At 49.2% G+C, this 64107-nt stretch overlaps 1 protein-coding gene across 1 annotated transcript; it reads left to right on the top strand.

Moving 5' to 3' along the window:
* Window positions 1–15955: 15955 nt before the first annotated feature.
* On the top strand, window positions 15956–28298 carry LOC121853091 (uncharacterized PE-PGRS family protein PE_PGRS20-like). Its single transcript, XM_042347026.1, has 2 exons — window positions 15956–16671; window positions 28094–28298. The coding sequence occupies exons 1-2, from the start codon at window positions 15956–15958 to the stop codon at window positions 28296–28298; spliced, it is 921 nt and encodes a 306-aa protein (XP_042202960.1).
* The last annotated feature ends 35809 nt before the right edge of the window (window positions 28299–64107 follow it).

Here is a 64107-nt window from a genome sequence, read left to right as displayed (position 1 = left end):
ACTACCACGCCTCCCGCGCCTCTCACTACCACGCCTTCCTCGCCTCTCACTACCACGCCAACCACCTCCCGCGCCCCTCACTACCACGCCAACCACCTTCCGCGCCCCTCACTACCGCGCCTCCCGCGCCTCTCACTACCACGCCTTCCTCGCCTCCTCACCACCACGCCAACCACCTCCCGCGCCCCTCACAACCACGCCAACCACCTCCCGCGCCTCTCACTACCACGCCTCGCGCCTCTCACCACCACGCCTTCTCGCCTCACTACCACGCCAACCACCTCCCGCGCCCTCACTACCGCGCCAACCACCTCCCGCACCTCACTACCGCGCCAACCGCCTCCCGCCCCTCACTACCACGCCAACCACCTCCCGCGCCCCTCACTACCACGACAACCACCTCCCGCACCCCTCACTACCGCGCCAACCACCTCCCGCGCCCCTCACTACCACGCCAACTACCCAGGGCAATCACCCATGTTAACTACCCCGACAACCACCCCAATCCTACGGGAGCAACGACGGAAAACAATCCCCCAAAACGACTACCACCACAACCACAATCCTCCACCAACTACGCTGGGGCCCTGATGTTCTTCCAACCACTCAACCACGACAACCAACACTCTCGTTAAACCACTCAACCACGACAACCAACACTCGTTAAACCTTTCAACCACGACAACCAACACTCTCGTTAAACCTTTCAACCACGACAACCAACACTCTCGTTAAACCACTCAACCACGACAACCTACACTCTCGTTATTGGTGGTAGTAGTAATAATGGTGGTAGTGATAGCGGTGGTAGTAACGGTGGTAGTGTTGGTGGTAATGATGGTAGTGATAGTCATAGTGGTGGTACTGGAAGTGGAAGTGGTGATCGTGGTGGTAGTGCTGATGGTGGTAATAGTTGTAGTAGAGGCCACGTTTTAAAAAAAAAAGTTGTTGTGGTGGTTGTGGTAGTGGTGGTAGTAATGGTGGTTGTGTAATGGTAATAGTGGTAGTGATGGCAGCAGTAGTGGTGGCAGTAGTGGTGGTGGTAGCAGTAGTGGTGGTAGTGGCAGTGGTGGTAGTGGTGTTAACATATTTACCTGTGCGTTGTTCCCAGGTGTCATGATTTTTTTAATCTAATTTTTTAACAGGTGTGAGAGCTTACCGGGGGAGGGGGGGGGGCTTATTCCTTTCCTCCCTCTCTCCCTCCCTTCCCCCCTCCCTCGCTCCTTCCCTCCCTCCCTCCTTACTTACCTACCTTTCTCCATCCATCTCTTCCTCACTTCCTCCCTCATTCTTCTTTCCTTCCTTACCTCCATTTTTTCTTTTTTATTCCTCTTTCCCTCCCCCTCCCTTCTTCCCTTCCCCTCCCTCCTTCTCTATTATTATTATTATTATTATTATTATTATTATTATTATTATCCACCTAACGAATCTCCACTCCAGCTTATTTGACATAAAGATAAAAAACTCTAACCTAACCTCATCCCTCAAGTAGCTTTAGGGTTGGTTAATATTTAGGTGAGGGAAGGTGGGTGGTAGTGGAGGTCCACATCTAGGGTACCACCCAAGTCCTTCCTCATTGTGAAGCCAGAACACCATGACTGGGCTATAGAGGTGTTCGGCGGAAGTGAGCTCAAATTAACTAAGGACGGCCAAAGACATCTAGGTGAGGTAATCGGGACGAATGACTTCAAGACCGAGTACGTAACGGGAAAGGTGAATGAGAGGGTGAAGGAAATCTAATTTCTGTCGGATATTGGTAACACAGAGCCACATGCGGCTTTTGCGGCATTCACCCACGGAGCCAAGCATCGCTGGAACTACCTGATGCATACTATCCCTGATATCGGACACCTCCTCCACCCTCTGGAAGAAGTCACCACGGTCGCTTTTATCCCAACACTAGCGAAAAACCCTTATTTAACCCCAGCAGAAAGGTCACTCCTTGCACTACCACCGAGACTGGAAGGAATGGAATTGACTAACCCAGTGGAGCTTGACGCTACAGAACATCAGGACTCTGTCAAGCTCACGGCAGCTCTCACTGAGGACATAATAGCTCAGAATGCAGCAAGTCAGGTGGATACCAACGAATTAAACAAGATTCGATGGTCCATTATGACAGAACGACAGCACACCCAAAGTTATAAACTGCCATGCACAGGCCAACCGGCCCATTGCAGACTCCTTATGTTCTTATGCGGCAATTGCTAGAGAACTTAAAAAAAGTAGCTATAGCTCAGGAGGTGGGCGCCTCGAACTGGCTAACAAGGTTACCGATAAAGGCAAAAGGTTTCAGCCTTAATAAACAAGAATTCACAGATGCCATTGCTCTAAGGTACGGTAGGCCAGTAGAAAGTTTGCCCTCCTAATGCATGTGTGGCTCATCCTACGACAGTGACCATGCTATGGTGTGTAAGAAAGGGGGCTTCGCATGCATGAGGCATGACGAAATAAGGGATATCACAGCAAATTTACTGAAGGAAATCTGCCAAGACGTCACGGTGGAACCGAACTGCCCCTTCTTTCATTGGACAATGAGAACCTCCGTCACAGGACTTCAAACACATCCAACGAAGCCCGTGTGGACGTCAGTGCTCGAGGATTCTGCACGCGGGGACAGCGAGCCTTCTTTGACATAAGGATTGTCGATCCCATGGCCGTATGTCACCGTAACTTAGTTCTCGATGCTGCACACAGGAGGAACGAGAACGACAAGATCAGGGCAGATGGGGAGAGAATTCTGAACGTTGATCAGGGCAGCTTCACTCCTCTAGTGTTCACAACTTCTGGTGGGATGGTACCAAGTGCAAGATGTTTCTACACCAGACTCATGGAGGTGTTATCTGAACGGAAGCAGCAGCCCAGAAGTTACGTTGCAGCCTGGTTGAGATGTCGACTCTCCTTCTCTCTGCTTAGGTCTGCATTGCTCTGCCTCAAGGGAACGAGATCGGCCCAAAAGCCTACAACGGTCGCAGATATTGACTACGAGGCAACAGTCGCTGAATGCCGCATTGATCTGTGGCTTAACTAACTCAACACAGCCAGGGTAGCTACTTATGTATTAGGATAGTTAATTTTAAAGTAATAAAATGGCGACGAAGGTGTGGCTATTCTGGAAGGCTGGAGGCCATTTTATAAAATATTATTATTATTATTAGTAGTAGTAGTAGTAGTAGCAGTAGTAATAGTAGTAATGCCGTGGGGGTTGACATAAGACGTTCGGGGAACCATCGGGTGTTCAACTCACAAAGATACGAAGACATGAGTGAGTGTTCCGGGCCACCAGACTAACTACACGGTCAGCAGATCTCCGTTAACACCTGTGTCACACCTGTACGACACCTGCATGACACCTGATGACAACTGCGGACATTTGATGACTCTTGCATGATACCTACATGACACTTCTGACACATTTATAAAACTTCCGATAACTAACACCTGCATGACATCTCTGACACCTGTATGACACCTCTGACACCTGTATGACACCTCTGACACCTGTATGACACTATAAGCCGTCGTCCCCATCTACCAAGACTCTGTATATAACCTAAAGCGAATAGTTAAGGTCAGTGATGAAGACGACCTCTAGGTACAACTGGTCGACCTCTAGGTACAGCTGGACGACCTCTAGGTATAAGCTGGTCGACCTCTAGGTACAGCTGGACGACCTCTAGGTACAGCTGGACGACCTCTAGGTACAGCTGGACGACCTCTAGGTACAGCTGGACGACCTCTAGGTACAGCTGGACGACCTCTAGGTATAAGCTGGTCGACCTCTAGGTACAACTGGTCGACCTCTAGGTACAGCTGGACGACCTCTAGGTACAGCTGGACGACCTCTAGGTAGAGCAGCCCGGGTTTTTGGCTTCCCCCTCTCCTTCATTTTTACCGGCGGCCCCTTCGCAAATCCTCTTTCTCTCCCCTGCTTTTTCGTCTCTCTCTCTCTCTTTCTCATTCTCTCTTTCTCTCTCTCTCTCCGGTCTTCATCCTCCTCTTGCTCCTCCTCCTCCTCTTCCTCGTTTACTCACCCCTTGCTCTTCATTTTCCCTCCCCTCGTGTTTTCTGTCGGTCTGTCTCTCTCTCTCTCTCTACCGACCTCCTCCTCCTCCCCTCTTCCTTTCCCCTTGCCGTTTCCCCCAGTTCTTTGTTTCCTGTGCGTCTGCCTTTACTGCTCACCGCCCGCCTCTCTCACTCTCTCTCTCTCTCTCTCTTCTCCTTTCTCAACCTCGCTGTCTCTACAACATATCGCTATAAGACTCGGCGTTCTCTCTCTCTCTCTCTCTCTCTCTCTCTCTCTCTCTCTCTCTCTCTCTCTCTCTCCTTGTCTTTGATGTCCCTTGTGCCCATGTTCTCGTTTCTACACACAGTGCCGCCTTGTGTGGTGGGGGCAGAAAGGTATTAGATCCTGGTAGAGTGGTGATTGAGATGTGAATTGATGGGGTCAAAGAATCGTGGTAGTTGTGGTGGTGGTGGTAGTTGAATGATGTGGTCAGGGAATTGTGGTAGTTATTAGTCAGTGGTGGTAGTTGAATAGTGTTGGAGTAGCGTGTAAGTTATTGTGGTGGTGGTGGTGGTGAATAGTGTTGATCCCAGAGGCCAATGGTAAGATGTGGTGGTGTGGTGGTAGTTGAGAATCAGATTGTTGGTCAAGGTATTGGTAGAGTAGTAGTTAGAGGTGGTGTTGGTCCAAAATCGTGGTAGTTATTGGTGGTGGTGGTAGTTGAGATAATTAATTGAATTCAAAATTGGTAAGTTATTGGTGGTGGTAGTTGAGATGGTGTTGGTCAAGAATTGTGGTAGTTGTGGTGGTGGTAGTTGAGATGGTGTTGGTCAAGAATTGTGGTAGTGGTAGTTGAGATGGTGTTGGTCAAGAATCGTGGTAGCTGTGGTGGTGGTGTTAGTCGATAGTTGTAAGCTAACAGTTGATGGCAAATCTGAGTTATGGTAATGATGGTGGTGATGGTGCTAGTGATGGTGGTGGTTGAGATGGTGTTCGTCAAGAATCGTGGTAGCTGTGGTGGTGGTGTTAGTCGATAGTTGTAAGCTAACAGTTGATGGCAAATCTGAGTTATGGTAATGATGGTGGTGATGGTGCTAGTGATGGTGGTGGTAATAATGATGTTGGTAGTGATGTTGGTGGTGATGATGGTGATGAGTGTGTGATGGTTAGTGATGGTGTTGATGGTGACAAGTAACACCTTCTCCCTCTCCACCCAACAGCCCCCTCTGGTAGGTCTTCCTGCTGCCTCTATCGTCCCCACACACCATGTCCCTACACTGGATACAACAACGCCATCTCGGGCAGTCATAAGCGCCTGGCATTCCTTTATAACCCGTAGTGATTCGCTTATACTTCGCCTGACGAACTACCACAAAGACATCACCCCCACGAATAAATCATTATCGCCAAGCATTTCTCTCACGCCACAGGTTTAGCCAGACGAACATTCGCTCGCCTTTTGTCAGCGTGTTGTAACTTACGGCCACAACCACGAAGTTTCTTATGGTGATTCCTCCTAATGACGTAACGATGTGTAGTGGCGGACAAAACTCCTTGGACACTTGGCAGTACTTGAGGATCATTAAGTGAAGGCGAGTGTTTTTTTAACGCATTTCTCAGATTTGTCTTTGTATTAAAGCGTGATTTACTCTTCTTCCATTATTGACGTAAAGCAGCATTGTTAGATATAAACCAATCATATATAGCGTATGACCCACAAGTACTGTAGATAATGCCAAGTGTTCAGGGGTTTATAGTTGTACATACCTGGTGGACTTAGGATAAAACACAACAATAACCTCCAAAAATGGCGTCCAAATTACACTCAGACTCGACCTTAACACCGGAGACAAGAAACCCCTTCTGACAGACATACAGACAGACAGACATACAGACAGACAGACATACCATACGTCACAAAGAAAGCTTCACAAGGGTTCACACATTAAAGAGTTCCACACACATGATTCAAAATGGCGTCGAAAATACACCGAGACTCTACCGTAACACTATAGACTCTGCAGACCTATTGTGTTTTATTTCTGAGTTCATATTTACACAAATGGTCTTCGGGAGACTGTGTGTGTGTGTGTGTGTGTGTGTGTGTGTGTGTGTGTGTGTGTGTTAGGTTGAGTGGCACGGGAGAGCGGGTTGGTTAACAAAAGCTTCCAGTACAACAGTAAACACAGGAAGGAACAGACAAGTTATCGATGAATCACTGATAACTTGATGTTGTAGAGGATAACAGGTGGTTGTGGTACTGTCCTCTCTGGTGGTGTTGTAGAGGATAACAGGTGGTTGTGGTACTGTCCTCTCTGGTGGTGTTGTAGAGGATAACAGGTGGTTGTGGTACTGTCCTCTCTGGTGGTGTTGTAGATGATAACAGGTGGTTGTGGTACTGTCCTCTCTGGTGGTGTTGTAGAGGATAACAGGTGGTTGTGGTACTGTCCTCTCTGGTGGTGTTGTAGATGATAACAGGTGGTTGTGGTACTGTCCTCTCTGGTGGTGTTGTAGATGATAACAGGTGGTTGTGGTACTGTCCTCTCTGGTGGTGTTGTAGAGGATAACAGGTGGTTGTGGTACTGTCCTCTCTGGTGGTGTTGTAGAGGATAACAGGTGGTTGTGGTACTGTCCTCTCTGGTGGTGTTAGAGGATAACAGTGGTTGTGGCACTGTCCTCTCTGGTGGTGTTGTAGAGATAACAGGTGGTTGTGTACTGTCCTCTCTGGTGGTGTTGTAGGAGGATAACAGGTGGTTGTGGCACCAGTCCTCCCTGGTGTGCTGTAGAGGATAACAGGTTGTGGTACTGTCCTCTGGTGGTGTTGTAGAGGATAGTCAGGTGTTAAGCCAGTACTGTCCTCTCTGGTGGTAGGTAGAGGATAACAGGTGGTTGTGGTACTGTCCTCTCTCTTGGTGGTGTTGTAGAGGATAACAGGTGGTTGTGGTACTGTCCTCTCTGGTGGTGTTGTAGAGGATAACAGGTGGTTGTGGTACTGTCCTCTCTGGTGGTGTTGTAGATGATAACAGGTGGTTGTGGTACTGTCCTCTCTGGTGGTGTTGTAGAGGATAACAGGTGGTTGTGGTACTGTCCTCTCTGGTGGTGTTGTAGATGATAACAGGTGGTTGTGGTACTGTCCTCTCTGGTGGTGTTGTAGAGGATAACAGGTGGTTGTGGTACTGTCCTCTCTGGTGGTGTTGTGATGATAACAGGTGGTTGTGGTACTGTCCTCTCTCTGGTGGTGTTGTAGAGATAACAGGTGGTTGTGGTACTGTCCTCTCTGGTGGTGTTGTAGATGATAACAGGTGGTTGTGGTACTGTCCTCTCTGGTGGTGTTGTAGAGGATAACAGGTGGTTGTGGTACTGTCCTCTCTGGTGGTGTTGTAGATGATAACAGGTGGTTGTGGTACTGTCCTCTCTGGTGGTGTTGTAGAGGATAACAGGTGGTTGTGGTACTGTCCTCTCTGGTGGTGTTGTAGAGGATAACAGGTGGTTGTGGTACTGTCCTCTCTGGTGGTGTTGTAGAGGATAACAGGTGGTTGTGGTACTGTCCTCTCCGGCAGTGTCATGGGAAAGGTAAACATGTAAACACTGGCTTCTGACCACATCACTCTCACCATCACAAGAATTCCCCTTTAAATAGAAATTATCACCACTGCTTACACTGTGTGTGTGTGTGTGTGTGCGACAGAAGTAGCGGGGTGGACATTCCTTGAGGGGCGTTTACCTGCCTCAGGTGTGGTGGTGTTCGGGCACCTCTGTGTGTGTGTGCCACCACCACTCACTTCACCTTGCCCCGCCCTAGGCACCTGTACCTGCGGGGCACACAGAGCAGGTGATCCCGCGGGCATGTTGTGAAAGCGGAGCCGCGGGGCACAGGGCAGGTGGACTCATGGGGCAAGCGAGAAGAGAACCGTGGAGGAGAATGACCCATGGGGTAGACAGAGCCATGGGGCAGGGGGAGCATGCGGAAATGGGACCACGGGGCTGGGGAAGGGCCACGGGACTGGGGGATGACTACGGGACCGGGGGAGGGCCAAGGGGCGGAGTCGTGTGATGTTTGGCCTCACAATTATCCTTATCCGTGTCGGCCATATTGCTCCCTCCCTCCCTCCCTCCCTCCCACCTCTCCCTCGACCCTTATCTTGTGTGGTGCTTCTCCCTCCCTCCCTTCCCCCTCTCTTATCAAATCTCCCCCCCCTTCACTTCTCTCCCACCCCCTTCTCTTTCCCTCCCCTCTCACGCTCACCCCCTCCCTCCCTCCCCTTTCAAATCTCCCCCCTCCACTTCTCTCCCACCCCCTTCTCTTCCTCCCCTCCACCCCCGACATGTTCAGGTTTTTACAAGGACCAACATTTCAAGATTCTTACATTAAGCAGCAGAAGGATGCTGGACGTGTACCGTGGGGGCATCAGCTGGTGGCAGGCGGAACAGCAGCTGGATCACATGAACAGTGGCTGTAGCAGTAGACTCGATCAGGAGGAGTAGGAAAATATATAGCAGCAGGTACAGCAGTATTAACAGCAGAGGGAACAGCAGCAACAGAATAATTATCCGGTTCATCTGTTGAAGGAGTGACAGTGGGTAGGGTAGATGGAGGCCTGGAGGAGGAGCGGGCGGTGAGCGGAGGAGGAGGTAATAAAGTGTAAACGGAGCCTGAGTCCCGAGCGGCCACCACGCTGTCGGTATTGGCTTACACGACGACGACGACGGTGACGACCCTCCCCTCCCCTCCTCCGTCTAGCCTGGATGGCCGGACTTGCCCTGGGTGGACGAGGAGGGCCAGGGGCCGTGGGGGGCGTACTGGCCGTGACCAGATCACTACGTACCGCCCGCTCTCTAATGACCAGCCAAGTGCTCCCTCCCTCCCTCCGTCGTCGCCATCACCACAGTTGTTGTGAGTTTCTCCATTCTTCCCTTCAAATACAACGCCTTCATTCCTTCCCTCACTATCCTTCCCTCCAGATGTGACGTCCCCCGTCCCTCCTTTTCTCCCTGCAGACGTCACGCTCTTTCACCCTCCACCCACACTACCAACGTCGCTGCTACACCCTGAACACCCCCCCCCCTTTCTCCCTCTGGACTACACTCCAGCCTTCCCTTCTCCCTGACCCTCCTTTCTTCCTGATCCTCCCTCACCTTCCTACCTTTCACAACAACTGTCGTAAGAGTCCCGGTTCTCTCTCCACACCGACTGGTTCTTTCTTTCCCGTCAGCTGCCACAAAGGCTCCGGTTCACCACCAGCTGCCACAAGGGCTCTGGTTCTCACAGCTGTTAATGTGTATCCCAACATTAACTCACTAAGGAGAAGCTCAGGCTTATATGTTTACATGTTTACTATATTTCACTGTTAACACACCAAACACACATAAAATATTTATATAATACTGCACAATGTTTAAGCCTGATATAAACGACCTAAGTATTTTGTATTGTTTGTTTACAGATTTTGTCTCCGTTTTTGTCTTGTGGAAAACAGTTTTGTAAACATTATTTTCCCACAAAAATTACCGTCACGAAAGTAGTCTTATTGACTTTATTTACCCGCGAAAACTTTCAACGCAAAATTAATCTTGTTGACATTATTTTCCCAAGAAAAATTTTAACGCCATTTTTTTCCACCCGCAGTGTTGTCCGGATTTATATAATAGATCTAAACTGATGTCATACAGCATTACTGTAATGTTTCAACGGTTATAATTTGTATATGTTAGCCGGACTCTAGCCTTGTGATGCACCATAATTATTACGACAGTAGTTCATAAAGTTAACATTCACGTATTCGGTTCACACATGAATTCACATATCCGAGATGACTTTTTGTTGGGCTGGCTTAATACCGCTAATCTTTGTCTGTTTAATTGTTGCTCAAATGTTAATAAAAATATGTAAATTTGTATTGAATTGAAGTTATGATAGAAGATGTGCTGTGGTTATTGAAGGTACAGGTGAGTGACTGGTGGGAGGTACAGGTGAGTGACTGGTGGGAGGTACAGGTGAGTGACTGGTGGGAGGTACAGGTGAGTGACTGGTGGGAGGTACAGGTGAGTGACTGGTGGGAGGTACAGGTGAGTGACTGGTAGGAGGTACAGGTGAGTGACTGGTAGGAGGTACAGGTGAGTGACTGGTAGGAGGTACAGGTCACTGACTGGTAGGAGGTACAGGTCACTGACTGGACTAAGACAGTCAACTTGTACACCATGAATGTTGAGTCAGGTGATGTATGGTGTTGGTAAAGGCGTTACTAAGGAGTGGAGTGAGGCGTAGGGCAGGCGCTATCGATTGCTCGTGCTGGCGATGTGTTATGCTACGGATCATAGCGAGGAAGATGGGAACGCCAGGCACTATCGATTACTCGTGCTGGCCAACCGTTACCTCAATGCTTAAGCCTTTGTCATAAACATCTGAGACCTATGAGAAGTTTATATTGAAAAGTGAAGCTGGTAAGTTTAACATGAAGTAAAGATTTATCATAGGTCTACGAAACCTGTCTTACGTCATAATTAGGCCTAGGAAGTAAACCTTCTTTATCAACACATAGGCCTTAGAAGCCCCTGGATGACAATATATAGGCCTTCGAATGTCCGATAGGCCTAGGGAAGCTTTCGTGATACTGTACAAACTCATATACCGTGTTAGGGGGGAGACAGTGTTTTAATTCGTGATTAGTTGCGAGATTAATGGAGGCCTATAGTAATGGAGGCCTGGTAATGGTCGCCTAGTAATGGTGGCCTATAGTAATGGAGGCCTATAGTAATGGAGGCCTGGTAATGGTCGCCTAGTAATGGTGGCCTATAGTAATGGAGGCCTATAGTAATGGAGGCCTATAGTAATGGAGGCCTAGTAATGGAGGCCTATAGTAATGGAGGCCTATAGTAATGGAGGCCTATAGTAATGGAGGCCTATAGTCAATAAAATAGTCCTATGAGAGCTAGTGTTGCAGGTAGGCCTATAAGAAACTCTGATATACAAGCGTAATAGACATAAAACATTACATAGGCCTATGTAGCTTTTATCATGACAATACAGGTACAGCAGGTGGTTCACGGGACAAGTACAGCAGATGGTTCACGGGGCAGGTACTGCAGATGGTTCACAGGGCAGGTACAGCAGATGGTTCACGGGCCAGGTACTGCAGATGGTTCACAGGGGCAGGTACAGCAGATGGTTCACAGGGGCAGGTACAGCAAGATGGTTCACGGGGCAGGTACAGCAGATGGTTCACAGGGCAGGTACAGCAGATGGTTCACAGGGGCAGGTACAGCAGATGGTTCACAGGGGCAGGTACAGCAGATGGTTCACAGGGGCAGGTGCAACAGATGGTTCACAGGGCAGGTACAGCAGATGGTTCACGGGGCAGGTACAGCAGATGGTTCACGGGGCTGCTGTAACGCGTGTAAACATGTTTTGGTGTTGTGTTTTTTTGTTCAAAAGTTCAATAAATTATTTTCGTTATGAGAACTTTCAAATTATTATTATTATTATTATTATTATTATTATTATTTTTTTTTTTTTATTATTAATTCTTAGTTCTTTAGTAAAGATTAATGAGACAGAAATAATTCACACAATATTAGTTGTTTATTTAACGGTTGATTGGCTCTACACAAATCCCACAACACCACGACTGTCAGGACTTAACTAACTCGGAGAGGAAAACTGACAGAAGTTATTCAGACAGTCCGAGCTGACAGGAGTCGTCACGGAAAATAACCAAAATGAACAGAAGCGGACCAAAACGAGCGAGACCGGAAAGGAACGAGAACGGACGGAAACCAGAATCAGAACATAAACAAAACGAACCAAAATTACCACAGAAACGGACAGAAATCTCATCAGCAACGAATTAAAACTGACAAAAATGACTGAAACGGACCAAAAGAACGGACACTAATTCACCAACTCGTCCTTGGGATCCGGTCCAGTGTGTCACTAGTCCAGCTGATTGTTGTTTTAACCGATGTAAACAAACAAACGCCAAAACAAAACTCGTACCTTGAACCACCAAGTTGTCGTACATGTTTAGCAAGAAGCGATAGTCGACCACATTGATTTAAGGGGACGTATTAGTAGATAAGGGGTTATATTAGGGGTATAAGGGGACATATTAGGGGTTAAGGGGTTATATTAGGGGTTAAGGGGTTATATTAGGAGGTTAAGGGAGTCAGGTTAGTGGCTGAAAGATCGCATGATACTGGGTTTTGGAACGTGTGTGTGTGTTGGGATAGGTAGATAGATAGATAGATTTTTATTCAGTAAAATCGTCACCCAAGTAAACATTTAATGCCTCCGGTACTGAACGTGGCTTTGACAGTCCACCAACGTCACGCGTCACACCGTAACAACATCTTGTGGCTGAGTTCCTGTTTCTGCTGGTTCCTCGCCTCTGCTTAGTCTCCCTTCTGCTTCTGCTTGGTGAGCGTGAAAATGAGGTGATGTGGGGTGAGAGCCATACACTAACTCAGGCCTTCCACCCTACAGTACCATGCCAGCACAACCCACACTGTCCAGCACCACCCAGCACCACCCTGTGTGCCAAGCCTTGTCGTCTCTCACGTCGCCGTTCCTCCCCCCACCCTCTCCCCCCACCCTCCAGGCCGACAGTATTTTTCTGTCGTCGACGGTGTCCTGCCGGCGACTGTGATGAGTGGTGAGTGGTGGTTGTAGTGGTTGTGGTAGTTATAGTGGTGGTGGTTATAGTGGTGGTGGTGGTGGTAATAGTAGTGGTGGTGGCTATAGTGAAGTAGTAGTGGTGGTGGTAGTGCACTAGGGACACCTTAGCGAAGCACTGTGGTAGTGGTGGTAGAGACACTGGGGACACCTTAGCGAGCACTGTGGGTGGTGGTAGTGATGGTGGTGGTCCTCCTAATGTACCTGACGGAGACGGCGGTCACCATCAGGCAGGAGGCAGATGTTCTCTTGTTGGCGGTGATGTTCTCTTGTTGGCGGTGATGTTCTCCTGTTGGCGGTGATGTTCTCTTGTTGGCGGTGATGTTCTCGAGTCCTGGCCGCCGCCCCGACTCTTGAATATTGGCGAGGTCGTGGGTGGTGATGGAGGGAGGAGGGCGTTATTACAGTTTTTGGTGGGTGGGTGGGTGGGTGGCGTCAGGGGCGCACAATGGCCCCGCACGCTGCGCCTGATTACCTCGGTAAAGGCGCACTAACTTGTGGGCCACAACACACTCCTTGTTTGTTGACGTGTGGCCCACCTGCTGGCCCACCTGCTGCCTGCTGGTAGTTGTGGTAGTGTGGTGATGGTAGTTGTAATGTAGCTTGGGTGGTGTTAGTAGTGGTGGTAGTAGTGGTCATCAATGGGTGGTCGTAGTGGTCATCAGTGGGTGATCGTAGTGGTCATCAGTGGGTGGTCGTAGTGGTCATCAGTGGGTGGTAGTAGTGGTCATCAATGGGTGGTCGTAGTGGTCATCAGTGGGTGGTCGTAGTGGTCATCAGTGGGTGGTAGTAGTGGTCATCAATGGGTGGTCGTAGTGGTCATCAGTGGGTGGTCGTAGTGGTCATCAGTGGGTGATCGTAGTGGTCATCAATGGGTGGTCGTAGTGGTCGGCAGTGGGGAGCGACTGGGCGGCGGGCGGCTGGGTGGTGGGGGCGAGCGACCAAGATAAAATCCAGGTGATGTGTCGCAGCAGCGGAAAAACCGTGAGTGTGGAGCGCCACCAAGCACACTTAAAGCTGCCGCCGCGCCCCGCCCTTGTGTGGCCCTCTGTGGCCCTGTGGCCCTGATGCTGGACCCCTCTGTAGTAACCTGTGGCCCTCTGTCCATAACTTTGGCCATTATATAACCTGTATTGGCGTTTTCCTCATGAGCAGCCTTGTGTTAGCTTTAAGTGGCCACTGTGGCCCTTCTGCTGAACCCTAGTGTGGCCCTCTTTGTTTCCATATGGCCCTCTCATGCACTTTCTCCTTTGTGGCCATCGTGTGACTTTATCTCTGTTCTCCGTGAGTGCCCTCAGGGTGGCCCCGTTTGGTCCTTTGCAGTCTTCGTGGCCCTCTTGTGGCCCACTCACATTGATACCCCCTCCCCCCCATGTGGCTCAGTGGAGCTCTGCTTACGTCACTGTGCATATTATTGGTGTCGCTTCTTCCGCATTTGGCCTGTGGTTTAGTTGTGGTCCTCTGTGTTTTTATTAATGGCCTGGTTTGATCTTGATGGTGGCCTACTGTGGCTCCATGCTCTGCGACTATGTGGCGTATGCCCTCTAATAGTGGCCCTCTGTGGCCCCGTGTGGTGTGTGTGAATATGTGGCGTTTGACCTCTACTAGTGGCCCTCTGTGGCCTCGTGCAGTGAGGCTCTAAATGGCCTTGTTGGTGGCCCCGCGTGACACTTCACTGTCCCGCATGTGGGAGGTGTGTAGGCAAGGTAGTGGTGTGTGTGTGTGTGTGTGTGTGTGTGTGTGTGTGTATGTATGTGTCAGCGGCTTCCATGTGGAACTCTCCACACACACACACACACACACACACACAGGGTTCTTGTGTGCATGTTTGTGAGGGGGGGGGGCAGGAGACAGCGTGACAATGGCCCTTGAGTGGTGATGTAGTCGTTGTTGTGGCATCATCATCATCATTATATGTCAGTTGGTATACGAGAAACACCACAGAACATTTGGCACCATGAAAGACAACATTTTTAGCTAAGGTCGAGTCTGGGCATACATTTGACGCCATGTTGTCTCTCAAGTCCTGCGAGGGAGAATAAGGAGGAGGGGGGGGGGGCAGATACTCCCCCTCTCACCTTAACCACTCACCCCCTCCCCACCCCGTAAGACAAGGTGTAAGGAAAATGTAGAGTCAAGTGTGTAGTACAGGTGTGTTAATGAGACAGGTAGTACAGGTAAAAGCAATGAGGACAGTGTGTACAGGTGTAAGCAATGAGGGACAGGTGTTAACGAGGGACAGGTGTAGTACAGGTGTGTTAACAAGGGACAGGTGTAGTACAGGCACGAGGACAGGTAGTACAGGTGTGTTAACGAGGACAGGTGTAGTACAGGTGTGTTAACGAGGACAGGTAGTACAGGTGTGTTAACGAGGACAGGTAGTACAGGTGTAGCGACATTTGTGTGTAATACCACAGCGATGAAGGTTCGTGGAGGAGGGAAGGTTGAGGGCCGCGTGTTAAGGGAGGGAAGGTGGAGGGCCGCGTGTGTTAAGGGAGGGAGGGGAAGGTGGAGGGCGCGTGTTGAAAGAGGGAGGAAGGTGGGGAGAATACGCGTGTTGAAGGAGGGGAAGAAGGGAAGGTTAAGGGCTGCGTGTTAAGGGAGGGAAGGAGGAAGGTGGAGGGAGGGCCGCGTGTTAAAGGGAGAGGAGGGAAGGTGGAGGGCCGCGTGTTAGGGAGGGAGGGGAAGGTGGAGGGCTGCGTGTTGAGGGAGGGAGGGAAGGGTGAGGGCCGCGTGTTGAGGGAAGGAAGAAGGGAAGGTTAAGGGCTGCGTGTTAAGGGAGGGGAAGGTGGAGGGCCGCGTGTTAAGGGATGGGGGAGGGCGGGAGGGAGGGAAGGAAGGTGGAGGGCCATCAACATGGAGGGAGATGGAAGACCTGACACTGAGGCTGATTTAGGGGAGGGAGGCTGCCAGGACCGGAAGACCTGGCCCTCACCTGGACCTTATCTGGCTCTCACCTGGACCTTATCTTGTCCTTACCTGCCCTTACATAACCTGATCTAAGTACGTCCTTAACTACTGAAACTGGGCGTTAGGGCTGAGACGGTAGTTAGGTTCCAATTGTTAACTTGATTGTTTTAGTGGAGTGATTATTATTATTATTATTATTAATATTATTATGATGTGTCAGTAGTACAGTGATCCTGTGTTTACAAGCCTAAGATATACGGTACCTTAGGGTCAAGGTCATAACAGGTCACAACCACTTGACCAGCAGGAGTTAATAAAGCGATGTGATCTCTCCTCGCGTCCGTCTGTCCGTGTGTAGGGTAGGGAGTAGAATGGGTGGATCGGGGTGGGGACGGTGGCAGCACGGAGGTCAGGGTGTGGACGGTGGCACGGAGGTCAGGTGGACTGCACGGAGGTCAGGTGTGGACGGCCGGAGGGTCAGGAGTGGGGACAGTGGCAGCACGGAGGTCAGGGTGTGGACAGTGGCAACGGAGGTCAGGGTGTGGACGGTGGCAGTACGGAGGTCAGGGTGTGGGCGGTGGCAGCACGGAGGTCAGGGTGTGGACAGTGGCAGCCGGAGGGTCAGGGTGTGGACAGTGGCAGCACGGAGGTCAGGGTGTGGTGTGGCAGCACGGAGGGTCAGGGGTGTGGACAGTGGCAGCACGGAGGTCAGGGGTGTGGACGGTGGCAGCACCGGAGGTCAGGGTGTGGACGGTGGCACGGAGGGTCAGGGTGTGGACGGTGGCAGCATGGAAGGTCAGGGTGTGGACGGTGGCAGCACCGGAGGGTCAGGTGTGGACGGTGGCACGGAGGGTCAGGGTGTGGACGGTGGCAGCACGGAGGGTCAGGGTGTGGACGGTGGCAGCACGGAGGGTCAGTGGGGACGGTGGCAGCACGGAGGTCAGGGTGGGACAGTGGCAGCATGGAGGTCAGGGGTGTGGACAGTGGCAGCACGGAGGGTCAAGGTGGACGGTGGCAGACACGGAGGGTCAGGGTGTGGACGGTGGCAGCACGGGGGGTCAGGGTGTGGACGGTGGCAGCACGGAGGGTCAGGGTGTGGACGGTGGCAGCTAATAAATAAAAGCGTCAGCCTGGCGGGCGGGGCTGGACAAAGCGGCCGCCGAGGACGCTGCTGCATGACCGACCTGCTGTGTGTGGTGCTGTGTGTGTGTGTGGTGCTGTGTGTGGTGCTGTGTGGTGCTGTGTGTGTGTGTGGTGTGTGTGTGTGGTGCTGGTGTGGTGGTGCTGTGTGTGTGGTGCTGTGTGTGTGGTGCTGTAATATATAATAATAATAATTAACGGTTTTTGAAGAGCTTGCAGCCAGAAAGGCTGAAAATATACAGTTACATATTTGGGGAATGGGTTACGAATTACAAATAATATACAAGGACATAAGTGACACAAATAAGACATATAGTAACTTAGATGGGGATCAGCTCAAAATACAATTCATTTCAACATAGTGACAGTGTAGGGGCAGTGTTTACGGGAGTGAATACACTGATTTATGTACATGTTATTGATAATTTTACAATGGTTGGGACTGGGCTGTTCTTATAGCGATCAGTTCGTGCACGTATGGGCTGGATGCGGTTGTGGTGTCGAACAGCAATTCTCGGACAGGGGATCAGGTGGTAGTAGGGGCCGGTGTCGGGGATGGTGTAAGCTTCTACCAAATTTGCAGATGAGGTCGTGGTGATGGTCAGTGAGAGTCGAAGGGTCAGTGTGTTGAGCGCTTCTTGATATGTGGAGTAGGAAGGAGAGAATAATCTTGCATGCCCTCTTGCACTTTTCTAGATGTTTACGTTGTGTGGCATTTAGGAGGAAGACCAGGTGGGGGAGGCATAGGTGAGCTTGGGAAGTATGAATGTTGTGTAAACACTGAGGAGCTCAGGTGCAGGAACTCGAGGACTTGAGTCGGCGGAGGAGGTGGAGACGGAAACTGGAGGATTTGACAACTTCACTGACGTGTGGTTTCAATTTAGTTTGTTGTCTATGGTGACGCCGAGGAGCTTCGTGAATCTACAACCTGGAGTGTGTTCGGACCTAGGGTAATGGAAGGTGGGACAATGTCGGAGGAGAGGTTGATGTGCTGTGTGTGTAGGTGCTGTGTGTGGTGCTGTGTGTGTGTGGTGCTGTGTGTGTGGTGCTGTGTGTGTGGTGCTGTGTGTGTGTAGTGCTGTGTGTGTGGTGCTGTGTGTGTGGTGCTGTGTGTGGTGCTGTGTGTGTGTGTGTGGTGCTGTGTGTGTGTGGTGCTGTGTGTGTGTGTGGTGCTGTGTGTGTGTGTGTGGTGCTGTGTGTGTGGTGCTGTGTGTGTGTGTGGTGCTGTGTGTGTGTGTGTGGTGCTGTGTGTGTGTGCTGTGTGTGTGGTGCTGTGTGTGTGTGTGATGCTGTGTGTGTGTGGTGCTGTGTGTGTGTGGTGCTGTGTGTGGTGCTGTGTGTGTGTGTGGTGCTGTGTGTGTGTGTGGTGCTGTGTGTGTGGTGCTGTGTGTGTGTGTTGTGCTGTGTGTGTGTGTGGTGCTGTGTGTGTGTGGTGCTGTGTGTGTGTGGTGCTGTGTGTGTGGTGTGTGTGGTGCTGCTGTGTGTGTGTGGTGCTGTGTGTGTGTGTGCTGTGTGTGGTGCTGTGTGTGTTGGTGCTGTGTGTGTGTGTGGTGCTGTGTGTGTGTGTGGTGCTGTGTGTGTGGTGCTGTGTGTGTGTGTGTGTGTGTGGTGCTGTGTGTGTGGTGCTGTGTGTGTGTGTGGTGCTGTGTGTGTGTGGTGCTGTGTGTGTGGTGCTGTGTGTGTGTGGTGCTGCGTGTGTGTGTGGTGCTGTGTGTGTGTGGTGCTGTGTCTGTGTGGTGCTGTGTGTGTGTAGTGCTGTGTGTGTGTGTGGTGCTGTGTGTGTGTGGTGCTGTGTGTGTGTGGTGCTGTGTGTGTGTGGTGCTGTGTGTGTGTGTGGTGCTGCGTGTGTGTGGTGCTGCGTGTGTGGTGCTGTGTGTTTGGTGCTGTGTGTGTGTGGGTGCTGTGTGTGTGTGGTGCTGTGTGTGTGTGGTGCTGTGTGTGTGGTGCTGTGTGTGGTGCTGTGTGTGTGTGGTGCTGTGTGTGTGTGGTGCTGTGTGTGTGTGGTGGTGTGTGTGTGTGGTGCTGTGTGTGTGTGGTGCTGTGTGTGTGGTGCTGTGTGTGTGGGTGCTGTGTGTGTGGTGCTGTGTGTGTGTGGTGCTGTGTGTGTGGTGCTGTGTGTGTGTGGTGCTGTGTGTGTGTGGTGCTGTGTGTGTGGTGCTGTGTGTGTGTGGGTGTGTGTGTGGTGCTGTGTGTGTGTGGTGCTGTGTGTGTGTGGTGCTGTGTGTGTGTGTGGTGCTGTGTGTGTGTGTGGTGCTGTGTGTGTGTGGTGCTGTGTGTGTGTGGTGCTGTGTGTGTGTGGTGCTGTGTGTGTGGTGCTGTGTGTGTGGTGCTGTGTGTGTGTGGTGCTGTGTGTGGTGCTGTGTGTGTGGTTGTGGTGCTGTGTGTGTGTGCTGTGTGTGTAGTGCTGTGTGTGGTGCTGTGTGTGTGGTGCTGTGTTTGTAGTGGTGTGTGTGTGGTGCTGTGTGTGTGGTGCTGTGTGTGTGGTGCTGTGTGTGTGTGGTGCTGTGTGTGTGTGGTGCTGTGTGTGTGGTGCTGTGTGTGTGGTTGTAGTGCTGTGTGTGTGGTGCTGTGTGTGTAGTGCTGTGTGTAGTGCTGTGTGTGTGGTGCTGTGTTTGTAGTGGTGTGTGTGTGGTGCTGTGATGCCTGGTGAGTCGAAGGATGAAGGATGAGGATGATGGATGAATACTGTGGCCTTGTGAGTCGATGGATGAAGGATGAGGGTGATGGATGAATACTGTGGCCCTGGTGAGTCGAAGGATGAGGGTGATGGATGAATACTGTGGCCCTGGTGAGTCGATGGATGAAGGATGAAGGTGATGGATGAATACTGTGGCCCTGGTGAGTCGAAGGATGAGGGTGATGGATGAATACTGTGGCCCTTGTGAGTCGAAGGATGAAGGATGAGGGTGATGGATGAATAGTGTGGCCCTGGTGAGTAAATGACTAGATCGATGCTGGCCATGCTGGGGAGAAGGACTTTTTAGGTAAATGGCGTGAGGGGTGATGGTGACGTGTGCTGCCTCCTCCTCACTCACTGGACGACATTACCTGTACTAAGACGACGTGTACCTGCACTAAGATGACGTGTACCTGTACTAAGACAACGTGTACCTGCACTAAGACGACGTGTACCTGCACTAAGATGACGTGTACCTGTACTAAGATGACGTGTACCTGTACTAAGATATTGTACCTGTACTAAGATGACTTGTACCTGTACTAAGATGACGTGTACCTGTACTAGAAGACGATGTGCACCACTAAGACGACGTGTACCTGTACTAAGATGACGTGTACCTGTACTAAGACGACGTGTACCTGCACTAAGATGACGTGTACCTGTACTAAGACGACGTGTACCTCACAAGACAATGATCTCCACGAATCGACTTCAGGTCACGAGAGGCTGAGTTTACTGAGGCTACGATGCGACAAGACGACGGGCAGGTGGTGGTGGGCGGTGTCGTCAGGGTGTGTGGTAGTGGTGGTGGGCGTGTGGTAGTGGTGGTGGGCGTGTGGTAGTGGTGGTGGGCGTGTGTCGTCAAGGGTGTGTATGGTAGTGGTGGTGGGCGTGTGGTAGTGGTGGTGGGCGTGTGTCGTCAAGGGTGTGTGGTAGTGGTGGTGGGCGTGGTAGTGGTGGTGGGTGTGTGTCGTCAGGGGTGTGTGTAGTGGTGGTGGGTGTGTGGTAGTGGTGGTGGGTGTCGCAGGGTGTTGGTAGTGGTGGTGGGCGTGTGGTAGTGGTGGTGGGCGTGTGTCGTCAGGGTGTGTGGTAGTGGTGGTGGGCGTGTGTCGTCAAGGGCGTGTGGTAGTGGTGGTGGGCGTGTCGTCAAGGGTGTGTGGTAGTGGTGGTGGGCGTGTGTCGTCAAGGGCGTGTGGTAGTGGTGGTGGGCGTGTGTCGTCAAGGGTGTGTGGTAGTGGTGGTGGGCGTGTGTCGTCAGGGGTGTGTGGTAGTGGTGGTGGGCGTGTGTCGTCAAGGGTGTGTGGTAGTGGTGGTGGGCGTGTGTCGTCAAGGGTGTGTGGTAGTGGTGGTGGGCGTGTGTCGTCAGGGTGTGTGGTAGTGGTGGTGGGCGTGTGTCGTCAAGGGTGTGTGGTAGTGGTGGTGGGCGTGTGTCGTCAGGGTGTGTGGTACTGGTGGTGGGCGGTGTGTCGTCAGGGGTGTGTGGTAGTGGTGGTGGGCGTGTGTCGTCAAGGGTGTGGTACTGGTGGTGGGCGTGTGTCGTCAAGGGTGTGTGGTACTGGTGGTGGGCGTGTGTCGTCAAGGGGTGTGTGGTAGTGGTGGTGGGCGTGTGTCGTCAAGGGTGTGTGGTAGTGGTGGTGGGCGTGTGTCGCCAGGGGTGTGTGGTAGTGGTGGTGGGCGTGTGTCGTCAAGGGGTGTGTGGTAGTGGTGGTGGGCGTGTGTCGTCAAGGGTGTGTGGTAGTGGTGGTGGGCGTGTCGTCAGGGCGTGTGGTGTGGTGGTGGGCGTGTGTCGTCAAGGTGTGTGGTAGTGGTGGTGGGCGTGTGTCGTCAAGGCGTGTGTAGTGGTGGTGGGCGTGTGTCGTCAAGGGGTGTGTGGTAGTGGTGGTGGGCGTGTGTCGTCAAGGGTGTGTGGTAGTGGTGGTGGGCGTGTGTCGTCAAGGGCGTGTGGTAGTGGTGGTGGGCGTGTGTCGTCAAGGGTGTGGTAGTGGTGGTGGGCGGTGTCGTCAAGGGTGTGTGGTAGTGGTGGTGGGCGTGTGTCGTCAGGGTGTGTAGTAGTGGTGGTGGGCGTGTGTCGTCAGGGTGTGTGGTAGTGGTGGTGGGCGTGTGTCGTCAAGGGTAGTGGTAGTGGTGGTGGGCGTGTGTCGTCAGGGTGTGTGGTAGTGTGGTGGGCGTGTGGTAGTGGTGGTGGGCGTGTGTCGTCAAGGGTATGTGGTAGTGGTGGTGGGCGTGTGTCGTCAAGGGTATGTGGTAGTGGTGGTGGGCGTGTGGCAGATGATGAAGGTAGTGTGGACGACCAAGGGCCCAAGCGACGGACCCTTCCTCTCCTCCTCTCCCCTCCTCCCCTCCCCGCGACCCACTTGTCAGCAATCCTCCTCTCCCCATTACCCCCAGGCCGTCACCCCAACCATGTACCCTGCTGCCCGCCTTCCTCTCCATCGCCACCGTCCCCAAGTACTGTACTTTACTGAGGCATAGCGATGGACGGTATAGCGGTACTTACGTCAGGGGTATAGAGGTACTTACGTCAACGGTTTATCGGTACTTATGTCAGCGGCATAGAGGTACTTAGGTTAACGGTATAGAGGTAATAACGTCAACGGTATAGTAGTACTTACGTTAATGGTATAGCGGTACTTACGACAGCGGTATAGCGGTACTTACGTCAGCGGTTATCGGTACTTACCTCAGCGGTATAGCGGTACTTACGTCAGCGGTTATCGGTACTTACGTCAGCGCTTTATCGGTACTTACGTCAGCGGTTATCGGTACTTACGTCAGCGGTTCTCGGTGCTTACGTCAGCGGTTATCGGTACTTACGTCAGCGGTTATCGGTAATTACGTCAGCGGTTATCGGTACTTACGTCAGCTGTTTGTTTGGAATTACGATAGCGGTTATCGGTACTTACGTCAGCGGTTATCGGTACTTACGTTAGCGGTTATTTGTACTTACGTTAGCGGTTTGTCGGTAATTACGATAGCGGTATAGTACATTGACGAGTGGACTGATGGATGAGTGGTTGCGTGGGTGAGCAGATTGGTAGTTTAGCTGGATGGATAAATGAGTGAATTGATGAGCGTGTTGGCGGAGAGGGGGGGGGGGGTACGGTCCTCCAGGGAATATACCTGTCCTAGACCAGGTGTCCTCGTGTTAATTAAAGGTACACTCCCGCCCGCACCACATACCAGAGGAGGAGGAGGAAGCACACAGTACAGTACAGTAATATACAAGAGTACAGTTAACACAAATTAGTACATAAGTGGGCGGTCACTGTCTTGTTTACAATGTTCATGTTATATTATTAATGATTATTATTATTATTATCAGTAGTAGTAGTAGTAGTAGTAGTAGTAGTAGTGGTGGTAGTAGTAGTATAATTGGTAACGTTGTTGTTGTTATCGAAGGATGAGGTTGGTGTTGGCACGGCGGAATGGTGGTAGGAGGATCGGCGGTGCAGGCCGGGCGGTGACAGCGGTGGGGCCGCCTGGGGGTGTACCCGGGGCACCAGCTGCCACCCACCTGCTGCCGCCTGTCGTTTGCCGCCCCTCCCTCATTCCCTCCTCCTCTCCCCTCCCCCTGGATTGCCACCGTGAGGACTAGAACTGCGGCACCCCCTTCCCCTGTACCACCTCTTCCCCCCTCCCGTGCAACTTCTCTTCCCCCTACCCTGTACCTCCTCTTCCCCCTCCCCTGTGCCTCTTCTTTCCCCCTCCCCTTCTACTTCCCCTTCCCCTTGTGTCTCCTCTTTCCCCTTCCATGGCCTTCCCTTTAAATCCCTTTCTCCACACACACACACACAAGAGCATAAGAATGGAGGAAACTGCAGCGGGCCTATTGGCTCATACTGGGCAGTCCCGTTTACACCCAACCCCTATCGCTCATATACCCATCCAACCTACAGTATGTTTGAAGCTATCCAGCGTATTGGAGTTAATGATGATGTTTAGTAACTTGTTCCACTCATCCACTACTCTGTTTACAAACCAATGTTTACCTATCTCGCGCCTAAATCGGAATTTGTCTAATTTAAAACCATTGTTACGAGTTCGCTCCTGGTTGGATAATTTAGTGTGGCGACCTGTGGTGTAAGAGTGAAACTACGGGCAAGTTTCTTTACGTCATTTGCCTCTGTCTACCCAGCAGTAATTGGGAACCTGGATGTTAATCGTTTTGCGGATCGTGTTCCGGTTTAATGGTTGGCCAGTGCAGTTGTCGAGTTGTCCGGTCTTCTCGGACTATACCTCGACACTCAGTCATGCAGCTCGTTAACCTAGGGTGTGGTTGTTGTGTTGGCGACAGCTTCTACATCTTAAACAAATTCACGCACACACACACACACACACACACACACAGCGAGAGAGAGAGAGAGGGAGTGGAGCCACATTTGAACACCTAAGATGTCCCATAAACCAGACAACAAGACAAGACTAGAACATGCGCTGTACAGTCACCCACAAGTCCTGTCGCCTCTCCTGAACCACGAACCCCGAGATCAGACTCGTGAACCCGAAGCAGTAGACAATGACGCATTATTCTATCCATAAATGCTTCGGGTTTACCAGTCTAAATCTCGGGGTTGGTAGTTGAGGAGAGGCGACTGGACTTGTAGGAGTGACTGTACACCGGCCATCTACTGCTCTCACTGACTCAGTAAAAAATGTACACAGATCATTAACCGATTACACTAACTCAGTCTAGGGCTCCAATAACTGAGGGGAGAGGATCTTAGAGCAGATAAATTGTACTCCTTCCTGTTATAATGTTCACTTAAAGTTCTGGTGCCAACTGTACTGTATATACACGCAGGTGTATTGATGGCACAGACACTGTACACGGTGCCATAAGTAGTTTTTATAAGTATGGTGACATAATTAATTGAAGTATGGTGCTGACAGGTGTGGAGGGAGGTACTAGTGGTGCTGACAGGTGTGGAGGGAGGTACTAGTGGTGCTGACAGGTGTGGAGGGAGGTACTAGTGGTGCTGACAGGTGTGGAGGGAGGTACTAGTGGTGCTGACAGGTGTGGAGGGAGGTACTAGTGGTGCTGACAGGTGTGAGGGAGGTACTAGTGGTGCTGACAGGTGTGGAGGAAGGTTGCATAACCTGGTAGATGTTAACTATGGATCTGGGAGTGCCATGCCCCTTTGTATCACACCCCTTTGTGTCACACCCCTTAGTGCCACCATCCTTTAGTGCCCCACCTTTTAGTTCCACACCCATTAATGCCACACTCCTCTAGTGCCACATCTCACTACCACATCCCTTAGTGCCACACTCCCATAGCACCACGTCCCTTAGCTCTCGTGGTTCAATTAGAAGGTACCAATATGTCTGTCCCTTATCCAAGCTTCCTGAGTGGGCTGGGTGGTAGTGAGTGGGACTGTGAGATGGTGAGAGGGACTGTGAGATAGTGAGAGGGACTGGATGATAGTGAGAGGGACTGGATGGTAGTAAGAGGGACAAAGCAGCCAGGAAGGTCTCCAGCAGAAGGGGCCGACCAATACCAAGTATGAGAGAGACAGAGGAGCCGTGCCGGAGGGTTGGTAGTGCTGCCGGCGGTGGTGGTGAAGATCTTAATTGTTGAGTGGGAAGGAGAGGGGAAGGAGAGGGCCGTGAGTTATCTGGTAGGGGCAGGGTGAGCGAGAGAGAGTGAGAAAGAAAGAGAGAAAGTGAGAGAGTAAGAGCGAGAGAGAGAGAGAGAGAGGGGCATCCGATAAGGTTTACGAGAGAACGGAATTAGAGTTTGAGGGAGCGCAGGGCAGTGTATCACATCTAGGAGAGGGTCGGGTTGGAAGGGCGGCAGATAGGGGAAGGGGACCAGAATCATTGTTCTCGAAGGGTTGCGACGCGGGTGGCGAGGTAAAATACTAGAGCGGATGGGGAGAGGGAGAGGATGGATTAAAACCCATGAGGGAGAGGGCTGAGTGAGAGGGCCGGGGAGAGTGGTGCGTCGCCTGAGTAATGGAGAGAGGGGTGAGGGCGGCCCTCTGCCGTGCTAGCCTCTAGGGGTCACCGATGCCGCCGCCCACCACCTCCGCCGCCCACCACCTCCGCCGCCCAGCTCCGCCACCCCACCCGAAAAATAACTTGTTGAAAACTGAACCGCTTCAAGGGGACGCTCAGCCGACGCCACCCCTCCCCTCTGTGTCTCTTCTGTTACCTGTGTGTGTTACGTGTTACCTGTGTGTGTTACGTGTTACCTGTGTGTGTGTGTTACGTGTTACCTGTGTGTGTTACGTGTTACCTGTGTGTGTTACGTGTTACCTGTGTGTGTTTCCTGTTACCTATGTGTGTTACGTGTTACCTGTGTGTGTTTCCTGCTACCTGTGTGTGTTACGTGATACCTGTGTGGATTACCTCTTACCTGTGTGTGTTACTTGTGACTGTTACCTGCTTGTGTCACCTGTGTTACCTGTTACTTATGTATGTTATGTAAGTGTTATTTGTAACTGTTACCTCTGTGTGTGTTACATGTAACTTTTACCTGTGTGTGTGTGTTACCTGTGACTGTTACCTGTGTGTGTTACCTACGTGTTACTTGTGAATACTACCTGTGTGCTACATGTGACTGTTACCTGTATATGTTACCTGTGTGCTACCTGTGATTGTTACCTGTGTGTTACATGTTACTTTTTGACAGTGTAATTTATTCCCATACGCCTGACGACCCATTGAGGCACCGTACTCGACTACCCGGCATTGCCCCAAGTGTAAAGTGAGGTGTCCAGCTGGGTTGACCGTGAGGTGACTTAAGATGGTGACGTCACTGTTCAGAGTAGTGTAAATATGGCGCCTCAACAACCAATTAAAGCTGAGTGTAAACAAAGGTGCTGTAAATACCCAACTACATATACAGTACACAAACATACATACATACACATTATACTAACATATATACACAGTACACAAATGAACAAATACAGTATACACACACACACACACACACACAGAGCTATGTTTACCATCCATCCTGAAATAAACAAAACACAACTGATCATTATTATATCACCGACCACTAAAACTCTTCACAAAAGTCATATGAACACACATGACTGTCAAGAACATCATAAAATATTCAAGTTTATTAATCACTTGTGTTAAAATGTGTTACTTGGGAGTCAGGAGTCATTGTGGCTCTCTGAATGGTAGCGAGTCAGGGGTCATTGTGGCTCTCTGAATGGTAGCGAGTCAGGGGTCATTGTGGCTCTCTGAATGGTAGCGAGTCAGGAGTCATTGTGGCTCTCTGAATGGTAGCGAGTCAGGAGTCATTGTGGCTCTCTGAATGGTAGTGAGTCAGGAGTCATTGTGGCTCTCTGAATGGTAGCGAGTCAGGAGTCATTGTGGCTCTCTGAATGGTAGCGAGTCAGGAGTCATTGTGGTTCTCTGAATGGTAGCGAGTCAGGAGTCATTGTGGCTCTCTGAATGGTAGCGAGTCAGGAGTCATTGTGGCTCTCTGAATGGTAGTGAGTCATATGACGAGTTTTGTGGCTCTCTGAATGGTAGCGAGTCAGGAGTCATTGTGGCTCTGAATGGTAGCAACATTGTGGCTCTGAATGGTAGCGAGTTAAAGAGTCTTAGTTGTTTAAGTTTAGTAATACATTATAACATCAACAAGACCTTAGTAGTTGTAAACGCCTTAGTTAAGGACGTTCAGGTGACGGGCAAGTCGAAGGGAATGATTGAAACCCGCCTTTTGACTCATTCAATATTTATTGATGTGGTCAAAACCTGCAGACAACAAGGCGTTCATTAGTATTACATGGTGATCCATCTGATACATAATTAGTTAGTCTCACACAATTTATCTTAATTATAATTGATTATTGAGCGTAATGACATGATACAAAGTTTATAACTCTATTAATATTAGCTACACTTCATTCCGCGTTGTCTTATTGCTCCAGATAAGGCAGGAACGAGTGGGCATAATTAGTCCACAATATTTCAGTACTGAGGGGTATGTCATCACTTTGGCTGTACTTACAAGTGCGGGTCAATGCGAACCAGTATGATGTTCCAAGGGAAGATAGTTCTGTGTAAATTGTTCCAGTACAAAACTCTGCCAGGATTGGGTGTTGTTGTTCACCACTGCTAGCAGAGGGGGCATCACTTGAGGGGGCAGTCTCCTAGAGTCCAGGTGGCCACGCCGCCTTTTAAACCATACATTAGATGTCAAACTATAACAAATTAACTCCGACTAAATTGTCTGTGTATTGAATCTCATAGTACAAGCTTCTTTTAGGATTATTGTTCACTAACATCTTTGGTGTTGCTTGTGAATTAAGAGGCTCTGATTCATGTAGTCATCTGTCTGTCTTGGTAATTGGTGTATTTACTGTCGTTATTACACACTCAATCAACATAACTAATATCTTTTATGTGGATTACATGTATGTGCAAGTAAATTGATGTTCAACTAGAGGTTCTCTGCAATACTTCTATATCTGGTGAAATCCTATGCATACCACATGGGTGCACGGAGATTATTTAATGCTTGTGAGAGTCAACGTCTAACATATTCTCAACAACTGATATCTCCAGGTTATGCCTCCTCGTCCCCATTTCCAAAAAGATTGGTTAGCGAAGGACGTTTTGCTGTTGACTAGCTTGAGTACCAGGAACTCCGACCAAGGCATATCGTCAGGTTTGCCATAAATACTTAAGTGCCGAGACATCATCGTTGAAACACCTCAAGACAGCATACGGGTAAGGAAGAACTCCTCAAAGCTAGCACCTCTGCTCCGGGTGGCACGTTTGCTCATTGTGGTCAGCCTGGCGGCGGTGCCTTTGATCAACCTGACACGTCTTCACCTTGCCGGGGCCATACTGAGCGCCGCGGCGATGGCAACTGTCCTATTCGCAGCGTTTTGGCAGAACTTGATGCCATTCTGGTGATTTAGTGTTTGTTTCCTCTTGTGTTGTAGCCCAAAATGTAATGGCACTGTTCAATAAGTGGTCGTGTTAATCTGTCCCAAGTAAGGGTGGCAGAAACCTTAATCATTTAGCAGCATGTGATCTCACAATCTTCAGTTGCAGGTATAGCCAAATAAATTCAATATTTCTTTTAGCTTATGTGACCACCTTGACGACCTCAATAAGCGAATGTTCCCGATTCCAAGACAGCCGCTCAAACGGCACGAAACGGACCAGATGCAAGGTCGTCGAGCAAGCTTTAGGGGAATGTGCAACTCAAAACTTGGTTAGGAAACTACAAATAAATTTAGTGTAATTATTGACGAAAGTACCGACTGCTCAGTTAGTAAATCACATGCAATGATAGTGAAGTATTTTGATCTGGAGAGATAATGACAAAATAGCGGTGACGGATTTGATTGGAGTATTTGAAGGTAATCAGGGTTCGACTGGTGAAATATATAACATGCTGTTTCAGTGCCTCACTACACATGATATACCATTGAACAACTTCATTGGGTCTGCTGCAGATGGGGCGTTAAACATTACGGGCGAATATAACTGTGTAACTAGCAGAATGGAAGATCAAATGCTTGGCATTACCATATTTAAACGTGTTGCACATAGTATGCATCTCTGTGCCAGCGAAGCAGCAAAGACCTGGCCACGTACTCGTGAAGATGTGTTGAGAAATGTGTACATTTACCTTTCCCATAGTGCCAAAGGGAAATGTGAGTTTTGGATTTCCAGGGTTTTGTCAACTCAAACCACAAATATTTCATGCCTATGCCACGAGGTGATTGTCACTGCATGAAGCTGTTGCAAGAATACTCCAACAGTGGCAACCCCCTCAAACTGTATTTCCACATCAGGGTAATTGAGGAGAGACTTGTGTTCTGCCACTTGAATTTTTAATTACATATTGCCGCAACTCAACACAATAAACTTGATTTTTTAGAGTAAAGCCCCAACTTTGCATTTAATCCGAAAAGCATATGTCAACTGCATCCTTTTGCCATTTACATAGTGTGTCGAACTCCAAATGTATGGTATTGATCCAACCGATGATTCCCTATATGTACCAGTCAATCAGATATATTCAGGATCGCAATTACATGCCACCTTCCAAAGGCTACAGCATTATAAGATAAGCATGAACACTGACGAAGATGTGGTTCAGAGACTTCTAGTAGTAGTGTGTAGGGAAATAAAGAAAAGATTCGAACTTAACAGTAAGTTGTGGAGACTGGCGGTATATTACACCCCAAAAGAGTCAGCAATTTTATAAACCTGTTTTTAGCGTTTTAAATGAAGAGGCAGATGCAAAATATAATTGTTTTGGACATTAGCAATGTAAGTGTTGTCACTTCTGACGTCCACTGTTGATGCAAGGCGTTTTTTTCTAAGGTGAATTTAATTAAGGAAACAGAGAAATAGTCTTCGTATACAAAATGTAAATCCTCAATAACCTTTGAACGAATGTCGTAATTTGATATTGTTGTGGATATACCGTATTGTTACCACGTGTTCATTGTAATCGGCTGTGGTGTTCCCATTATGTGATGGTGCTATAGTTGTTACCAGTCCCTTTCTTCTAATAAGCTTGAAGTCTTATGTTAAACGGTGATATTTTGTTTCCTAAGAGTTGTTGTTAGGTAGTTGGTAGAAGGCAGCTATACTCGGGAACGGGTTGGTAATCTCGACAATGTGTACCTAGATTTTGCCAAAGCTTTCGACAGTGTACCCCACGAAAGGCTAAAATTCAAACTGGAAGGGTACGGAATTCGGGAAATGTCCTAGCGTGGATAGAAGACTTTCTACAAGACAGCAAGCAGTGTGTGGTGATTAATGGCACGAAATCATCGTCCGTACCTGTCAGCGGGGTACCACAGGGCAGTATATTGGGCCCGCTGTTGCTTGTTTGTTTCATAAATGACATGCCTGACGTTGTACACTCCTCCATACAAATGTTTGCCGATGACGCCAAGTTATTTCGGGAAATCAAGAAACCAAGCAGACTGTGAAGAGCTGCCGCTCACTTCCTAATCTCCTAATCTTTGTTCGGGTGAGGCAGTAAAAACGTCAGCACTGACGCCAGCGGTGAAAACACTCCCGGCGATGCCAGCACTTAGGCCAGTGGCGATGATACTCCCGGCGGTTAACACCGCCCCCCGCCCCCCAGCTGCCACATCTGTCGAGGTCACAGGTCGCGTGGGGGGGGGGGGCATCACTCGAGAGGGCGATCTGTGTCATGATATCCATGATACCCTCTCAACGCTCACGCCAGTGGTGATGACACTCCCGGTGGTAGACACCGCCCCCCCCCACCCCCCAGTCGCTACATCTGGTGTGGTAACAGGCCGTGTGGGGTGGGGGAGGCACATGGTTGTTGACACCAACGATAAAGCCAGCGGCGATAACAGTTGTAATACATTATAACACCAACAAGACCTTAGTAGTAATACATTATAACAACTCCATCACTTACAGACCTTTACAGTATTGTTAAAGTAAATTAAAATTAACGAAGAAATTGAAAATAATTTCAGTATTATTTTATGTTTTAATAAGATAAAAATAATGTTTAGTTTAGAGTGAAGTTATGCCAGTACTGTTACCACTTAGAGAACTTATGTGTGACTTAGATGGTGGTTAAGTGACGGGGCATACACACACACACACACACACACACACACACACACACACACACACCTTTTAAAACGTCCGGGAAACGAATAAAAAACGGAAAGACAGACAGACAGACAGACAGACAGACAGACAAGTGGTGTGCAAGTGTGGACAGATTCGTGTAGACGGAATAATTTATTGCGTACAAGAGTGACATAAGTGGCAACAGATATGGTGGAAAACGTGCGTGTGTGTGTGTGTGTGTGTGTGCGCGCGCTAGGTCATTACAGTGTCGGGATTGTGTGTTTGTGTGTTTTAGGTACATTTATTTATTTTATTGTTTTTTTTCCGGGTGAGCTGGCCTATAACACACACGTGACCTGGGAGACACGGAATCACGTGGGAGTTGACCTCTGACGTCACATTCTTATCGTGACGTCAGATGTAAATAAACTTTCACTAGAGGTAGAACCAACTTAATTCTGAGGATCTTTATTTAGTCCAACGTGTGACCTTCACTTTTGTCCAGTAACCGGGTGGTGACACTGTAAATACCTAATAAATAAATCCTGGATACTGGACGCTGTAGGTCATTCTTGTGATACAGGAATAACTTGTGCGGTTATATTAAGACGACACGACTTACTTAATTTGTCGGTTTTGTTTGCTGTTTCTTTTTTGTTATGTACAGTACGTGAGGTTGATAAAGGTTCATGAGGCAGACTGTTATTCACCCATCATAATAGGTAAGGAATGCCTCACAATCACGGTTACCAACCTTAGCGTGTCAACAGGATTGCTAAGTTCCAAATTCATGGGACCACTTCCTGAAAGATACTTTTTTTTTTACCGACTGTACATAATTACAAAACATTAAAATCGTGTACGACTTTGCCCAGTGAAAAAAAAATCGGGGAAGTAACTCCGAAGAGGCGTCCCGAACATGGGGTTACTTAAATTCGCTGACAAATTGATTTTTCCAACTCGAACAGCAGCTTTGATGAATCCATTTGTCGGGTTACTTAAAACGAACCCAATGTTCGGGATACCTTTTCCGACTTACTGACCAGAATGTTTAAATTAATGGTGATTAAGTAAGGTAAGTGTGTTTGTTTACAAGACTTGACGGTGTACGATTTGTTATAATTTGTTGTTCCTGAGAGGAAGTGAAACGTTAATTGGTTCTTGTGCACAATTCTCGCTCCTTGTACCTGCACGTGCTCCAAGTTTTCTGTTAATAGCATCTGTTTTATCTAACGCTTGAGGACCAGAACGTTTGATCTGTTAGGTTAGATAATGTCCTGCCCTCAGAAAACGTTTTAGAGTAAAGAACACCAACAGTTACAGTACTAACGTTTGGGTGGTAGGTATGGCAGACTGGCAGTGTCCAAACCCCAGACGAAAACATTTGAGACTAAAATTCCGTCACACACAACTCCATCTAATCGAGTGATCACACCATCGTCTTATGGCGCTACAGTGTAAATATTAACCATTTAGCGATTAAGTCCATATAACGGGTGATTTTGGTGCTAGAGAGCGCTGAATGTTGACGTGTCTGTATTTTGTGGTTTGTAGTGACTTATAAATACTGTATGTTCCTTATAAGTTGGTTGTAGTAGATATTGGTATTATTTGATACTGTGGTGATTGTAGTGCTTTAGTGGAACATATGTTAAGTTGTCTGTAGTGTTATATAAGTGAGAATATTACTTAACTACTTCTGTGCCTTCTTCTTCTTCGTTACTGGTACTCTACAACTCTCTCTAGGATTATTATTATTATTGTTACCGCCACAGTAAGATAAACTAGGAGAGAGAAAGAGAGGGATAACCACAATAAGATAAACAAGGCGAGAGAGAGAGAGAGAGAGAGAGAGAGATAAGAGATATAGTGTTGACAACGAATTTGCTGTTTCAATGCGAGACAGATGGCCCTCGCCTCCAGGCCCTCGAGGGTAGTCTACCGATTTCTACAGGACAGACAACACGTTGGTTCAGACCACTAGACCCTAAAACGTGAGTGATCGTGAAATATTAGAATCTCCTAAGAAACTCTAAATAACTTTAATAAGTATATTCATGTACTGTAATTTGATCATATTATATAAATTGTCCCCTGTATCAAGAGTTATAACATGTGAGTTATATTTAAGATGTTAACAGGCTATGTACTACGTGTCCTGAGATAACAGCATTTGTTATATGAGCGTTAACAATTATTATTATTATTATTATTATTACATAGTGTTATATCACTAATATTCACAAACAAGTGTAACTAATAATATATTTCTTTCACCTCAGCAGGTAAGCGTGTAGATGACGTCCGGAAGGTAACCAGCACAAGCACTCAGCTGCGTCTGGCGGTATTGTACTAACCACAGTGAGTCGTTTATCTCCGTCAGGTAAACTTTAACTTATGTACATTACCGGTACGGGCACTCATCTGCGTCTGGCGATCCTTTTTTCCCGGGATGTGGGTGTTCACTGGGGGGCTGCTCTGGTGTTCTGTCAGTGTTATATTGTTCTTTGTTCTTACTCTGTTGTTGTGTGTTCTCTCTGTGTATCTGTCTGTTTGTACGTTTGTCTGTGTCTGTCCGCCCGTTTGTATGCTCGTTTATCCGTCTGTCTGTCCATTTATCTGCCTTTCTGTCAATCTGTCTGTCTACAAACTTGTAAAAATCAACTTATCTATACAGTTTACAGCGGAGCTTCACACACCTTGTTAAAATTAAGTGTTTGAGTGGGTGACTTGTATGTCCCTTTGTCGTAACCACAGGGGAGAGGGGTGGTGTGGAGTGGGGAGAGAGATGGGTGGTGTGGAGTGGAGGAGGAGATGGGTGGTGTGGGTGGGGGGAGGAGGGTGGTGTGGAGGATGGGTGGTGTAGAGTGGGGGAGGGGGTGGTGTGGAGTGGAGAGCGGGTGGTGGGGTGGGTGGAGAGGGGGGGGTGGTGTGGGGTGGGGAAGAGGGGTGGTGTGGAGTGGGGAGAGGGAGATGGGTGGTGTGGGTGGGGGGAGGAGATGGGTGGTGTGGGTGGGGGGAGGAGAGGGGTGGTGTGGTGGAGAGGCAGGTGGTGGGGTGGGGGAGGTGGAGGGCGTGGTGGGGAAGAGGAAAGGAGAGGGGTGGCGTGGGGTGGGGAGAGGAGAGGGGTGGTGTGGGGTGGGGGGAGGTGGAGAGGGGTGTCGTGGGGTGGGGGGAGGAGAGGGGGTGGCGTGGGGTGGGGGAGGTGGAGAGGGATGTCACCTGGCTCTAGTGTTGAGTTTATGCAGGTAAATCATCAGGTAATGGGTGTGGGCGTGCTGGGGCGTGAAGGCGGGCGTGAAAATTGGGTGGGGTAAGGATGTGGGCGTGGGGACTGGGTGGGGTAAGGATGTGGGCGTCGGGATGGGTTAGGGATGGGGGCGCTGCGAGAAGGCGTGGGCTTAGACACATAAATAATGCAGGTGGTGGTGTAGGTGTGTAGAGGGTGGCGTGGTGGGCGGCAGTTCCCCGAGGAGATGTTCCTCACCACCACCAGCTGTCCCGACACACCTGCTACGCCGCCCACATAAAACCATCATACCAACATCTGCCGCCCACCACTCATCATCTTCCGCGACTGCTGTCCACCACCCACTCTCATCCCCGACTGCCGTCACCCATTGTCTGCCGTCTACCACCCTCTATCATCCATGTCTGCCGCTCACTATCGACCACCCATCGCCTGCCACCCACCATCCACCTTCATTCAGTTACGACCCACTGTTTGCCATCTGCCTCCTACTACCACCCGAGTCTGCCGCCCATCACCCACTATCATCGGCTACTACTGCCCACCACCCACTATCTGCTGCGACTGCCGCCCACCACTGAATCAACCACTACTTGCCGCCCACCTACGATCAACACCGCCCATATTTCATGCCTGCCACGACTATTCTTGATCGCCGCCTGTCCACCGCCTCCCTGCCGCCCACCGCGATCTCTCCCCCCGTCCCTCACTCGCCAGCTGATATAGTTAAGCAGTACAGTACCCACAGTTCACGTCTGATAGATAATTCAACTCCTATGTGCAAAAGTAAACAAACAATGTGCTGTAAATACTCTGTAACACTCCTGACGACTGTGGTCTGATAAACACCCCTTTTGACCTCTGCTCCGTGATCCATTTTGCGCTACCGTTCATTGGAGGAATATGGGGTGCACAATTAACTAACTGCTGTCCGCGGCAAAATTCAAATTCATTTCAGGTGTTGAGTGAGTCGTGTAGTCACCATCTGTGTGTTGACAGTGTAACCCACGAACAGCTTCACCTACAGTGTTCAAACTTATCCACAACGCCCGTGTCTTAAGGGTCACCAGGTCAAAGGTCAAGGTCACAACTTAATACAAATTATAATCATCACTCGGCTAGAGTTAGGACATCACTGAGTGCAGCTGTACACAACCCCCCGCCGAGCTGTGGGCACGGTCCTTCAGTAGCGTTCAGGAAAGTCTGTCTGTACCCCCCTCCGTAACCCCCTCCGTACCCCCCCCAGGTCTCCCACACTTGGTGTTTTCATTCTGTGTTAATGATGGCTTAAGACCTGTCACTGCCTGTACACACACACACACACACACACACACACTTCATGGTTTACTGGCCGAGGTCTACACGCGTGACACTTATCAGGGTTCGAAACCCTATTTTCCTGTTTCTGTTGCTGTTGTGATCACTACTTGAGACGCGTCCACTCACTCACAAGTCAGTCAGTCAGTCAGTTCCCAGAAGACTGGTTTCTGTGTAGCGTCAGTCGGGTTTAATTACCAGTCTTGTCCTCTGCCTTCCTCCCTACCCCGGGCCAAATAAAACTTAGAAACCATTTTGGTTGGTTTCTGGCCGAGAACAATGTGTCAGTCAGTTCTTCGTTGACTGTCTTCTGCACAACGCAACTGGTTTCTATGCCAGTCTGTTGTAACAAATGTTCAGAAACTTTGCTCTATATGATCACCTATAACAGTGGAGTTAGAGAACTGTTGTTTGTTTCCTGGTAGAGAACATAGTGTCACTCAGGACGTGGTATAATACAGGTGGCTTCAAGTCACTGTGTTGAGTGCTGGCCGGTGCCCCTTGGTCTCTACATCTCCTACGCGAAAATTTTCTTTGGCCAAGTTCTGACACGCTCCTCACCCTGCCACACGCTCCTCACCCTGCCACACGCTCCTCACCCTGCCACACGCTCCTCACCCTGTCACATGCTCCTCAGACTTCGAGGAACTTGTTGAGGCAGAACCAAACTGGTTTGTTATCTGAAGTTCCCAATAACAGCGTTACCGTGTTTCCTCTCCCTACCCGGCGTCTCCTGAAGGTGGTCGTGGCCACTAGTGAAGGTGCTCGTGGCCACTACTGAAGGTGCTCGTGGCCACTAGTGAGACCGGAGTCGTGGCCACTCCTGCAATCCCTGGGCCACACTAGCCTTCCACGGCAGTTTATGGTACAGAGAAACACGCTCCAGGTGTACCGGTTTATGTTCACTAAACCTGCTTCTAATTCAGGACCATTTTTTTTTTCATCGTCTTTCTTAAATGATATCAAAAGAGTTTAGTGTTAACCAGGGGGCGCCACCGTGGGCCAGTGATCATGAGTAGATGTATTCTTGGGGGAAGTTTACTGCAATAGATCCATCAGTCCATACGTGTGTGTACCCCTCGCCCTGGGACACATACATAACACACAGTAACATGCCACTCTCCTCCCAAGACGCTTGTTCACCCACCACAACAAAACTGCTAACACATCTCGTCCTTATTTTAATATTTCCCCCTCCCTCCCCCCCGCCCCCCATGTTGAGTGGCTGCACCTGCTTCACTCACCTTCTGTAAAAGTTCTTACAACAGTTATTACTTCCCTCAAGTTATTAATTTACATACAACTAATATTTGGGATCATCTAAAGAATACCCCCCCCTCTAGTTTGTATCACCTTTGAGATTAACCTAACCTAACTTAACCCACACACCCTAACGTAACATATTCCAACCTAACCACGCCACCTTCTTGCCACGCCTCCCACCTGCCACACCTCCTTCGTGCCACGCCTCCACCTGCCACGCCTCCCAACTACCACGCCCCCAACTACCACGCCTCCCAACACCACTCCTCCCAACACCACGCCTCCCACCTGCCACGCCTCCCAACTACCACGGTTGTTCCTGCCACGCCTCCTCCTGACAGTCCTCCCACCTGCCACGCCTCCTCCCTGACAGTCCTCCCACCTGCCACGCCTCCTCCCTGACAGTCCTCCCACGCCTCCTTCCTGACAGACTTCCTGCATTGCCACGCCTCCTTTCTGAAAGACCTCCCACCTGCCACGCCTCCTTCCTGACAGTCCTCCACGCCTCCTTCATGACAGACCTCCTGCCTGCCTCCTTCCTGACAGACCTCCTGCCTCCCACGCCTCCTTCCTGACAGACCTCCTGCCTGCCACGCCTCCTTCCTGACAGTCCTCCTGCCTGCCACGCCTCCTTCCTGACAGACCTCCTGCCTGCCACGCCTCCTTCCTGACAGACCTCCTGCCTGCCACGCCTCCTTCCTGACAGACCTCCTGCCTGCCACGCCTCCTTCCTGACAGACCTCTGCCTGCCACGCCTCCTTCCTGACAGTCCTCCTGCCTGCCACGCCTCCTTCCTGACACTGCCTGCCACGCCTCCTTCCTGACACACGCCTCCTTCCCTCCTGCCTGCCACGCCTCCTTCCTGACAGACCTCCTGCCTGCCATGCCTCCTTCCTGACAGACCTCCTGCCTGCCTCCTTCCTGACAGACCTCCTGCCTCCCACGCCTCCTTCCTGACAGACCTCCTGCCTGCCCGCCTCCTTCCCGACAGTCCTCCTGCCTGCCACGCCTCCTTCCTGACAGTCCTCCTGCCTGCCACGCCTCCTTCCTGACAGTCCTCCTGCCTGCCACGCCTCCTTCATGACAGACCTCCTGCCTCCCACGCCTCCTTCCTGACAGTCCTCCTGCCTGCCACGCCTCCTTCCTGACAGTCCTCCTGCCTGCCACGCCTCCTTCCTGACAGTCCTCCTGCCTGCCACGCCTCCTTCCTGACAGACCTCCTGCCTCCCACGCCTCCTTCCTGACAGACCTCCTGCCTGCCACGCCTCCTTCCTGACAGTCCTCCTGCCTGCCGCGCCTCCTTGACAGACCTCTGCCTGCCACGCCTCCTTCCTGACAGACCTCCTGCCTGCCACGCCCTCGTCAACTCTCGTTTAATATACTCAGTGTTTTTTTTCTTTCGGGGTTAAATGTTGATGTGAGCCTCGTCGTTGGACGGGGTGTGGTGGTGGCGTGGGTTGTGTGGTGGTGTGTAGTGGTGGTGGTGGCGTGAGGGTAGTGGCGGTGGTGGCGTGAGGGGTAGTAGTGGTGGTGGTGGTGGCGTGAGGGTAGTGGCGGTGGTGACGTGAGGGTAGTGGTGATGGTGACGGGTAGTGGCGGTGGTGGTGTGGCGGTGGTGACGTGAGGTGGTAGTAGTGGTGGTGCTGGCGTGAGGGGTGGTGGCGGTGGTGACGTGAGGGGTAGTAGTGGTGGTGGTGGCGTGAGGGGTAGTGGCGGTGGTGACGTGAGGTAGTAGTGGTGGTGGTGGCGTGAGGGTAGTAGTGGTGGTGGCGGCGGGGGTGATTGTGGTGGCACGGTGGCATGGCAGAAGAGGAGAGGCATGATTCAGGTGATGGAGTGGGGTAACTGGGGAGGGTAGTGACGTGGTTGTGATTATAGCGTAGTGTAGTACCGTGGTTATATGGGGGTGAGGGAAGGAAGAGGTTAAGTTAGGTTAATAGATAAGTTCCTTGAGACTGAGTACAAGATAAAGGTGTGTAGCTTCCCTTAAACTGGTGAGAATGGGCAAGTACTCCAGGGTGTGTGTGGTAGGCCCTGATGATTAGCAGGGAAGGGGTGAGGCAATTGGGGATTATTACGTCATGGGGTAGGAGGTGGAGGAGGAAGAAGAAAAGGAGGAGGAGGAGGTGGAGGATTAGATTGCCACGAGGGTGCTAGTTTATTGTGCACCCCCTTACATCCTGTGCAAGGTGAAGTGCAGAAACGTTTACAGTGCCCATCAGGGAAGTATGCTGAGTTCTTGGAGGAGTGAGACGAGGAAGAAGAGGAGGAGGACCTCTGACATGGCCCCCTGAGTACGATAACTCAACCCCTTGAGTATTATGATTTAACCCAATAGATCTTACTCAAGGGAATAGTTCATCATACTGAAGGGTGAAGTCATCGTACTGAAGGGTGAAGTCATCATACTGAAGGGTGAAGTCATCGTACTGAAGGGTGAAGTCATCGTACTGAAGGGTGAAGTCATCGTACTGAAGGGTGAAGTCATCGTACTGAAGGGTGAAGTCATCGTACTGAAGGGTGAAGTCATCGTACTGAAGGGTGAAGTCATTGTACTGAAGGGTGAAGTCATCGTACTGAAGGGTGAAGTCATTGTACTGAAGGGTGAAGTCATCGTACTGAAGGGTGAAGTCATCGTACTGAAGGGTGAAGTCATCGTACTGAAGGGTGAAGTCATCGTACTGAAGGGTGAAGTCATTGTACTGAAGGGTGAAGTCATCGTACTGAAGGGTGAAGTCATCGTACTGAAGGGTGAAGTCATTGTACTGAAGGGGTTAAGTTATCGTATATTCAGGATTAAGTCACCGTATTGAAAGAATTTATGTTATTGTACTTAAGTGGTTAAGTTACCGCACGTAAGAGATTAACTCATCTTATTGAAAGGATAAAGTAATCATATTCAAGGGATTAAGTCACCGTATTGAAAGAATTAAGTCATCACACTTAAGGGGTTAATCCATCGTAAGGAAGGGTTAAATTATTATCGTTCTCAAGGTGCAAGGTCATCATACTGTGAAAGGATTAAGTCATCACACTCAATAAGTCATCATTCTTAAGTGGTTAAGAGGAATAAATTAGTTATTCATGGTAGAGAGAACACCAGAGGCTAACTCAATATTTTATATGGGTGTTTCGTCAGTGTTGTGCGGCTGTTGCCTTATGGGTAATGTGATAGGAGGCAGAGTGTGACCAGGTGAGGCAGTGTGAGACCAGGTGAGGCAGTGTGAGACCAGGTGAGGCAGTGTGAGACCAGGTGAGGCAGTGTGAGACCAGGTGAGGGCAGTGTGAGACCAGGTGAGGCAGTGTGAGACCAGTGAGCAGTGTGAGACCAGGTGAGGCAGTGTGAGGGACAGGTGAGGGCAATGTGGGACCAGGTGAGGCGGTGTGAGACCAGGTGAGGCAGTGTGAGACCAGGTGAGGCAGTGTGAGACCAGGTGAGGCAGTGTGAGACCAGGTGAGGCAGTGTGAGACCAGGTGAGGCAGTGTGAGACCTGGTGAGGCAGTGTGAGACCAGGTGAGGCAGTGTGAGACCAGGTGAGGCAGTAATTCCCAAACATTAATTCTTAACTATGAACTTTTGAGAATTCGTCTTTGTGTCGTAACAAAAGTGAATTACTGTAGTTAGGAACGTTCTACAATCGCCATATAAATGGAAAAAAAATAATAATTGAGGAAAAACGAACTGATATACGATTAACTTATTGTTAAGGGGACTAACATGGAAGTTTGTTAAAGAAAAGTGAAAGTTTGTTATAAAGAAAACTAAGTGAATTACTAAGAAAATGGTAAGTGTAACAATGAAGAACAGTGGAACTAAGTACAGTACAGTACATGAAAACTGGAAATGTAACAGATATTTTATATTATGCTGGAGGTCTAATGTATTGATAACTTTAACTGTATCTAGCAACTTAGAGATGTATTATATATAAGTCAAGTGCCTCACTGATATTCAAGGTGTATCACATAACAAAAACTGGAAGTGTGATGAAGAAATTGAAGTGTATGATTTGTAAAAGCGAAATTGTATTAAGAACACAAATTGTACTATATAGAAAACGGGAAGTGTGTTATATAGAAAAGAAAATGCAGAATAAATAAAAGTGGATGTGCACCACAGAAAACTGGAATTGTATTATAGAGAAAACTGAAACTATCAAAGAAAATGAAGTGTATCAAAGAATTAGAAGTGATTCAAAGAAAGTAAAATATATAAGAAAAACGAAGTGTATCAAAGAAAACTAAGTGTATCAAAGAAAATTAAAATACACACAAAAAAGAAGTGTTGTTTAAAGAAAATAGAGTCCAGTGTAGAAAATTAAAAGTGTTGTGTAAAGAAAAGTGTAGATTAAAGAAAATAAAAGTTTATCACACCGGAAATTTATCTATAAAAACTTGTAAGTGCATCAAAGAAAACCAAGTTACATAAAGGAAGCGAAATATTTTTAAACAAATGAAGGTTTATCACAAAATAATAATTGCATTCTACATACAACATGATATAGAGGAAAGAAAACTGGAAACGTGTGTGTGTGTGTGTGTGTGTGTGTGTGTGTGTGTGTGGCGTGAGGAGGAGGAGGAGGAGGGGGGCTTAAATGTTGATAGTGACAAGCAGTGTGTGGTGGGGGAGGGAATGGCTGGTGGTGGGGTGAAGAAGGGGCTACACTCAAGGTTCACACAGTCAACCTTCTCAATAATTTAATATCTTGGGGTTCACATTTCTCAAAGTCTCTTACAATAAGTATTTTCCCTAAGTAAAGATGTAAGAACTTATACCTTAACTGTCTAGATACAAGCTATAAAAATGACATCAAACTTACACTGAGACTCTACCTTAACTATATACATTCACCTTAACTTCCATTACAAGACTAAATTAACTCTTAAAAATCTATTCAGTATTGATGGTAATTAAATGTGGTGTTAAGTGAATGTTAAAAGTATAGTCTCGGAGTAAGTTTGGTGCTATTATTATTTTGGATATTTACGAGGAAGTTTCTAGAATCTGATGTTATAGTGTTTTTTCTTTGTTATTCCCCTGCTAAGATAACGATAGTCTGTTGTTTATATAGGTGTTGGCTCACTGTTTATAGGTCTGTCTGTCTGTGTTTTGTTTCCGCTGAATGGTTTAGAAAATATATGAAATGTGAATGGAAGGCGCGGGTGATGGTGGTGGTGATGGTGATAGTGTGATAGTGAGGAGTGTGTGTGTGTGTGTGTGTGTGTGTGTGTGTTCGTGTTGTTGGGTGACGGGCGTGAGTGATGACTCCGTCTTTTGGGAGGATGCACACACACATACACACACACACACACACACACACACACACACATGCGTCAGGTCAGTACCAGTGGGCGGTGATGGCGGCGGCAGGAGACAGAGAGACACTGTGGTGGCATAAGGGGTGCCGCGAGAGTGCCATCGTGGGGAGGGCGTCACACACACACACACACACACACCACAATAAAAATATCAACGTAACACCGCCGCCACACCACCACCACCACCTGTGGACAAGTGGTCAGTGTTATATATGTGTGCCGGTAGTAACGCTGTGTTCCCTTTAACCCGCCTCCAGCTTAACTTGGGGTGCTTTTTGGTTGTCTCTCACCCTGCCCCCCCCCCCCTACCACACCCTACTACCACGCCCTACTACTACACACTGCTACCACACCCTGCCTCTCCCTGCTACCACACCCTGCTACTACACACTGCTACCACACCTTGCCTCTCCCTGCTACCACACCAGGCCCCTCCCGGCTATCACACCTCTACCACACCAGGCCCCTCCCGGCTACCACACCAGACCCCTCCCTGCTACCACACCACACCCCTCCCTGCTACCACACCACACCCCTCCCTGCTACCACACCACTACCACAACCTGTTTTCCTGACTCCCTTAAACTATGACACAAACATTAATTGTATCAAGCTCTTAACGTCACAATGTTGCCCCTAAGATGTAAGAACGTATCTGATTCACTCCACACAAAGATGGATTCTCAGTGGACCTAACGTGGATATTTCTCTTATAATTGATAGGGAAACATTTGAGGGTGGTGTGGGTGTGTGATGAAGTGTGAATGTGTAAAGGTAAAGTGGGTGTGTGAGGGTGGTGTGGGTAGTGTGGTTGTGTGAGGATAGTGAAAGTGGTGATGTAGTGGCCATCCCCACCATCTTCACCACCACTATTACCTTCACCATCACCACCATTACCTTCACCATAACCATTACTACCACCACCATCACCATTACTACCACCATCACCATTACTACCACCACCATCGCCATCACCACCATCATCACCACCATCACCATTACTACCACCATCACCATTACTACCACCACCACCACTATCGCCACCATCGCCATTACTTCCACCATCATAAGAATGGAGGAAACTGCAGCGGGCCTATTGGCCCATACTGGGCAGTCCCGTTTACACCCAACCCCTATTGCTCATATATCCATCCAACCTATGTTTGAAGCTATCCAGTGCATTAGAGTTAATGATGATGTTTGGTAACTTGTTCCAGTCATCTACTACTCTTATTTCCAAACCAATGTTTACCTATCTCGCGCCTAAATCTGAATTTGTCTAATTTAAAACCATTGTTACGAGTTCGCTCCTGGTTGGATAGTTTGAGTTCCTTTGTTATGTCACTTTGTTTAGCCTTGACTTCCATTTATACACCACGATCATATCGCCCCTCACTCTACGTCTCTTAAGGGAGTGCAGATTAAGATTCTTTAATCTGTCCCTATACTCAAGGTTCCAATGCCCGGGATAAGTCTTGCCATCCTCCATTATGTAGTCCGGTGGCCAGGACTGAAAAACATAATCTAAGTTAGGTCTCACAAGCGTAAGATATAGTTTTAGGATAACCTCGCTAGTCTTGTTGGTTTAAGTTCCCTTCTTATCATTACCCCTGAATCTTTCTCACAGTAGGATTTCTCTAGTCACCGTTGTTCATCTGACATCCTAAACCACAGACACCACTAAGTAGCGCTCCTTTGTCAGTCGCCATCTTTGTTGTTTATTGACATCTCGGCACTACAGAGCTACTCGTTGAACTCAGTGTTACTTCTTATTAAATATTAAAATACAGTGGTAATAGATTGATAGTTTGTCTATATATTCTTATTTACCAGATTCAAAGCTAATGAAAATAGTCAACTGGTCTCAGCCCTGTGAAACTATTTGATGGCCACTCACGTTTATCAGACTGATATTTATTGTGTAATAAACCCTCACCATTATTTACAATTTAAGATTATTACATGAAATTATACAAACTAACTTCCACACGTGTGGTACACAGGTGGTGGTGTGCACAGGTGGTGGTGTACACAGGTGGTGGTGTACACAGGAGGTGGTGTACACAGGAGGTGGTGTATACAGGTGGTGGTGTACACAGGAGGTGGTGTACACAGGAGGTGGTGTACACAGGAGGCGGTGTACACAGGAGGTGGTGTACACAGGAGGTGGTGTACACAGGAGGCGGTGTACACAGGAGGTGGTGTACACAGGTGGTCGTCATTCATATAAGTCTCCCGCCGTCTCCCCATCACCTAAGGATAATGAGTTCACGCCCACACTCCCCTCACCTCCCATGCCTAGCCACGCCCACACCCCCTTCACTCTCTTACTCACCCACGCCTTCACCCCAACACCCACACCCCTACACCTCCACACACACACACACACACACACACGTAAATAAACGTGTTACAGCAAAAAACATTATTACTTGCTCAGAAACAGGAATAAATTACAAGGCCATTACATAATTTACATAATCATGAATGAACATACAGTAAACAAAGGTGGCGGGAAAACACGTGATAGTAATAATAATATAAAACAATAGTAATAAATTGAAAGAAATTTTAATAAAGTTGATGTGAAGTTTATTATTATTATTATTATTATTATTATTATTATTATTATTATTATTGTTATTCCCGAATGGTTGGTTTGTGTTGATGATGACCTTAATACGTATATACGCTCCTCTCTGGCCCCCTCCTCTCTGGCCCCTCTCTCCTGGCCCCCTCCTCTCCCCCCCTCCTCTCCCCTGGCCCCCCTCCTCTCCCCCCCCTGGCCCCTCCCTCCCCTGGCCCCCCTCCTGGCCCCTCCTCTCCTGGCCCCCTCCTCTCCCTGGCCCCCCCTCTCCCTGGCCCCTCCTCCCCCCCCCTCCTCTCCCCCCTCCTCCCTCCCCCCCTCTCCCCTGGCCCCCTCCTCTCCCCTGGCCCCCCTCCTCTCCCCTGGCCCCCTCCTCTCCCCTGGCCCCCCTCCTCTCCCCTGGCCCCCTCCTCTCCCCCTGGCCCCTCCTCTCCCCTGGCCCCCTCCTCTCCCCCCCCTGGCCCCCTCTCCCCTGGCCCCCCTCCTCCCCCGGCCCCCCCTCTCTCCCCTGGCCCCCTCCTCCCTGGCCCCCTCCTCTCCCCTGGCCCCCTCCTCCCCCTCCCCCCCCCTCCCGGCCCCCTCCTCCCCTCCCCCTCCTCTCCCTGGCCCCCCTCTCCCGGCCCCTCCTCTCCCCTGGCCCCTCCTCTCCCCCCCCTCCTCTCCCCCCCTCCTCTCCCTGCCCCCCTCCTCTCCCCCTGCCCCCTCCTCTCCCCCCCTCCTCTCCCTGGCCCCCTCCTCTCCCCCCCCTGGCCCCCTCCCTCCCCTGGCCCCCTCCTCTCCCTCCCCCTCTCTCCCCCAGCCCCCCCCTCCCCCCTAGCCCCTCTCCCCCCCCCTCCTCCCCCCCCCTCTCCCCCCTGGCCCCCCTCTCCCCTGGCCCCCTCCTCTCCCGGCCCCCCTCCTCTCCCTGGCCCCCCTCCTCTCCCTGGCCCCCTCCTCTCCCCTGGCCCCCCTCCTCCCAGCCCCCTCCTCCCCCCTGGCCCCCTCCTCTCCCTGGCCCCTCCTCTCCCCTGGCCCCCCTCCCTCCCTGGCCCTCCTCTCCCTGGCCCCTCCTCCCCCCCCTCCTCCCCCTGGCCCCCTCCTACTCATTAGACAGGTGTGACGGGGAGCATTTATTGAGGATGTGTGTCAGTCTGTCTCTTGCGTACACACACACAGGCAGTTTCAACGATTTGCCTCAAGTTTGAATGACATTTCAAGACGAGAGAGAGAGAGAGAGAGAGAGAGAGAGAGAGAGAGAGAGAGAGAGAGCTAATCTTGACTCACTCATGTTATGTTAGGGTGTTTAATTATCAGGTGAATTTAGCTGCGGTTCCTAATTTTCATGAGATCTGAAAAAAAAGTCTTTAAAAGAGTTTGTGAGGCGTGTGTGGTGAGGGCTGACCCTACACTCCCGCCCCCTACTCCATATAAGGGTTACAGTAAGGTACAGGAAGATACAAAGAGCACAAGAGGGTTTAGGGAGGTACAGGAGGATACAGGGAGGTACAGAGGTGGTGTGTAGGATACATGATGCAGGTTATCCACTCAGCGGGACAACAAAACACTGGTGTAGGTCGACCTGTAACTCTCACTTAACCAGGACTGCAGGACAATATGCCTTATAGTGGTAGAATATTTCCCACCTGTACATATTGTAGCGCCCAGGTATGTCATGTTGATGGGCGTGGGAGGGGCGGGCGTGGAGAAGGGGGAAGGGAGAGGGCGGGCGTGGGGAGAAGGGGCGGGCGTGGGAGAGGGGGCGGAGGAGGGAGAAAGGGCAGGCGAGGAGAGGGGCGGCGGGAGGAGGGCGGTATGGGAGGGGCGAAGGGCCCTGGGAGAGGTGCAGACCTGGGAGGTGGGAGGGCGAGCATGGCGGGAGAACGGACGTGGGAGGGCAGGTGTGGGAGAGGTTATGGGGAGGGCAGGCGGACGTGGGAGAGGAGCAGGTGTGGGGAGGGGCGGAGCCTGGGAAGGGCAGGTGTGGAGAGGGGTGCGGGCGGGGGGGAGGGCGGGCAGACGTGGGAGAGGGTGTGGGAGAGGAGGGATGTGGGAGAGGGCGGGCCTGGGAAAGGGCAGACCCTGGGGAGGGCAGGAGTGTGGGAGAGGAGCGGAGTGTGGGAGAGGCAGGTGTGGGAGAGAGGCGGAGTGGGAGAAGCGGTGTGGGGTTACATAGTCCAGGGTGAATTTGGCCGCTAAATCATGCATTGCTTCGCACCACCACCATCACAACTACCACTATTACCACTATTACCACCACAACCACCACTACCATTGCTACTACTACTACTGCTACTACTACTACTACCACCACCATTACACTACAACTACCACAACTACCACCACCACCATCACCACCACAACTACCATCACCACCCCCACTACCACCACTACTACATTCACCACCATTACCACCACCACCACCACAACCCGCAGGTGGGATCTGGCCGCCAAAGCTCCAATTCTAACGCCGTCTAAAAAAAGATATTGGCTATGATTAATTGGGAAACTGAAAAATTGTATGTTTACTGGTGACCAAAATTCTGTGTTACTTTAGCTTTTTCTGTGTGTGTGTGTGTGTGTGTGTGTGTGTGTGTGGCGGGCGGCTCCTGGGAGTCTCACTGATGAATGATGCAAGCTGGACCCGCCGACGTCTAGGGGCGACCACCACGATTTTGGTGGAGAATACTGTTGCCGCTGGTACTGTTGTTGCTGCTACTGCTGCACTGTCGCTACTTCTACTGCTGAGACTATCGTTGCTGCTACTGCTCCTGGTACTTTTGCCGTTTTCTGCTGCTACTGTTACTGCTCCTACTGTTACAGCTTCTTTTTCTGCAACTGCTAATTCTGTTACTGCTGGTGGTGCTGTTACTACTGCTGCTCCCTGTGGACCACCACCACCACACTACCATCCGAGGTGGTGGCCATGGTCAGTCTTACAGCTGTAGTGACAACACATGATTGTTTTAAGTAACATTTCTTGTAAATGTTCTTATACTGTATTAGTTAATATTTAATATCAATACAAAATAAGGACTTGGTGCATCGTCAATATTCACTATAGAAAATACTCTAAGGGGCTCCAACGCTATCATAACACCAGGGTGGCGGTGGTGGTGTGGTAAAGTCTTGCCGTGGCAATTTCAGGTATGAGGGTTCAAGCTTTGGATGGCGAGCACAGTATATATTGTTGTTGTAACCTGTTGCTGTGTTTCTGTTATGTGTTTGTGCTTATTTAATTTGTTTTTTTAATCTAATATGACTCTGTAAATACATGTGGGGTATGTGTACGGAATAAGGGTTATTATTATTATTATTAGGAGGAGGAGGAGTACTCATGTTGCTGCGATAATTGTCGTTAAGTAATGGTACCGTTGAGGCGGCGGTCATTAGGTACACACACACACGACTTCTTTTATCTTCACTTGTTTCTGTCAGTGCGGCTGTACTTCCATCAGTCCTCAACTATATTATACAAGAGTTATCTGCTGTAGTATTGTAAAATGATGTAGCACTGCAAGATGTTGTAGCACTGTAAGACGTTGTAACACTGCAAGACGTTGTAACACTGCAAGATGTTGTAGAACTGCAAGACGTTGTAACACTGCAAGACGTTGTAGCACTGTAAGACGTTGTAACACTGTAAGACGTTGTAACACTGTAAGACGTTGTAGCACTGTAAGACGTTGTAACACTGCAAGACGTTGTAACACTGTAAGACGTTGTAACACTGTAAGACGTTGTAACACTGTAAGACGTTGTAGCACTGTAAGACGTTGTAACACTGTAAGACGTTGTAACACTGTAAGACGTTGTAACACTGCAAGACGTTGTAACACTGCAAGACGTTGTAACACTGTAAGACGTTGTAACACTGCAAGACGTTGTAACACTGCAAGACGTTGTAACACTGCAAGACGTTGTAGCACTGTAAGACGTTGTAACACTGCAAGACGTTGTAACACTGTAAGACGTTGTAACACTGCAAGACGTTGTAACACTGTAAGACGTTGTAACACTGCAAGACGTTGTAACACTGTAAGACGTTGTAGCACTGTAAGACGTTGTAACACTGTAAGACGTTGTAACACTGTAAGACGTTGTAACACTGCAAGACGTTGTAACACTGTAACGTTGTAAGCACTGCAAGACGTTGTAACACTGTTGTAACACTGTAAGACGTTGTAACACTGCAAGACGTTGTAACACTGTAAGACGTTGTAACACTGTAAGACGTTGTAACACTGTAAGACGTTGTAGCACTGTAAGACGTTGTAACACTGTAAGACGTTGTAGCACAAGACGTTGTAACACGTTGTAACGCACGTGTGCAAGACGTTGTAACACTGACGTTGTAACTGTAAGACGTTGTAACACTGTAAGACGTTGTAACACTGTAAGACGTTGTAACACTGCAAGACGTTGTAACACTGTAAGACGTTGTAACACTGCAAGACGTTGTAACACTGCAAGACGTTGTAACACTGCAAGACGTTGTAACACTGTAACAAGACGTTGTAACACTGTAAGACGTTGTAACACTGTAAGACGTTGTAACACTGTAAGACGTTGTAACACTGTAAGACGTTGTAACACTGTAAGACGTTGTAACACTGTAAGACGTTGTAACACTGTAAGACGTTGTAACACTGCAAGACGTTGTAACACTGTAAGACGTTGTAACACTGCAAGACGTTGTAACACTGCAAGACGTTGTAGCACTGTAAGACGTTGTAACACTGCAAGACGTTGTAACACTGCAAGACGTTGTAACACTGTAAGACGTTGTAACACTGTAAGACGTTGTAACACTGCAAGACGTTGTAACACTGTAAGACGTTGTAACACTGCAAGACGTTGTAACACTGCAAGACGTTGTAACACTGTAAGACGTTGTAACACTGCAAGACGTTGTAACACTGTAAGACGTTGTAACACTGCAAGACGTTGTAACACTGTAAGACGTTGTGTAAGTACGTTGTAGCACGTTGTAGCACTGTACGTTGTGTAAGACGTTGTAACACTGCAAGACGTTGTAACACTGTAAGACGTTGTAACACTGCAAGACGTGTAACACTGTAGACGTTGTAGCACTGTAAGACGTTGTAGCACTGTAACGTTGTAGCACTGTACGTTGTAGCACTGTAAGACGTTGTAACACTGTAAGACGTTGTAACACTGTAAGACGTTGTAACACTGTAAGACGTTGTAGCACTGTAAGACGTTGTAACACTGTAAGACGTTGTAACACTGTAAGACGTTGTAACACTGTAAGACGTTGTAACACTGTAAGACGTTGTAACACTGTAAGACGTTGTAACACTGTAAGACGTTGTAACACTGTAAGACGTTGTAGCACTGTAAGACGTTGTAACACTGTAAGACGTTGTAACACTGTAAGACGTTGTAACACTGCAAGACGTTGTAACACTGTAAGACGTTGTAACACTGCAATATGTTATATTATTGTTAGTTGCTGTAGTTTACAGTAATACATCCTTGCTTTAACTGACCAGATTTTCCAGGTGTTTGTTGTTCACGCTGATCACATTACCTGTGTTCACGTTGAAACAAACAAATCGATTTAAGGCGCAGGAGGAAGAGAAGGCCAGCGGAACCCTCGACCAAGTAAATGCCAGGCAACACAACGCCAGACGAAGAACTTCCACCCCGAGAATATGGTGACGACCCTGACTGGGAGATATTCTGGAAGTGGGCGTCAAATATTTACCCGAGGGTCCACCTGGCGTCTCTGTCCCCCTGAAAATACTCCTGCAAGTGGTGGCTGGTTCCTGGTGCTGGTGACTCAACGCTGTTCTCTGATACACCTAACCTATACAGGGTACCGTGGAGTGTGTGTGTGTGTGTGTGTACAGGAGATTTCAAATGTGTGTGTTTGTGTGCAGGTGACATCAAGTGTGTGTATGGACTTAAGATTCCGCCAAATCCTAACTCTCTATAGTATTTATATAAAGGACACATTTAATAAGACTGTACCCAACGACAAACTGTAATCAATCGTCTAGTGCGTTGACAGTAACAAAATTTTTGGCTCAAAGTTGGCGTGACTTAATTTCATTGTTTACTCTAAGATTGAGTTTTGTACCCATAGACACACTTCCCACGTCTCCTGTATTGGTTTTGACACACTGTAAGCGTATTTCAGTTGTGAATTAGAACCATCGGCTCAGTTTGTTTACATGTGAGACGCCCAGCCACAGGTGTTGTGAGTTTATGCGAGTTGTTACGATCAGCTGGAGATAATTATTAAGATTATAGTATTAATGTGATGAAATTACTAGTTGATTTGGTAATCGGGCTAACCATGATTATGAGTGAAATTATAGTAGTAGTAGTACTTGGAGGAGAAGTGGGAGATGTGTGATGGTGATCGATGGTGAAGAAGGAAGGTGGGTTGGTTGCGTGACCCTCGTCCAGTGGCCCCCCCCCCCCATCTCTCACTCTTATTATACGGAAGGACAACTTCAGTCCTCGCTGAAGATTCAGCCCCAGCTCACAAAGCATGAAGTCGGGGCGCTGCATTTCAGGCTTCGTGTGAGGAGGACCACCCGGGAGAGACCAGTTTTAACAGGTCTTGTTGCCGAGGACCAGGCTGGTCTGGCGTCTGATTCCTTCTAACGAGGATTCGAATCTCACTCGAAGTTCATTGGGTAAAGTTGCTATATAAAAAGTTTCCATAATACTGGTGCGATTCCAACTCGAGGTCTGTGAAATGAAGCGCTTCGGTATGATACCTTGCGAGGGTGTGTTCGAATTCCACCCCTCACGGGAACCCCAGACCGAGTGAACTGAATCATTGATGTCTGTTGCTTCACGACACAGGTTCGAGTCCCAGTCCCAACACTAAATTCAGTTTCTGACACGACTCTCGGACGAATTTCACCTCAAGGTTCACTGAACTGAAAAAAAGCTCCGAACCAATATTCCGATACGAGGATTCGAATCCCCCGAGTTTCAGTGGAATAAAAAATACCATTAGATCCGATACCTCGTTATGCAAGTTCGAAACCCAACCGAATCCGGGAGTTTGAGATATATATATATATATATATATATATATATATATATATATATATATATATATATATATATATATATATATATATATATATATATAAAGGAGTGAAAGGGAGGTGTAGGTGACGACCAATACTTGTGGTGAATAGTGCGGGGGAGATGGTGAGAGGAGAGGTCGTGGTGAGGGAGGGGAGATGGTGAGGGAGGGAAGGTGGTGAGGGAGGGTACTATGGTGAGAAGATGGTGACGGCCAGACAATGTATTGATGTTAACAGGTTGGGTAGTAGTGATGGAAATGCTTGTCATGGTGAGGTGATGGTGAGAGCCAAGACAAGTATCTGCGGCACCACCCACGTCACCAAGTAAGAGGTTCAGATAGGAAAGTGAGGGATTTTGTCTCATGGTGATGCTGAACGACAGATCAGGTATTGTCACCATATAGAGATCACTAAGCTGGCGTCACCAAGCATAGGATTACCAAGCTAGAGTCACCAAGAGGGATTCACCAATTAGTGGTCACTAACTGGGATCACTAAGCTGTCACCAATCAGGGGCCACCAAGACGAGGTCACCAAGCTGGGGTCACCAAACTAGGGTCACCAAGCGGGAGTTATCGACCTAGAATCGTTGACGCGGCCAGTGTGTTAATACTTAATGGAGGTGACGCCCTGTGGTGATGATGGTGGTGATGATGATGGTGATAATGGCGGTGGTGATGATGGTGCTGGTGGTGGTGGTGATAGTGGTGGTAAGAGGCGAGGAGTCATCGTCGTGACCGGCTGACTCCCGTGCCTTTGTGTGTGACCCTCCCCCTCCTCCCCCGCCCCTCCCCTGCTGACACTCTCACCTGGCGTCAGTCAGTGCCGGGAGGAGGGGGGTGAAGGAGGAGGATGAGGGGTGGGGGGGAGCTCTTCCTGCTCAGTCAAGGCTCAGTTTATGCTCTGTCTACGCTCAGTCAACGTTCAGTTTACACCCAGTCAACACTCAGTCTACGCTCAGTCAACACTCAGACAGCACACCTCCACCTGCAATGATTTTATTCTCGTAAGTGTACTTATTTCATATACTTCTAAACGCTACTTATGGCACCCCTACTTCTAGACTTTATTCACTGACGTCAACTTGTGAAACTTACTTATGGCACCTGTACTGTAGTGCTGCCTGTACCTTAACTGTATCTTGTAAAGTTCATGGCAGCTTGTACCTGTACCTGTCCATGGTTACTCGCTCCAGAAATTATCTTTACGGAGAGGTCTGATGAATTTCAAAATGAGCACCGCGACTCCTGTTTTCTCGGTAGGGTTGTCAAAATGCTTCGTCCCTTGTGTCAAATTGTCTCACAAAATCGTACAGACTTTTTGAAGAGTGTGTACCTATACCGTATACCCGAGGACCTGATACTAGCACCTGTACTGAAAGTGTTGGGTGTGTGGTGAACCTAGCCACCGCTGGTGTCTGAGGGAATTGCATTATGAATTTTGCAGCAGGCAACAACTAGTATATTGTGCACCCCATAGCCCTTCTGTGAGCGGTAAGCGCAAAAGGATTACCGATCGGAGGTCACAGGAGGATGTTTACTAGCCGTTCTTAATATAATGCTACACACACACACACACACACACACACAGGACCTCGGTGGATACCAGCTGTGTGGAGCAGCATAAGCAAAAACAGCGGAGATGAACCGTGAACAACTGTAAGAGCAACAGCGGTGCTCAGACAGCAGCAGCAGCTGAGGAGATGAAGTATGAACAGCTGGGGCAGAAGCAGCTGAGGAGATGGACGATGGGCAGCTGGAAGAGGAGGAGCAGGAGGAGGAGGAGGGTGAACAGACAATCTCCACTATCACGCCGCACACCACACCCGCCACCTGATTCTGGTTAAGATGCTGCCGACGTCTGCTGGGACCTCCTGCCACCGCCACCGCCGCTGTTGCCGCTACTGCTGCTGCTGGGGGCGATCTTGATGCTGTTGGTGTTGCTTCCGTTGCTGTTCCTGTTGGCTGGTGATCATACTGCTGTTCCTATTGGCTGGTGATCATACTGCTGTTCCTGTTGGCTGGTGATCATACTGCTGTTCCTGTTGGCTGGTGATCATACTGCTGTTCCTGTTGGCTGGTAATCATTGCTGTTCCTGTTGGCTGGTGATCATACTGCTGTTCATGTTGGCTGGTGACCATACTGCTGCTGTTCCTGTTGGCTGGTGATCATACTGCTGTTTCCTGTTGGCTGGTGATGACCATACTGCTGTTCCTGTTGGCTGGTGACCATACTGCTGTTCCTGTTGGCTGGTGATCATACTGCTGTTCATGTTGGCTGGTGATATACTGCTGTTCGCATGTTGGCTGGTGCCATACTGCTGTTCCTGTTGGCTGGTGGCCATACTGCTGTTCCTGTTGGCTGGTGATCATACTGCTGTTCCTGTTGGCTGGTGATCATACTGCTGTTCATGCTGGCTGGTGACCATACTGCTGTTCCTGCTGGCTGGTGACCATACTGCTGTTCCTGTTGGCTGGTGATCATACTGCTGTTCCTGTTGGCTGGTGATCATACTGCTGTTCCTGTTGGCTGGTGATCATACTGCTGTTCCTGTTGGCTGGTGATCATACTGCTGTTAGTGTGTTTCCTCCACGCTTGTTGCTCTTCATGTTCTGGTGAACGGGAGTGACGTAAGTAAAAGTGACCCTCGTCTAGGAAGGGAAGAGGAGGGAATGTGGGTCCAGGGGAAGGGGGGGGGAGGGGGTGTAAGGCGGCACATGTGAGGTGTGGGATGAGGGATAATTCAACTTGATTGTAAAGGCACATGTGGTGTAGCAAGCGGTCCCGGAGTCTGTGTGTGTGTGTGTGTGGCGCGGCTCATGTGATGCGCTTGTTGTGTACATGTTAGCGGCACACGTGATCTAAGGAAGATGGCAAAGGCGGGAGGATATGGGTGGCACATGAGGTATAGGAGGCGGTTGAGTGTGGATGGCACATGCGGTGTAGAAAGGTGGCGGGGGCCGGAGTGTGTGGGTGGCACATGTGCTGAAGCTTGAGGGAGGTGTGGAGAGGGGAGGAGGGTGAGTGACCGTGGGTTGGGCGGCCAGATAACAGGGCGGAAGTGGCCAGGCTAATGATGGCCTCCGGCACCACCCTACACCCACACCACCCTACATCCACATCACCCTGCACCCACAATACCCTACACCCACACCACCCTACACCCACACCACCCTACACCCACACCACCCACACCCACACCACACCTACACCCACATCACACTACACCCACACCACCCCACACCCACACACCACCACACCCACCACCCCACACCCATACCACCCTACACCCACACCACCCTACACCCACACCACCCTACACCCACCCCACCCTACACCCATACCACCCTACACCCACGCCACCCTACATCCACACCACCCTACATCCACACCACCCTACATCCACACCACTCTACACCCACACCACCCTACACTCAACACTTGGCTAGGGTGCCACTAGACTGGGGTGCCACTAGGCTGGCGTGCCACTAGACTGGGGTGCCACTTGGCTAGGGTGCCACTAGACTGGGGCGTCACTAGACTGGGGTGCCACTCGTCAGGGGAGTTGGGGTCTTGGTCCTATATGGTTTGTGTCACGGAAGCAGATGTGGCAGTGACCTGAAGTAACATCGGAGTGGCACTGGTTCTTAGGTGGCACTGGCTCCTCTGGTGTGGTAATGGGTGGCTGGTGTGGCTAGTGGTGGTGAAGGGGTTAGAGGTGGTGAAGGGGTTAGTGGTGGTGAAGTGGTTAGTGGTGGTGAAGGGGTTAATGGTGGTGAAGGGGTTAGTGGTGGTGAAGGGGTTAGTGGTGGTGAAGGGGTTAGTGGCTGAGGTGGGGGGTTGTGCTGGTAGAGTGAAGACGAGAACTTGAGGGTGTGACGAAAGCTGCAAGACGCTCGTAACAATGATTTTAAATAAGACAAATTTATATTGAGGCGTGAAATAGATAGACAGTTGTTTGGTAATAGAATTGTAGATTAGAGGAACAAATTACCAAACATGATCATTAACTAAGTGGGAAGCTTCACTTATAGGTTGGACAGATACAGTACATGAGTGATAAGGGCTGAATGTACACAGAGCTGCCTAGTATGTTGGTCCGCTGTAGTTTCTTTCATTCCTATGATCTTGTGAGTGTGGTGGGACGATGGCAGAAACTGTAGCATGGTGGTAGTGGCAACGATAGGAAGTGTGGCGTCGGCAGGGAGTGTGGTGGTGGCGACAGCAGCAGCGGTAGGGACTACTATAGTGGTGGCAACGGCAGGGAGTGTGGTGGTGGCGGCGGCAACAATGTGGTGGTGACGGCAGCGGCAGGCAGGCGGGCGGGTCCTGAGAGCTCATTTAGTAAATTAGCCACAAGAGGAAGGGTTGGCGGTCAGGATGAAGGATGACCAGCCTTTCAGGGTCGTGTGGGGGGTCGTGTGGCTCCCTTGCGTCCAGGTCAGGGTCGTGTGGCTCCCTTGCGTCCAGGTCAGGGTCGTGTGGCTCCCTTGCATCCAGGTCAGGGTCGTGTGGCTCCCTCACGACGAGATTAGGGTCGTGTGGCTCCCTTGCGTCCAGGTCAGGGTCGTGTGGCTCCTTTGCATCCAGGTCAGGGTCATGTGGTTCCCTCACGACGAGATTAGGGTCGTGTGGCTCCCTCACGTCCAGGTCCAGGGTGGTGGGTTGTCCTTCAGAATTAAGGATCTATCATTTTTTTTTTAATTTTCCTCGCGATGGGGCTAGTTTATTGGGCACCCCTTGCATGTTGTGCATGGTGAAGCGCAGAAGCATTTACAGCGCCCAACAAGGAAGAAGACGGAGTTCGTCGTGAGGGGTCACAGTCCTCAACACAGATCTTGACCCCAAACAGTAACACCTATTTTATTTTTATCCTTGTTTGGGTACAAGAGGCCGCCTCCAGCTCTGGTTGAGTCTCACTGTAATTTCGACATCATTTACCACAGGAGACCATGATGAAGGAACTCCCTTCTTCAACATCTCAATCAAAGGTTTTGCGTGACACAACTCTTCATTTTATTCATCCATCCTAGCATCTCCCCTCCCCTGGCCCCTCGTACTATCCTCAGTTTTACCCGTTAATGTCTCCGACATCATCCACTCATCCCTAATTTTATGTCCCCCTAAAAGTCGCTCTAAAATCAATAATACAAATACATTATATTAAATAAAAATCTTAATAGCAAGTGAGCGATACTTTTCAATTAATTTGGGTGATATATATACAGTACTGTACAGTATATGTGAGAGCTGGCGATGTAAGATGGACTGACTATAATGACTTACTTTGATGATTATGTTCTAAATACCAACTTAATTAAATATCTTAACTACTAACTATAATTAATTACTGAGTAATTATTAACCATAATTGATTACAAATTATAGTTATTTTTTTATTATAATTAATTACTCTGTAACTACTAAGTATATAATTATATATAATAACTAATTATTAATTACAAATAATTATTATATAACTAACTAGCTGATTAACTAACTACTTAACTATCTATCTAATTAACTAACTGACCGACCGACTATTTATATAACTGGATCAACAACACCGCATACGTGTGTGTGTGTGTGTGTGTGTAAGGACGGTACAACACGACTACTCTAATGTCCCCACACCCCCCCCCAGCCGCCCTCGTCCGCCTTGCATGTGTGGCAGCTGGCCCCCCCCTCCAAGCTTTCTGCCTCATTTATTTTCCTGAGGGCGCATCATATTGCACGGGAGTCCCTGGACAATCTCAAAGTCATGTTGCTGATCATGTTCTTGTCGTAGTTTCAGTGGTTTAGTTAGTGGCCTTCTGACGTCACTAGTTAGTAGGGTAATTATTGTACGAGTCGTTAGTTGAATATTCGCTCTTAGTACGATCATTTAACCCTTTTTCGGTACGATGATTTAACCTTTTCAGTACTATAATCTAACCTTTTTAGTACGGTAATCCTTAGATTATGGTGATTTAAACCCCGGAGTATGGTGATTTAAACCCTGGAGTATGGTGATTTAAACCCTGGAGTCTGGTTATTTAAACCCCGGAGTATGGTGATTTAAACCCTGGAGTATGGTGATTTAAACCCCGGAGTATGGTGATTTAAACCCCGGAGTATGGTTATTTAAACCCCGGAGTATGATGATTTAAACCCCGGAGTATGGTGATTTAAACCCCGGAGTATGGTGATTTAAACCCCGGAGTATGGTGATTTAAACCCTGCAGTATGGTGACTTAACCCGTTCAGTTTAAGATTATAAGATCACAAGAATGAAGGAAACAACAGCGAACCAAAGTGAAGTACTTAGCCTAGGAGATGTAAACAGGGAACCAGGAATCAGATGAACAACGTTGGTCTAGAGAAATTCGACGGTGAGAAAGATTTAAGGGTAATGATAAGTAGGAATCCTGGTAAAATGTACCGCCAAACTCTGATTTAAGATACAATCCTTTCGTCTCTTGGGAATGGATGACCTCATGTGAACCTCGGTAGTGAGGTCACGGCAGGTGGTGGCTTGACCTGCAGTGACCTGACCTATATGGGAAGTGCAGAGACAGAGAGCGAGAGAGTAATTATCCCTACATCAACCTTTACAGCAAGTAGGGTCTAGTTTGTGTCGTGTTTACTATTTTCACACGAAGAGACTGGGCAAACTCTCATAATTATCTTGGTATTATAGTTTAGTAAAATTATTTGACATAGTGTTGTGTGAACGATTAAGCCACTGGTTTAGTCCATACCGGAAGCATGGGGGGCATATGCTGTACATAATTTAATACCCAGAGGCATTTTATTTAATGTATTGTAACATAAGGTGTGAGATGATGGTGTTATCTGCCTTGGTGGCCATGTACTGAGAGTGTAATAGGGACTACTGTAGTGGCGGGCAACTCGGCTGTGTACAAGACATTTTGTCTCTTATTTATTACCTTTGTTAATGATTTTATCTAAATTATAAAATAAATTAGCCATTTAGATGAGTTTTTGGAGTGGTTACATATCTTAGTGGTGATGGATGATATTGTTTTATTGTCAACAAGTAGCAACAATATGACTAAGAGGCAAACGTTATTGTCGGCACTATGAGATGAAGGGTGCGCCATGTCCGTAGACATGTGAGGGTGCGCCAAGTCCTTAGACTTGCATCGTTTTCCCGCGTAAATAAAATGGTTAATTAATGCCTTCCTAAAGAAACCATCGACATGGGACCAGGTGTGTTCCACTCTACGAATTTTATGCGATTTTTCCACCAAGTTTGATGAAAAACGATTGTGCCGTTTCGGCTGCCCAGAACAGACAGACAGACACACGGCTATTCCTATAGTATATTAGATGTTAGTAAACAAATAGGCAAGTTTAAACCTAATAAGTCGCCAGGTCCCGTTGAGATATTGTTTGAGTAATATATAAATGTAAAGACCTTAGGTTGCCTTTAGCGACCTTGTTTACCATATTGAACTCGAGTGTTTCCCCCAAACCCTGAAGAATAGTGAATGTGATACTGATTTAAAAAAATCAAGACATTATGTAGATCACTATCCTCTAACTTTCGTCCAATCAATTTAATTGCAATTGTGGGAAAATTACTTGGAATAATAGTTACAAATTCAATTCGAAATCTTCTCGAGAAACACAAATTGATTAATGACTCAGCATGGCTTCACCCGAGGGCGTTCTTGTCTGACAAATCTATTATCATTCTTTACAACTGTTGACGACTGATACAACTATGGTGTGGTTTACCTCGACTTAGTCATGCCTTTGACAAGGTCCCTCGCGAAAGACTAAACTGGATTAGGGCGAAGTTATCGGACAGGAAACAGAGTCATCATTAATGACACTAAATCTGACTGGAGTAACGTCACCAGTTGTATACCCGAGCACTGAGGGACAGTACTTGGAGCGTTACTAATTATATACATTAACGACGTAGACATAGGCGTTGACACCACCATAAGTGAATTTGCTGACGACACAAAAATATGGCAAAAAACTAAATCTGTTGTGGACGCGGAAAATTACAGGAAAATGTAAACAACGTTTATATTCAAAACAACACTAACAAGGTACTTGGGTTCATATCGAGGAGCGTTAGTAACAGGTCAAGCGAGGTTATCCTTAAACTATATCTCGTGTTAGACCACACTTGTGTTAAGTGGTTCAGTTTTGGTCACCGTACTATAGAATGGTTATCGATTCCCTAGAAAGCATTCACAAGAGGATGGCAAAGTTAAACCTGAGCATTAGGGACCTTGAGTATAGAGACAGATTAATAAATATGAATTTGCATTCACTTGAGAGACGTAGAGTGAGGGGCGATATGATCGAGGTGTATAAGTGGAAGATGGGTGATATAACAAAGGAACAAAGATACTTAAGCAGTCTTAACCAGGAGCGAACACGTAGCAATGGTTTTTCATTAGTGAAAAGTATATTTGGGCATGAAACAGGTAAACAGTGGTTTGGCAATAGAGTTGTAGATGAGAGGAACAAATAACCAAACATCATCATTAACACGCTGGGTAACTTCACTTATAGGTTGGACAGTGATAAGGGCTAAGTGTCTACGGGGCTGACTACAGTAGTATGGGCCGATATGTCTCCTGCCGTTTCCTTCGTTCTTAAGTTCTTATCTGAGAGTGAGATATACCAGTTCGTGTTGGTAGTCGGAAAAAAAGACCTTTATATAGTTAGGTTAGATGTGTGAACTTTATTTTATGTACATTACATTATATCATATAACATTTAATAATATATTTGTTCTTTTTCGAAGTCAATTAATCTGAAATATGTTTGTTAAAATGAAATTAACTTATCGAGTTATGTTTCCTACAACTGTACAGTACTTATTAATGAATGAACTAACCTGCGTGTTGTCATGTTAGTTCACCTGTGTTGAGCTCTTGCCCACCTCACCTGGTAATTAGTTTTCTTTATCTTGTTACAGGTAAGAGCGTGTGTGTGTCAGTCAGTCACGTGACCGTAAGTAAACACACTTATGACTTGAGCACCTCAAGGTCGTGGCTGGTAGTAGACCGGTCACTGTCCTATCTACCTGTTTGTCTGTCTACCTGTCTGTCTATATCTGTCTGTCTATATCTGTCGATCTGAGGTGACTGGGGATGGTGTTGACTGAGAGAGTATCATAGTTACCAGTACAGTGTATGGTGGGGTGGTAGGTGTGTGGGGATGGATGGTGGTAGGTGTGTGGGGATGGATGGTGGTAGGTGTGTGGGGATGGATGGTGGTAGGTGTGTGGGGATGGATGGTGGTAGGTGTGTGGGGATGGTGGTAGGTGTGTGGGGATGGATGGTGGTCGGTGTGTGGGGGATGGTGGTATGGTGGATGGGGTGTGTGGGGATGGTGGTAGGTGTGTGGGGATGGATGGTGGTCGGTGTGTGGGGATGGATGGTGGTCGGTGTGTGGGGATGGATGGTGGTAGGTGTGTGGGGATGGATGGTGGTCGGTGTGTGAGGATGGATGGTGGTAGGGCGCGACTGTACCGTGTGAAGGTATAGTAGCGCCTATCATATTTGTGTGTGTTAGTTGTATGAAATCAACTCTTACTAGAGTGTGGTGTACACTGTAGCCAGCACCACACCGCCACATTAGAGTGTGGTGGTGTGGTGTACACTGTAGCCAGCACCACACCGCCACAGTAGAGTGTGGTGGTGTGGTAGCGGGAGGAGGACCAGGGCGTCATCGTGGCCACACCCGCCAGCGTGAGGTCGTTGCCTCCCTCTGGCAACACTCACCACTACCACACCACACTTGTTGTTGTTGTTCAGATGAGTCCTGGCCATCTACCACCACTACTACCACACGTGCAGTGATTGATGTAGTTGTGTGGTAGTACCTGCTCTCCCCCTCCCTTTATCACCACCAAAGCTAACCACTAATGACTGACGGGGTTACTGCCAGGACCATGTAGTGTGTGTTGGTCAGTCACACTTTAGCAGGCGTATAAGAGTGTGTGAGTGATGTGCGTTTAAGTGGGTGAGTTTGGGTCTTGAGTGAGTGTGTGTCAGTCACAGTGTCCAAGGCGTATTGCGAATGTATTTGCGTGTGTTTATGTGAAAGTGTGTGCGTTTGAGTGAGTGTGTGTGCTAGTGTGGTTCAAGAAAACTGTTGCAGGCGTGCGTGTGTGTGTGTGTGTGTGTGGGCTGGCGAGTGCGACATCCCTATTCTTAGTGGTGCTTGTGACGCCCCACCGACAAGCACTCCCTCCCCCCCTACCGCCGCCGCCGCCGCCGCTGCTTGCCTCTGTCGCTAACCCTCCCTCACCACCACACCCTCACCACCACACACACCACACACACCTCACCTCATCACCTGCACACCACCTCACCCTGCACCACCACACCCTCACCCTGCACCACCACACCCTCACCCTGCACCACCACACCCTCACCCTGCACCACACATCACCACCACACCCTCACCCTGCACCACACATCACCACACCCTCACCCTGCACCACCCTCATCACCACACTCTCACCCTGCACCACCATCACCACTACCCTCTTCACAAGGAGTCAGTGGTGATGATGGTGGCTGGTGATGAATGAGTTACGGTGGTAGGTGTTGATGGTGACTGTGATGGTGGTAGGTGCTTATGGTGACTGCTAATAGCGTAATGGTGACTCAAGAGAAGTTAGTCCACCAAGATTCCTCTACTCAATGTCCTATCACCATCTCGTCACCACACTTTTTGTTAGCGGTGTAGTGGTGACGTGTAGTGGTGACGGAGGCTGTGACAGGTGATCGTTGGAGTGCTGGTGACGCCTGGTGAGGATGTACGTTGTCACCTCACCAGCACAGCGGCAGGACAGTGAAAGTGTGTCAGTCTGTAGTGCCAGCCAGTAGTGATCACCTCTCGTTCTCTCGTGTTCTGTAAACCTGCTGACGGGAATTACCTGTGTGTGTGTGTGTGTGTGTGTGTGTGTGTCTCTACCATGACAGGTCACAAAGAAATCGACGTCAAATAAGGTCAATTTATCCACTACGGACCTTGTTAACTGAGGCGGTGGTGGCAGAGTGTGGTGAAGGTTGCAGAGTGTGGTGATGGTGGCAGAGTGTGGTGATGGTGGCAGAGTATGGTGTTGGTGGCGGAAACAGCGTTGAAGTATGGTAGTGACTGGTGTGGGTGTCAGGGTGGCAGGCAGGCGTAGTGGGGCGGGCAGCGTTAAGCGGGTGTTTTCCCGGGAGCGGCAGCGCCTCGTGGTGGTGGTCGTCAGCAAAAAAATGTGGAGGGGTTAGGCGACCCCCCCCTCCCTGCCTGGCTCACATGCACCCCCCCACCCACCCTAGCGTGTCCACCCGTGTCACCCAGCCCAAGTATGTCCCTCACCAGGCATGTACCTTACCGTCCCCCCGCCCTCCTACCCAAGCTTGTCCCCGAGTCACGTATTCCCCAGCTAGGGATGTGTCGTCAGCTCGTGCATATCCCTGTATCCTTAATTTCCCCAGACCCGTGTGACCACCCCCCCCCACTCCTATGTCACGGGGAAGGTCACGGGTGGTAATAGTGTGTCATCATGAGCAGTATGAGGGGCGGTGTCGTACATGGGTGTGGTGTCATAAACCGATGTCATGGAGATGGTGTCTGAATTGGTTTACAGCACATGGGTGTCATATATTCATAAATGGGTGCTGTCAAAGATGGTGTCATAAGGGTGGTGTAATAAATGGATGAAGTTATGAGGATGGTATTATAGATAGGTGATGTCAGGAGAGTGGTGTCATAAATGGGCGGTGTCACGAGGGTGGTGTCATAAACGGGCGGTGTCACGAGGGTGGTGTCATAAACGCAGCTCTGGTCATAAACGAGGGACGGGAGAGCAGCGCCTGGCCGACCCGCCGACCGTGTCGAATCAGCGAATTTGGTGTGTGGGTTTCCCAGCGCCAGGCCAAGTTGAGGTCCCTCACCCCCCCCTTTGCCGGCTACCCCCCAGGGACACTAGCTGGCTGTCACCATCGTCAGCGTCTCCCACAGTAGCGGTAACACGCACGGGTCCTCTTGGCTCCAGGAGGACGAGCTGGGTAGGAAGGGACCCGAGAGTAATGTTTGGTGGCCTCACACCCAGCAGCCATCACCACACCCCCCAGCAGCCATCACCACAGTGCCCGACACCCCCAGCAGCTGTCACCACAGTTCCTGACACCCCCAGCAGAAGCATTTGTCCTGACGCCTACATCAGGACCGACAACACCCTGCCCCCAAGGGTGAGTGAGACAGAGGCCACGGAGGAGGTTGTGAAGACGGTGCCCACGCCCGCCCTCCCTCACACACGCCCGCCTCCCCACGCCTCCCCCCAGAACCTCAGCCTGGTAACACCACCGTCAGCATCTAGC

This window comes from Homarus americanus, unplaced genomic scaffold (genome assembly GCF_018991925.1).
Source record: "Homarus americanus isolate GMGI-L3 unplaced genomic scaffold, GMGI_Hamer_2.0 scaffold15794, whole genome shotgun sequence".
NCBI classification, from domain to species: Eukaryota; Metazoa; Arthropoda; class Malacostraca; order Decapoda; family Nephropidae; genus Homarus; species Homarus americanus.
Note: the sequence above shows the minus strand (reverse complement) of the source record. Positions and strands in the feature narration are given on the sequence as shown.

Coding starts and splice junctions, on each gene's coding strand:
- LOC121853091 (XM_042347026.1), top strand. CDS start 15,956: ATGGGTGGATCGGGGTGGGGACGGTGGCAGCACGGAGGTCAGGGTGTG. Junction 16,672..28,093: donor GGACGGTGGCAGCACGGAGG/GTCAGGGTGTGG, acceptor AAACACCTCAAG/ACAGCATACGGGTAAGGAAG.